At 32.1% G+C, this 71,541-nt stretch overlaps 6 protein-coding genes and 1 pseudogene across 16 annotated transcripts; 4 read left to right on the top strand and 3 right to left on the bottom strand.

Moving 5' to 3' along the window:
• Positions 1–3,326: 3,326 nt before the first annotated feature.
• Positions 3,327–4,562, bottom strand: LOC118027970 (short chain aldehyde dehydrogenase 1). Its single transcript, XM_035031483.2, has 2 exons — positions 4,435–4,562; positions 3,327–4,342 (listed from the first exon to the last, which is right to left on the bottom strand). Exons 1-2 carry the CDS (start codon positions 4,470–4,472, stop codon positions 3,547–3,549), a joined length of 834 nt encoding a protein of 277 aa, XP_034887374.1. The 5' UTR covers positions 4,473–4,562; the 3' UTR covers positions 3,327–3,546.
• A 1,434-nt stretch (positions 4,563–5,996) lies between these two features.
• Positions 5,997–7,221, top strand: LOC118027973 (short chain aldehyde dehydrogenase 1). Its single transcript, XM_035031486.2, has 2 exons — positions 5,997–6,183; positions 6,330–7,221. Exons 1-2 carry the CDS (start codon positions 6,146–6,148, stop codon positions 7,129–7,131), a joined length of 840 nt encoding a protein of 279 aa, XP_034887377.1. The 5' UTR covers positions 5,997–6,145; the 3' UTR covers positions 7,132–7,221.
• A 587-nt stretch (positions 7,222–7,808) lies between these two features.
• Positions 7,809–16,939, bottom strand: LOC118027971 (uncharacterized). 3 transcript variants are annotated; one of them, XM_035031485.2, is made up of 9 exons: positions 16,774–16,939; positions 16,588–16,690; positions 16,355–16,459; positions 16,154–16,239; positions 15,708–15,949; positions 14,831–15,020; positions 13,465–13,648; positions 9,863–10,173; positions 7,809–8,563 (listed from the first exon to the last, which is right to left on the bottom strand). In XM_035031485.2, exons 1-8 carry the CDS (start codon positions 16,824–16,826, stop codon positions 9,868–9,870), a joined length of 1,269 nt encoding a protein of 422 aa, XP_034887376.1. In that variant the 5' UTR covers positions 16,827–16,939; the 3' UTR covers positions 7,809–8,563; positions 9,863–9,867. The 3 variants fall into 3 exon arrangements, with proteins under 3 accessions (XP_034887376.1, XP_034887375.1, XP_073266139.1); XM_035031484.2 differs by having other exon boundaries at positions 7,809–8,560; XM_073410038.1 differs by lacking the exon at positions 16,355–16,459 and having other exon boundaries at positions 7,809–8,560.
• Positions 16,940–18,076: 1,137 nt separating this feature from the next.
• On the top strand, positions 18,077–21,438 carry LOC118027974 (uncharacterized). Of its 2 annotated transcripts, none has more exons than XM_035031487.2 (3): positions 18,077–18,236; positions 18,325–18,501; positions 21,041–21,438. In XM_035031487.2, exons 2-3 carry the CDS (start codon positions 18,334–18,336, stop codon positions 21,206–21,208), a joined length of 336 nt encoding a protein of 111 aa, XP_034887378.1. In that variant the 5' UTR covers positions 18,077–18,236; positions 18,325–18,333; the 3' UTR covers positions 21,209–21,438. The 2 variants fall into 2 exon arrangements, with proteins under 2 accessions (XP_034887378.1, XP_034887379.1); XM_035031488.2 differs by having other exon boundaries at positions 18,079–18,236; positions 18,328–18,501.
• A 13,417-nt stretch (positions 21,439–34,855) lies between these two features.
• LOC118027975 (uncharacterized) lies at positions 34,856–44,830 on the bottom strand. Of its 7 annotated transcripts, XR_004683928.2 has the most exons (5): positions 44,642–44,830; positions 41,613–43,805; positions 38,693–38,950; positions 37,989–38,082; positions 34,856–37,429 (listed from the first exon to the last, which is right to left on the bottom strand). XR_004683928.2 is itself a non-coding variant. In XM_035031490.2 (2 exons), exon 2 carries the CDS (start codon positions 43,803–43,805, stop codon positions 41,724–41,726), a length of 2,082 nt encoding a protein of 693 aa, XP_034887381.1. In that variant the 5' UTR covers positions 44,642–44,830; the 3' UTR covers positions 41,483–41,723. The 7 variants fall into 7 exon arrangements, 1 of the variants encoding a protein (XP_034887381.1); XR_004683924.2 differs by having other exon boundaries at positions 37,989–38,950; XR_004683929.2 differs by lacking the exon at positions 38,693–38,950.
• Positions 44,831–54,081: 9,251 nt separating this feature from the next.
• On the top strand, positions 54,082–57,656 carry LOC118027929 (ubiquitin-conjugating enzyme E2 variant 1D). 2 transcript variants are annotated; one of them, XM_035031429.2, is made up of 4 exons: positions 54,082–54,319; positions 55,732–55,871; positions 56,638–56,763; positions 57,273–57,656. In XM_035031429.2, exons 1-4 carry the CDS (start codon positions 54,286–54,288, stop codon positions 57,411–57,413), a joined length of 441 nt encoding a protein of 146 aa, XP_034887320.1. In that variant the 5' UTR covers positions 54,082–54,285; the 3' UTR covers positions 57,414–57,656. The 2 variants fall into 2 exon arrangements, with proteins under 2 accessions (XP_034887320.1, XP_034887319.1); XM_035031428.2 differs by having other exon boundaries at positions 54,249–54,384.
• Positions 57,657–59,821: 2,165 nt separating this feature from the next.
• Positions 59,822–62,610, top strand: LOC118027960 (probable CCR4-associated factor 1 homolog 11; annotated as a pseudogene).
• Positions 62,611–71,541: the final 8,931 nt, after the last annotated feature.

Below are 71,541 nucleotides of genomic sequence, written 5' to 3'. Positions count from 1 at the left end.
ATTTTTTGGCATTTTGATGCGGTATATATAGTTTGTTTGTGTGTTTACTTGTTTTATAGATTTTTTTCCCATAAAAGTTTGTTGTATGATTTGTACATGTTAAGGTTTATTTAATATTTTAAAAAATTGTGTTTATTTTTCATTTAATGAGACTGAATTTGATTTTATAACTTAGGTATTTTATAATAAATATTTTTCTAACAAAATCAGTGTTTAAATACCGACGGAGTATTCCATAAGTATTATGTAAAATTCTGGTTATGTGACTCAAATCACGAGTTTTTCAAGTTGACCCGAGTTTACCCAGTCTTTTTTTTGTTTTTTAAATAAAAAAAATTTTATTTCATCCTTCAACATTGAGTTGGTTGGGATTGAGTTTTGTAATTATTTTTTATTTGACTTCTGTAAGATAATACTAGTCTCATAACCTAGGTTGCGGGTTCAAAAGGTTCTCTCGAGTTGACTTGGATTTGTTTTTTAAGCCTTTTTTAAATTAATTTGTTTTTCAATTTCATCTTTTAACATTGGATAGATTTGAAATTGGGGTTTATTAGTTTTTTTAATTATCTTTATATGAGGTTATCACGTTCATAACTCGGGTTCTGGATTTGGTATGTTAATCTGGGTCATATCGAGTCTTTTTTTTTTCTTAAAAGAGATTTTTTTTAGATGGTGATGTGGGACAATAAATAAAAGAAGTTTGGTGTCCTCAACAGATGGTTGGTAATTGAACTTTATAATTTATTTCAATTTATTTTCTATGTGATTAACATGTATTGATGATCCGTAGTGCGAGTTTAGAAGGTTTGTCACAGTTGCCTCGGGCTAATTTTTCTTTCCCTTTTTCAGAAATCCAACTTTTTATTTTTTTTATTTTCATCCTTCAGTATTGGGTTGATTAGGAATAAAGCTTCATAATTCCTTTCGATTGGATTTTTAGAGGGTTATCCTGTTCTTATGAACCGTGTCACGGGTTCGATCAATTTACCCGGGATAACTCAAGTCACTTTCTTCATTTTTTTTTTAGATTGATTTTTTTTCAACCCCATCCTCTAATATTGATTTGTTTGGGAATTTATTCATATTATTTTAAAAAAAAAAATTCATGGGGTACTTATCGTGGTCTATTAACTCATGTCATAGATTTTGCAAGTAACTAGAGCTTACCCAAGCAAATTCAATCATCATTTTAATATGAAAAAATAAAGGATGTTGCTCATATATTATTATCTCGGTATTTAAAAAGATGCTCTAATATATATCATAATTTGAATTTCATAGTTAAATTCAATATTTGGATGACTCGCTTAAGACCTGTGGGAGATCGAAGCCTACACGTGAATATTTGATAAGTACATATACTTAAATCTGCCAAAGTGAATTTGTTTCAAATCACAGACTTATGAAACCAATTCTTTAATATCCTTTTTGAGATCTCGATTGATCGTTGAGGCCCTCATCAATGACTAACATATATAGAGTCGTCACTTCCCCAAGTATATTGCTTCCTCTGCTACATCTTCCTCCTCAAGGATGACCTCTTTTGATTTTGCTTCTGTAGATACCATTTCTAATGTTGTATTCCTATTGATTCCTTCAAATATTATTTCCTTCATTGATGCCATTTTCTTCACATTTATAAAGGGTCATCTTGGACATATGTAAACTTTAATATAGGCGAAAAGTTTCGTAGTTCTGAAAGAGATTTGTCACTAATGGATTATATATAAAACCTACTAAACTTGTTTATAAACCAGTAAAATAAAGCTAGCTTGAGAAGAGCTATATTCATGAAATCCAATAATATTATATAAAAAGATCATAACTTTAATTTCTATCTCGTTATTGAATTATATTTAATTTCTACTAGAGGATTCTACAATCCTGATTGACTTGGCTAGTTGCACCAACCAAGTTCTACAAGACCTTCAAATTAGATTTCAAAGATATTGTTTGAATTAATTTTGTTATTTTACTTTTTCTTTTTATGGATTTCAATTTAATGGTGAATTTTATATTGTGTTTTCCTTTTTATTTAAGATTTTAATTATCCTACCTTTTAAAGATTGACTTCTATCCTATTTAAAGAGTTTTCAATCTTTTTTATCAGAAATACCTGTTTAAAAATAAACTACGATTTAAAGTTTTTATATGAAAATCTTTTTCAACATTAATTATGTATTTATTTACCTATATTGTCTTCTTGTGTTTTGTCTTTCGTATGCATCACCTTGACACTGCTGACAAAAAAAAAATTGGCACTACACTGGGATTTTTATCAAGACAGAGCAAGTGATGGTTTTCTATTGATATATACAGCCTGTACCGGCTCAGAGTTCCAAGCCTCCACGCGGGAGTGCCCGCTTAATTTGTCGCATAAGGTGGGGAATAATTTTTTCGACATGGTTTTGTGCATTTTGAGCTCTCTCGCTAAAGTGATTACTATCACATGCAATTTGGCTTGACATGGAATTTATTGCACCTCCACGAGTTGGTTACTCAGACATTTGTCTGATATGCCATTTTGTCAAAGTTGCGGGCCTCAATTGTACTTTCCCCTCCTCTGAGCTGGACAATTGGCAGCACCCCTTTATCTTTACATCTCCTCTGGAGAATTTGGATGTTGTTTTAAATTTTAATATCTTTACTTTTGGATATTCTTGGTGCTATGTGATTTTGTTCAATAGATTGATTTTTTTGTGTCGGTCGCTTCGCTACGGTTAGTTTTAGTGAAGATATAAAGTTCTTTTCTGAGTTTTTTTTTTAGAAGAATACGATTTAATGGCGATGTTGACAGTTTGTTTAACGAACATAAAGAAGAGAAATTAAATATTTCTATTAGTGATGAAAATCGTGATTGTGTTTTAGAAACTCCAAACTATTCTAATGATTTCAAAGCTCCTGGAAATGTGCACGCTTGTTTCTCCATGGAGACTAATTTAATCTCAATATTTCCTCGAGTCCATTTTAATTTTCAAGGGACTAGGTGCTTTGTGGCTTCCTTTCTCATAACAAAGAGTCTTCTTGACGTTGGCCCTGGTTATAAATGGAATTTGGATTTGAAATGATAAGATACAATTTCACAAGCTGCTGCAGTACCGGTCATGCTTGAGTGGATACTTTGTATAAATAGCCTCTGAGCTCTCTTTTTTTCTGGCTACCATTAATGCTTGATGACAGCACAGTTACAGTTTGCAGCCCCTTGCCTTGCAAGCTTAGCTTTAGATTCTTATTTCATATTTTCCTTTTGGATGCGCAGCTGATTCATTACTCATTAACGTGATTCATACCAGAAGTATTCATTCAGTTCAGAATCACAGAGAGCCTTCAAAGAAACAACTTGTTGGCCTTTTGTTTCCGACAGGATTAAAGAGATAATACCTCACACCCCAGAAAGCTACGAATTACAACATCTTTGTGGTCTGACTCTCGACCTCTCCTGTAAAGGGAGAGACGTAACCTGGAACAATAATGGTCTACTGGCAGATGTTATTATTCTTATGCAAAATGTAAATTTGGGTTTGGTTTGGATCGTAAATAGCCTAACTAAACCATGTCCTTCAAGTTATCTGCAAGATTTGTATTGGTCGAGCTGATACTCCCATCAACCACAAGGTTCAAACCACTCACATATTTGGAGTCATCGCTCGCCAGGTACAATGCTGCCTCCGCTACATCTTCCTCCTCAAGCATGACCCCCTTTAAGTGTGCTGTTGCAGAAGCTATTTCCAATGCCGGGTTCCTATCAATTCCTCCAAATGCATTCCTCATTAGAGGGGTGGGTACGGCGGCCGGAGAAATGCAGTTGACTCTAATCCCAAACTGCCCTAACTCGGAACACAAGCTCTTTGTCAGTCCTACGATGGCGTGCTTCGATGCTGTGTAGGCATGTGGAACATTGCCAACAATTACTGAAACCACACTTGAAGTGTAGATAATGCTGCCTTTCTTCTCGGGAATCATTACTCTTGAAGCATGCTTAGCTCCAAGGAATGCTCCATATACATTTGTATCGAAGACCCTCTTAAAATTATCATAATCAATGGCTGATGCTTGCGGATCCCCTTTTCCAAGAACTCCTGCATTGCTGAAAAATATGTCAAGCTTCCCGTACTTTGAAACAGCTGTGTTGACTGCCTTTTCAACATCAGATTCTCTTGTAACGTCGCAATGGACATAGGAAAGGGATTCATTGGAGCCAATTTCTTCACATACAGAATGGCCAAGGTCATCTTGGATGTCTGCAACTACAACCTTGGCGCCATGACGAACAAATAGCCGAGTACTAGATTCACCAATCCCACTAGCTCCGCCTGTAATCAGGGCTACCTTTCCTTCTAACCTGCATGCAATCAAAGGAGTTGTTGATATTGTTTTCCATCACGTCCGTTGCACGGTAACTACAATATGGCTTTATTGGAGAGTCGTTCTTACCTCTTGGAAACAGGAGCAAGCAAGGATAAGCCTTTCATCCTTCACCTCTGGTACGTGCACAAAAAGGAAAAAAGCTTGCACTATTTTATATTGAAGTCATGCAGCTGGTCTTGGCAAAGCTTTAAACCTGGTCCACAACTTTTTGTGGATCAAGGTGGGTGGTGTTTTATCAGCCTGGTTTTAGGGATCTCCAGCTCAAATGGGATCATTATATTATACTAAACACTGAAACTACTAGAGTTTGCTACAGGTACTTCACTATTTCCAGTGCTCTTCATCTTTTCGTTTCTTTTTTTAATTTTCAAACTTTTTTTTATTGCAATCAATCCTTCTATAACCTAATTTGATAGAATTATGCTTGAAATTATAGGGAAAAAATTTATATTAAAATATATTGGACTTAAATGTAAATTATATATACTATATGCTAAAAGAACTTGGGTTTTCCCCCATGTGCTTCATTGTTCAAGGTGCTTCACTGTTCATACGAACAGTGAAGCATTTTTTTTTTTTTTACTTTTTTAATTAAATTTAAATTTTTTATAATCTAATTTGATATAACTAGGTTTAAAATTATTGGGAAAATATCAAATTAAAAAATACTGGACTTAAATATAAAACATGAAGAAAAATATCCTTGACAATTTTTTTTTATCCAAAAGTTCACTTTGTTCATTTTTCACTCCCTTACATTGAAACGGGAGAGAAAATCATCTGAAAATATATAAAAAATCATAAGTTAGGTTACTTTTGAGCTTTATTCAACGATGAATGTCACTACCAAAAATATTAGGAAAAAGCAATGGAATTGATGACAAAAAATATTCTGTTGTTCTTTTTGTTAAAACTGTGATGAGAATTTTTAACTTTCACAAAAATGGTGTGAAGCTTCTAGGATTAATATTATTATTTTTTGTTTGATTTTTTGACAAATTGGTGTGACACTACTTTTAAATTATTTTTAATAGGTTTTATGTTTGATAAACATAATAGATGATTTATTTTTTTAAAAGGTTTCATGCCTTTCAACAAACCTAATAAGTGATTCAAAACTCACCTCTCTTGTTGTCAATCTAGTAGGAACAATCAACTTTGAATTTAATAAATTTTTTAATATTTGCAGAGCTCTTAAATAGAACACAATTAATCCTAAAATTCAGCTTGCTATGTGGGTATGTTTTTTTTTGTTTGATTTTTTGACAAATTGGTGTGATGCTACTTTTGAATTATTTTAAAATGTAAAAAGAAATGTGAAGGTAGCATTGTTCCTAACAATGCAACCTTGATGGATTATTTTTTAAAATTTTTAAGGTTGCCCTATTATGAAAAATGTCAACTAAAAAAATTATACAAGTTGTGTTATTTAAAATAGCACAAAAAAAAAAATTAGATCGCACTTTTAAGAACAATAAAATCATAAATCTATGCTATCTTTCTAAATATTTTTTGGGTTATACTATGTTTTTTTTTATTAGGATAGTGCTATTAGGATAGGCATAAATTCCAAATCTCTTTATCAGTCCTACTTGTAATGAAAAGGAAAAGGCATAAATTCCAAATTCCAAATTCCAACTCTCTGTTGTCTCCAGCCCTTGGTATACAACTTTGTGTCGTAATGGGTTCAAAGCATTTCCTCTGGTTTTGACAGGACAAGGTTGCTTTCTCTTCCACAACAAAGATTCCCCTGAGTTCTCGTCCAGTTTGGGGAAAGATGAGTTCCATTACTTCAGCGACTCCAATCACCAAGAGGTAACTGACTCCTTACACTTCATGTCCATTAATTTTTTATGTTCAAGTAGTCTCACTTCTCTGATCATAATCATAGAAAGAAAATATACCTGGCTGTTTCACATTACAAATCGATTTTCTAAAACAAGGAGCATGATCAATTGCAGGCTTGAAGGCAAGGTGGCATTGATAACAGGTGGTGCAAGTGGCATAGGAGCTTGCACGGCAAGACTTTTTGTCCAACATGGAGCTAAGGTCCTCATTGCTGACATCCAAGATGATCTTGGGCACTCCTTCTGCCAAGAATTTGGGCCCCAAGAAACCATCTCTTTTGTCCATTGCAATGTAACCTGTGACTCTGATGTTCAAAACGCAGTGGATACAGCTGTTTCCAAGTATGGAAAGCTCGACATCATGTTCAACAATGCTGGAATTCCAGGTGACAGAAAATCAGGTATTCTAACATGCGATAACGAAAACTTTAAGAGGGTCCTTGATGTCAATGTCTATGGTGGATTCTTGGGTGCCAAACACGCTGCCAGGGTGATGATCCCAGCAAAGAAAGGGTGTATCCTCTTCACTTCAAGTGTGGCTTCAGTATTGTATGGTGAATTGGCACATGCATACACCGCGTCTAAGAATGCTATTATAGGCTTGGCCAAGAACTTGAGTGTGGAGTTGGGGCAATATGGGATCAGAGTAAATAGCATTTCACCCTATGCAGTTGCAACGCCTTTGCTTACTGATAGTTTGAGTATGACAAAGGAGGCTGCTGAGGAATTGGTCGCGTCAGCAGCAACCTTAAAAGATGTGGTATTGGAACCAGAAGATGTTTCACAGGCAGCCTTATATCTAGCTAGTGAAGAGTCCAAGTATGTTAGTGGGGTTAACTTGGTCATTGACGGAGGTTATAACCTTACCAACCCCTCATTTTCAATGGCATTGAAAGCCTACTTTTCTAAATTTTAATAGGCGAGGTTCTTAATGTCGACAACCTTAACATTGCTATGACTGCTTTTGATATTACTGCCAGTGAATTGAATATTATGTTATGGTTTAGATGTGGTTCCAATCGGTATCCTTAAAAAAAAACGCGTCATACAAACGATTATGTGCAAGCTAACATGGCTGACTACATCAGTTGAAAACAGTACTGTGATTGTCTGGTTTCCAATGGAGAATAGTGTGTCGCCGCTGGTTCAAGTGAATGATAATGCTCAAAAGAAATTACAATTCGCTGGTTTGCTAACAGATTATGAAGCAAATTTCTTAACTACCTTGATCGGTTTAATATTAGTTTTATGCTCCTCGTCAACCCTAAACCCAACATTCGCAGCACCGGAAGGAAATATTTAACTGAATCTAAGAGTCATCTATGATTTATTGATTTGATAATGGCTTATGCAATAATGAGGTGTTGAGCATTCTGGGATCAACATGTGCTTTCTCTAGCCCAATTGAAACTTGTTCACAGCAGGCAATTGACTCCAATTCTCTCTCTCTGGTTGCTTCGAGTCATTCACTTTATTTATTTATTTTGCAAATATTTGTGTTTTGATACCCAAAATGGGGGGATGGAATATGCGGATAGATGGATAAGTGAAGCATAGATTATGTTGATCACCATTCTAAGAAGAACGAGCAAGGATTTAAACTCAGAAAATATAGACACACGTAAATTACCACCTTGGAAATTAGAGTTTTAGATAGCGAGCTACTCAATGGAATCCACCAAAAAGATGCATAACTAAAAATAAGCTAACAAGCTTAACTTATTTTTGATCAATTCAACCAATCTCTCTGTTATGGGACATGTTTTTCTTGCTTATGAGACCTTTGAATTCTTAACCATCCAGTAGCAATTTAACAAGCAGATTGCACTTGGATCTTTGGAATTATCGGGGCAGCCCCTGAGTCAGTTGTGGCAAAGGTTGAAATAATTTTTTTTTTTTTCCGGTTTCATTTCAGTAGAGTTCTGCATAATTCTCGATGCAGGGGCTGTCCTGATGATCCCAAAGATACAAATTCAATTTGCTTGGAAAATGCTAAAAGATGGGTTAAGGGATCAAAGGGTTCTTAAACAACAGAAACATGTCCCAAAACAGAGGAGTATCCTAACAAACCACTAACAAGTCTATATATCAATTGAAAGATAAATGTATCTAGTTTCTAACGCTTCAAACGGTGCATGAATAGGAGTTTCCTTGAGGGAGTTGTGACAATAGTACTCCCTACTGTGCAGCTGTCAGGAATCCGAAATCCCTCCATAGCATTAATTTTAATTGCATCATTCTTCCTCCTTTGCCAACAAGCCTCACATCAAGCTTTTGACATTGTCATTTGCGGTCACTTGCATGTGAAAGGGCCTCCATTGACAATGAAATAGCAGAGATTTCGCCTGCTACAATATCCACAACTTAGACTTGATAAAAAGGTGCAGATGGAGAAAGATTTTATATTGAAAAATCTGCCACCTTAAAGATTTTATCACCTACTAGAAGCTAGCTAGTTTGAATTTCATGTTTAGACATAGAAGAGTAGGGTTTTTTTCCTAGCCTGGAGGAATTGTTCCAAGTATAGTTAAGAGCGTTTCATCATTGTAGTGAGAATAGAGAATTTGTTGAATGGATCAAAGTGAGCTTGTTAAAGTTTGTTTCTAGTTTCTGTATCACTATGATGGATTTCGTTAAGTGGTGAGCTATCCTAAACTCTAATTTCTAAGGTAGTGATTTATCTGTATCCTTAGATTTTTTATTTATTCCTTGTTCTTCCTCTCTAGAACAGTGATTTTCTGTATCTCTAAAGGGTTGAATATCATTTATCCTTCGTATATCCATCCTACACGCTTCTATCCCCATCATCTATCATATCCATAATTTACATTGATATTCCAACGCCCAATCATCCCCTCTCATTTTCTTGTATCAATTCTTAGTCATTAACAATATATTTGGAATCCTCTTAATTGAATCATTAACAGTATATTTGGAATCCTCTTAATTGAATTCAATCCATAAGTTTTAATGAAATCTTATGTTTGGAACCATTTCGAATGTCAAAAATTGAATTCCAAATAAAATTCAATCTCTAAAAATGACACAAGTAAATCAGAGGTCAATCATTTATTTACTACACTAAAGAGGATAAATAAATGTTAAAACTACCTTCTCCAAAATATCAATCCACTCATCTCTTTTTTTTAGAAACTTTCGAAGAGAAGATGATGAGGGTAATACAAGAAACAAAATGAATTGAATTATATATCTTCTCAACTTGTGAATTCAACTTATTTATTAATTAAATTCAAATTGAACACTATAATTAAAATCAATTATAGTAAAAAATTGGTTCCAAATCAGTCCTAATAATATTGTCATTGTTTTCTACCATAACAAAATAATGTAGGACAACACATCTTTAAATCACAAGTTCTCAGCATTTCATCTCATTGAAAAAAATTGAGTTTTATTTATCCAATCTGATGTGATCCACCAAGTTGGCAAGCCATATCAGTTTGTGGCACAAAATAGCATATAAATCTACCATGTTATATGTTGCACAAAATAACCAAGTAAAACTCACATTGAAATGTACAGTATACGTTAAATTAGAATCCATGTTTGGGCATTTGAGTCCAGGATGAGTTATTTGATCATAGATGACTGATATGCAATGCATACCACGATGGGAGAAATCTCACCAGATTTACTCGCTTGAATTTGCAAGCCCCACCATGTTGAGCATGTGTCGGTCCTCCTTAAATCTCTCTAAAACTGTACCTTTGGCGGCATCAAGTTTTTCTTGTTGTGCTTCATTTTGAACAATTCCCCAGCATTCTATCACTTCTGGGAATATGCGATTGGTCTTGGAGAGGCAAGGACTACCAAAAGTGGTGCAAGTGAAGGTCTGGCCCACATCAAAGCTTGCTGAGAGGAACAAGCCAAAGTGATTAACACGTCCTCCAAAACCAATGCCATTTGGGATGGACTCTGAGCTAAAATTCGCAGCACACTGTCAATCCATAGGTACAAGCAATGTCATTTTTTATATATATACAATTTTTATCCAAAGTGGCAAACATAAAGGTAATGGTAACAAAAAAATAAGTAATTTTTGAAGAAGAGATCAATGAATGCCAAAATAAGCTAACATGAGAATCCTCACATCTCACAGCTACAAATTACTTTGACTCCAGTCTGAAGGCCATAACTTCCAACTTCTGTAATGATCAAGTTAAGAGTCTAAACATGTAAGTTGATGATGCAGGAAAGCTTTGAAGGCTGTTCTAGATATAACTTTGGAGGCTGTTTAGGGCTGTATTAAAGTGGATTTCTGCTGGGAATTGTACAAACTTTTAGAGTCACACTAAAAGGGTTTCTAGGATTCACTCCTAGAGGATAGAAAAACCTAAGTGTAACACCCAAGGGAGATTGAGACATACAATCATAAAGACTACTTGCTTATTTATAGATTTCTAGTTGTCAAAATCCAAGGACTTAGATTACTTTATAAGAAATACTGACTCTATCTAGATTACGAAAAAACATAAGAAACTAATTACTCCTTAGAATATAAAACCAAGACTTACACAAATTTCCAGATTTTCCATGAATTGCAGAAATACCCTTGTCTTCAAAAAGACAAAAGTTTTGCTTTCTTTGTTGTCCACATCATTCTCCCCTAGATGGAAAAAACTTGACTTTGAGTTTACATAAATCGTTATCAAAGCTCAAAGAGCCTTAGTGGTTATTTTGTTTTGTTGTAATATGCTACAAAACAACTATGGCTGGAAAAGAGCTCAATAATCCTTGGTAGTTATTTTGATTTGTTGTGTGCTGCAAAATCATCATAGCTAGAAAAGGTTGCAGAACAAGACGTGCTTGTGTTGGGGGTGAAGAGATTTCTCTAGGGAAAAAGACATCTAGGAATTACTTTGTTGTTTTTGTCTACATTAATTGTTGTCATTAAAAATCCTAGTGGAACCCATGATGGAGCAGCCCACACAAAGATGTTGTATTAGAGATTCATGATGATATAGCTCACACAAAACTATTAGGGATCCACGATGAGGTAACTCATGCACAAACAATTCTTAATGGAAGACAATTCTAACTAAAGACTGGACTCGAGGACGAATTATTTTCAACCCGACGACTGATACGGGTTTTTTTTTAGGAAAATAGATATTTTTCTATTTTTATTTTTCTATTCTTTATTATGATGTTTTTCTAATTTTCTTCCTATTTGAAGGGAATATTTTTCATAGTTTATTTTTTTCTATTCAGTATTATTAGAATTTTATAGTTTTTTTCCATATAAAATATTATAATAGCCTTTTAACAAGTGGAGACATGAATGAATAAAATTAAATATTTTGAGAGTCTCTTTGTACTTATAGTACTTTGGTCTTTAAGGATTTTGACATGTAACAAACCCTTTTATCCCTTGTTCCTATCTGCATCCTGATTTTTATCTACAAAAAGACATAAGTTTTACTTCCTTTGTTGTGCACATCAATTGATGATTTGGTTCTGAAGCATAAAATGAGCAAACATTTACACTTTTGAATTCCAAGAAAATTACCATTAGGATAAAAATAAAGAGAGTTATCAAACCTATCAATTAGAACCTATTGATAGACAAATTTCTATTTTTATCTCTAGCTGAGAAAAATGATTGATTAAGGAATATAGCGCACATAAATGAAGCTTGAACTGTGAAACATCTTTTGGTCACTAAAGATCTTTATAATCCATAAGATTCTAGTTACATTTGTCCCTCTCCTATGGTTCCTAGCTCTCTTTTTTTCCTTAATCTATCTTAGTTGCTTCTTCTTGTGAATCCACATTTGAAACTGCCACTGCCAACTAATTTGGCAATCACATTACACATCAAAACCTCTCCTGCTTTTCTTACACCAAATGTAGTAATGCTGACAAGACATGAAATCAACAGGAATCGGGAAGACTAAGAAGACTTTCTTTCGGATGTCACTTGCTATTGGCTGGGCAAGCTATTACAACTTCAATTGTATTATTTTCTGGCTCAACTATACCGCTTCAATTTCACTTGAATCACATTGAGGTGAAACAACCTAACAGTTGGCAACAGGTATAGACAAATGACAAACCCAAACAGCAAAATCAAGAAACTTGGTCTTTGTTTGCCCAATTTACTTCTCAATTTACTACAGTATAACCACCAGTTTTTGGGGATGTTGATGCACTAAAACTTCTTCAGACCTTTTTGTGGGTAAATGGCCATTTTGCCACTGTACTCTTTTTCTTCTTATGGTTTTTTCCGCTGTATATTTTTTTTTATGGATTCTACCCTTTTAGGTATGCTTCTGTTAAAGAAATGTGCCATCCCGTCCAATTCTATTAGTTCACATGTTATGTGTCAAGTTTTGATTTGCTAAGCCATGATAAATTGACATGTGAAATTTAAAAAAAAAAAAATCAAACCCAAAACCAAAGCCAATTTTTTTACCTCCACTCATGAGAACCCAAATCAAAACAAATCTCTTTCTCCTTGATAAAACACCAAAAGCCAAACTAGAACTAAACCCAGGATCCCCAATGCCAGTCCCAATTGAGCTAGCTACCAGCCAATCACCGCCACTCACAAAACCACAACCATGAATCATAACCATTGTGATGAGAAAGAGGTGTGGAGTACTAGGGACAGGGTTTTCTAATATTGGTACATAGTTAAACAGTTTTTACTTAAACTCTTGGGCTTGTTTGGGAAGTTCTTGATATGGGTCTAAATGTATCAAATAAAAAATAAAAATAAAAAAGAATGTTCTGTTTTTGATAGGGATGGTCTTGTCAGGTGGAGGAGAACTAGTGTTTGAGTTTGGATCTAATTGCAGAGGTGAGATGGTGTTGTTAATAGCAGAGCTTGTGTTGGCCATGTTGGCCCAACCTTGAATTTATTTTCTAGGTTTTGGACCTCTTGATTTTAAACTTTATATTCAAACCTTGCAACTTCTTATTGGATAGAAGGGCACATTCCTTAATGGAATAATAAGTAAAAAACAGAATTCATAAAAACAATTGTACGAAGGCTAAAACCATAAAAAAAACAGGCGTACAATAGCAAAACATGCCATTTACCCAACATTTCAGAAAAGAAAATTGATACTCTTAAGCCTTTGCATCCAACTGCCTTATACCAAAGCAGAATGGAAAACTACTGGCAGAATGGAAACAAATAGGCAACGACCGTGACCCTACATTCTTAAAATGATTATGCACCATTACCATTATTTCACAACAGATAAAATAAATGGAAACATACCCATTGTACATTATTGTTTGCTCCAGTGGGCTTGAAAATTGATGCCTTCGGGTAAAGCTGAAACAGAAATGACTTCAGATCTCCATAGAAATCACCATGCCTCTCCCAAGGTTGAGAAGCATAGCCTCCATATATGTAGCCATCTTTATCCTTAATAATCAATATTGTCGGCCCTTCACCATTTCTGCAGTTCAAGTGAACAATTACCCATTCCACTCCTACTTACAAAATCAGTTCCAGCAACCAAGAAACTGAAATAAAATTAGAGTACCTATCTTTTACACTATTTTGTTTTCCAGTTAAGAAAAAGGGGAATTGAAAAAGGGAAAAAAAAAAAAAGAAAGCTAAACATCAAGAAACGATGGAAACTTAGCAAGACATAAAATATTGTTATCTACTAATGTATGCATCGATCACATTATGCATATCTATTTTGGCACAAATAGCTTCTAGCAATTCTAACTAAAGAAGCCAAACTGATAACAAGAAGATGGCATCTGGTTGGAGCACCCCCTTTCAAGGAAGAAGCGGAATTTAGTTCCTCTGGCTATTGTATGCTGTCTGCCAGCATGAGATAGCTATGCCATTTACAAGTCTTTCACAAACTAAACAAGACTCATTCTCCCTGAGCACATCCAACTGAACCTCGCTGCACACATACTCCATGAGACATTGGAACCTAAGAGATCCTTGCAGAGAGTTCCACAAATTCCATGCTCATAGATCATTATTTAGACTTGTTTATAATAAGAAGTTGACTTCTGAAATTAATAAAAAATTAGGAACAGAAGGTGAACCCATGAGTACTTATAAATCAGAATCGACCCAATTCAGGAGCAAAGAGTAGGTAGAAAATCTCAAACAATTTATCAAAGTAACAATTAGTAGCCTTGTTCCATAAATGTGAGAACACTGAGATCTAAAGTCTTCACATATTTATGTTCTATACCCAATGGATATACATACATTGATGTCACTTCATTAATCCAATCTCCAATATAATATTACCTTCATGATACAAAAGAACCTAATTAACACTATTGATTGTATACACATGTGAGGAGGTTCCCAATTATTCAAGCCCAGGCAAAGAAAAAGTTTAACAAACAGCGTGAACCCATCACTTTTGAGCAGAATACAATTCAAAACAGTTTTGCAAAGGATTATCAAATGTTTACTCCAAGGAGTTTTAATTATAATTAACGAATCTTGAGATAGCCACCTTTAAATCCAACACCAAAACCATTTTTTGAAGCATGAAGAAATTCACAAAAACAGGAACATATTTTGCTCCAAGGAAATTGAATGACCCAAAAATCTGATGATTTACATATCAATTATTATTGAATGAGAGAAAGCTACTCACGAGGTGCTTCCCAAGAACGTATTGAAGCTCATGCCATTAATAGCACTATGGTACAAAAGTTTCCACTCCACCAGCTCATGGTGTGGAAGGGCTCCTCCTATATGCCAAGCATATTCCTCCCTCAATAATATCAAGTCAGGATTGATATTATCCCCGTGCACCAAATGAGGAACTTGAGAACCTAGCCTTCCTACATAGCAACTTCATGATCAAAACTAGAAGAACAATCACACTTTATCTCAGTTCACTAAATTGAATTATGATAGCCAAAAATATTTGATAAGGTCTGACAACTGAATGGTGATGATGAAAGAAAATTACACCAGTCAATAATTGAATTTGAATACCATGAAATTAGAAAAAAAAAATGTTTTGTCTAATTTTACAAATGATACAACTCATCCTTCCAAACAATTCTGTCTAGCATCCAATTTGTGGAAATATATTATTTACACAACTACAACAGAAACAGCCCTTGAAAATTGGAAAATGTGTGTGGTGATTCATGGTGTATTTTTCCTAATCTCAAAAACAAATCTGCATTAAATGGACTGAAATTATCAGTCGGTATTTTCTACTCATGGATCTAAATAAAAAAGAGTGCAGGGACCAAAATGATACACTCTATAAAGGAAATCCACATATCCCAACGGTGAAAGGCCACCATGTTCATGAGCCAATAAAAAAATTGAGTAGCTATACTTCATCCAAGTCATGCTTTTTGGAAAGAAAAAAAAAAAAAAAAAAACAGAAATGTTTAAGACCAGTAACGGGATCAATCTGCTCTCACTCTATTGTTCTTAAGAGAGGAAATTAAAATGTATGAGTATCAAAACTAAAACTATAGGTATTATGTGAATGCAGAAAGATAGAAAACCTGCATTGGGTGGTAATAACAAACTTCCAAGGAACTTCCTGATTGATGGAAGAAGAGCACACCAACTTCTGAAATCCTCAAAAGACATACTTATCTCGGCTGCTCCTTCAACAACCTTCGAAAATTTTGCAGCATTAAGAAATACATTAATAATCTCCCGATGGGAATTCAATCTAGGGTTAGAAGCTTCCAGGGAAAAAATACTCCTCAAAATTGCAGCTAGGACAGATTCAATATCACACCTGAAACAGATTGCTAGTGTTACATACATCAAAAAACAAGAACAGTAAAGGGAGCAATGCTACAAATGACAAAACAAAATCTACGTATCATTTGTATGTATAAAATCATTCTATTGAGAAAAATCAAAGAACACTAAAACCACGCATGCGCACGTACATGCACATTCATACATATAGAACTAGTAAATAGAAAAAAAACGTTACCTCCCCACAACACCATCACCTGTTACATTAAGTAATTGATAAATAAACTCTTCAATATCATCTCTTGTTCCTTTCTCATAAACACTCTGCAATACCAAGAATAAAACTCAAATACAAATAAGCGGCTGCGAGCAAGTCAAAATCACAAAATAACCATAAATATGAATACACAGATTAAGAGTTTCGAACTTTAAGCCTTACTTTAGCAATAACAAGATCGTGGAAGGTGAGTTTGTTATCTTTTCTCTGTTGGGTCACTAAATCAAACAATCTCTCTCCGAGAGAACTCTTTAATCCAAAATAAGCCTAATCCAGTAATTTCTGTCAGCTTCAGTAATTGAAATTAAAACAAAAATAAAAAAACTGTGTTCTAATAAATTGGGAAATAAAACACAAAAGGGAAGAGAAATTTATGAAACAAAAACAAAACTGACCTGAAAAACAGAGAGGGATATATATGCATTGTTGCTCTTCGATTGGGCAGCCAGAGATACAAAGAGTGAATTGAGGTCTTCAAGGTCCTTTTGAGTAAAAGCTCTGTTCGGTTTAGTATTAATCAATCAGAAGAGATACATACACACGTATAATAGAGAGGAGGGGGGATTATTTAAGAGAGAAACCTGGTGGCAGAAGAGAAACGAGGATCAGCAGGAGGTGACTGAGAATTGCCCATTGCTAGCAGCTTTTTCTCCTTGTTTCTGGGAAATTATTTGCAGTTAAACAGGGAGTCCTTTATTATTATCTTTTCTTCTTTCTTTTTGTTGTCTCTGTACTGTGTATTTTGATATTTTCTGTCTGGGTTAGTAATAATTTTAAATAATAAAACATTAAAAATAATTCAAAAAATATTAATTTTAAATAAAATAAAATTCTATTTTTAATAAAATAAAATTTCAAATAGGTTTCACTCTTTGTAATCAAGTTTAAGTTTTTTTAATTTATTTAATTATAAATAATAATAATAAATAATGCTCTAAGAAAAGTATTTATTATTTTAATAATGAATATTTTTTATTTAAAAATATATTAAGATAATATTATTAATTTTTTTAAAATTTATTTTTAATATTTACCATTTAAAACAATATAAAAACACGGTAAAAAAAATAAAGTTTTTGAAAACCGCATTTTCAACGCAGTTACAAACAGAAGTATACGGGGTGAAATTTATAAATATGTAGTGCCCGTTTACTTGCGTGGTTGCTTCTGCGTTTGAAGTAACCACAACAAACAATCCGTTTGGTTAAATTAAAAATATAAAAAATTATTAGTGAGCCCCGTGTAATTTCGTGTTCTGCACGTAAATTTTGAGAAGTAGCTCCTGGCTGCTTCACGAAATTTAATTTACGTGCACAGTGCAATTCACTTGCACTGTTCACGTGACTTTTTTTATTATTATTTTAAGTGTGCTTATTTTTTGTATATATATAATTTTTTTTTAAGTGTGTTTATTTTTTGTATATACATATTTAAAAAAAAAATTAGTTTATAGTGAATTAAATTTACTCATATTGTCATGTAAACAATATTTTTTTTCTCGAAAAACTAGTGTAGAGTGAATTAAATTCACTTGCACTATAATATCAAATCAATTTTATTCCTGATAATATTTTATCTAATTTTATATAAAAGTATTATTTATTTTATGAAATAATAACAATAGTTAAATCCATAACATTTAAATTAAAAACCATCAGTATTAATATATATTTTTAAAATTATTTTATAACCTCAATTTTAAAAGCACTCTTAATCAAATATATTAAACTACTTTTTATTCAACTTTAATTTCAACCACAGTTTTAATTAAACACCTATTTTTTCAAACCAACCTCAACTAAAAGTATTTTTTATAAAACAATTTTTTTTAAATCACAACTATAACAGCTACCACAATACCAAACACACTCGTAAACTACAGAACGGAGAGGCACCTCTAAAAATAAAAAGCCCAAAACAGAGGAGAACTTTCCTAACAGAGGAATCGTTGCCGGCTCTGGTGAAATGACAGCAAAACAGAAACATAATAATCTGACTAAGAAATCCCATTTATGTTTCTCCTTCTCTCACTGAACTTCGATCTGTAAGTTTCATTTCTTTATTTCTGCTCCCTTCATTTGATTAAATAAGAACATTTGTTTAATTAAAAGAGCTGCTTGTGCTTCTTGTAGCAGTAAAGGATGGCAAGACCATGGGTACTGGTGATCTTGCTGTTGTTCGTTGTGCTCACCTCTCAGATAGAGTGGAAACAACAATTTGGTAATGAAATTGAAGCGAGTCCAAACATTTCCCAGAAAGACCACCAACAACAACATAGTTCAAAACTACAAGACGTTGTCAAAGAAAAGGTTTCCTTCTTCTTATAACTACATTCCGTGTTCTTTGTAGTGTTTTATGTGCTAATAGAACCAAAAAAGATTACAAGGGAAAGACTGTTGGTTTTTTTATTAAAAAAAAAAAAAAGTGAGAGTTGAAGATTTTGTTCTATGCATTTATACAATTATTTGATCAAGTGGCTTCTATTAAAGTATGTGAGAGAGCTTCAGTGATTTTTTTTTTTTTTTTTTTTTTGGTGCTGTTGGAAAGTTTGATTTAGTCTTGGAGTTTCAAATTCTTAAGTCGATGAAATACAATAATGTTAACTAATTATACTGAGTGTCTGATATGTTTGGTGATTATCCTTGATGCAGTTTTGGTTATAGAGGAAGTGCTAAGAAAAGAAATGGCGGTTTCTTTCTCTTTTTCTTTTTTCGTTCATTCGCCATGGACGTATTAGAATCAGTGGTGAATCTAGTTCTTTGTTGCAATTTGGTAATCGAAAGAGTGTAAAACATAATCTAGTGCTTTTCTTTTATTTTTTATATGTCACTTCATCTGCAGACAAAGGGTGTAAGCTATTTATGAAAAAGGTTGTTGTTGCCACACCATTGCAAATGTTCCTCCTTCCCTAAGGGTCTGGAGTTTGAGTCATCCCAAAGTCCATAAAATGGCATGTACTTGACACCATATTAGTTAGTTCCCTTAAGTCAATCCTGTTAAGGTTTGGAATAGATGGCCCTGGTTTAGCTGGACTGATAATGGATATCTTAAATGCTCCAACTCATGGGAAAAAAGAGTTGCCCAGTTGCAGATGTATGGCCTGAGATATTGTGGTTAACCTGAAGTGTTCCATGACATGGATTTATTCAACTTTTGATTCACAACATTTTACTTTACAAGTTTGCTCTGTAGATTTAGAAAACATTTCACATTCATTGAGTTATTTTCATCCTTGCTGATGCATCATTGATTCAGTATGCATTTGATTTACTAGATATTCTCCAAAGGAAGGTCTAGCACAAGTGTACTTGATTTGTGTATGCTCCAAATGTTGGATTGCTTGCTAACTCCCATTATGCAATGAATGTTTGCTGTGTTCGCTTTGTCTAAACAGCTTGTCCATCTCTAAAGTATCTCAACCTGAACCTTTTTTTCCTTGTGACTTTTTATTTCTTTTCATTGTTCAGGTTGTATGTTCATTATCTTGTCTGAATAGAGTGTTTTGATTGTTATGATTTTTTATTTATATGTGTAGAAATTATGCTCCACTTGTCAAGATTTTGCTTATTTCAAATCCAGTTTTGTTTTCACCCAATCAGTTGTTGTTGTTGTTTTTATTCTGTTCCTCTACATGACCATATTCCCTTTTCACTAAAAATGATGTTCCTGCTCCAAATCCTCATCCAGAACAAGTACAGTTATCCAAAAAGTTATCCCCCCTCCCTGCCCTTCAGGAAATCTCTCAATTATTCCAATTAAAAAAATTAGTATCTTTGTACTTTGACCAGCACTTTACTGGTCATAGCCTTATTGTCTTTGATGCACTGACCTTGGTGTGCCCTAGGTTGTTGTTATCCAAAATAATCCATTAAATGAAGATCTTTGATTGACTTTTGCCTTGCCCTTTCCAATCTGAAAGCTTAATCAGTGTATTCCTGGCCTTCCTTCATTTATTTTCCAAGCATTTCTTCCTTTAAAACAATTTTTTGTTTTCACACTGGGTTTCCTACATTCTGTATTCTGCGTCGCCAAAAAAGAACCTTCTATTAGTACACTTTGTAATCAAATGGTATTTTCTTCAGCCCCCCTTCCAGGTTGAATTGGTGAGCAGATTGAAGATTTTGGTTGAGATTCGTTTATATGTCCCTTCGTTTGCAGATGAGGGAGGGATTTCATCTTTTAAGTAAAAAGGCATTTAGTTGATACCATATGGGTCAATTCCCCTTAATCAACCTTGTTCAGGTGCAGAAGAGATTTTCATGGGATGATTGGGGACAGTGGATGCTTATCGTGTTAAATGCTTAAAGTCTCAAAAAAAAAATTAATAATAATAATTGCAGTTGCTAATTTACAAATAATATGGTCAGAGACATTAGTGGCCTGTAGCAGTTCTCATTACCAATTCCTAGCTTCAGGCGCACAAAATTTTACATGACAAAGATGTCCTGTAGTCTAGTCAGGAAATGTTCTATATTCTTCGTGGGCTATTTGTTTCCCTTACCATGGCTTGTGAATCATTGATTTAATATGTTTTTTGATTTACGTGATGTTTTGAAATGGAAGTTCTCGCACAAATTTTCTTGTTTTATGTGTACGGTCTATGTATTGAATTGCTGACTAGCACCTTGATCTAAACACTCTTCTATCTCAAAAGGTATCTTAGAATAACATTTTTCCCTTGAATGACACTTGTGTTTCATTGTTGAGGTTCAATTTTTCATGATCTAGCTGATTAGGTTGTTTGAGCTGTTACAAGCTCTCATCATTATGTTAGACATTGTGTTTGGCTAATCAAGATTTTTCAAAATTGCACTACAAGCATTAATCTTATGGCTATCATTGCTGCAGATAATCCTCTCACAAGAGAAGAATATTCAGAAACTTAATGAGCTTGTCCAGAGCCTCCAAGAACAGTTGCAACGGTGTAGGAGTGAAAATTATGTTCTCAACAGCACTGCAACCCCTTTGACTGAACACTTAAATGACCCCAAACAGCAACCAATATTGGAGGACTAGACCCAGACCGCCCATGTTTAACATTGATATGTTTGGTATGTACTTGTAGACAAACCTAGTATTTCTGTCTCGGCAATTTTACTTCCCTAGGAGATGATCCCTGTTATTTTATATGACTCTTATAATACAATCATTATCCACATTTTCAATTGTTAATATTGAATGGATTGCTAAAGCCTGTATCCTATTCATCACCCATTTTGGAGGAATTTGTTATACTCTGCAACTAATCACAATGTATTCTGTATTTGAAATCTTAGTGAGAGAGGTGGGTGGATATTTGCAATGGAGTACAAAGTAAATAATGTTGCTACGTTGTAGCATCATCGCAATTAGGGCTTATTTAAGTTAACCTTAGTGTTTGTCCAGGAACATTGGATGTTAAATTGAAGGACCGTATCTCATCACTCTTGCAACTGTATTTTATTAGATTCTATGCAACTGAAATTAAGATTATAGGTTTCCACTTAAATTAGAGATAATGACGGTTTCCAGAAATATAACGAAACATGCTTCTGAATTTGACTAGAGCTGAAGCTGATGAACTTGTTGTCATCTAGGAGTGTTGTATCATGCATCTCTCTACAACTTCTATTCTATGTGTTGGGCATGAATACTATTTGTCGGGCTTGCATATGCAATTACATATTGTATTCTTGTCCAGTTATTATGCTCCGCAGGATGTTAATTGAGAGGTGGGCGCAAATTTCTGTCAAAAGAGAAAGGTCGAAGGCAGTGTGTTTAATCTTTTGATATTCAAATTTCAAAAACTTCGCTGAACAGGAATGAATATTGGGAAGTGTCTGCTAAATTTAACCTTAGAGAGAAATAAACTTCTGAACCTCTATTCCAATTCTTACATTCAACTTAATGCTATTGATTTATTGTGAGATCCGAAATTCCATACTTTGTTGTCTCCGACCAATCAAGAATTACCATGTCTTTACATGCATCACATCTACTTGCAACTGAAACCTTATTATTGTGCTTATGCATTTAATTTCTATGCTAATCTTGGTACTATTTGTCGAATGCTTTATGGTTATTAGTGAATTCCCATTATTTTATGATTCCTCCGTATCTATATCGCTTGGTATTTCCACTCCCTTCCTTCCCTCATCATGTTTTGTTTGTATTGTTGTATCATGCCTTGTTGGCTGACATTGCTGTTTGGAGTGCTGCTTTTATCTGAGGGAGGCCGATGGTTTGGTCTCTTCGTTTGAGTGACTGCCCTGGTTGTGCTTTATGATTCTACTGTGCAGAATTGAATGAGCCAATTTAATATCACAGCTGATCTTGCCAAGTGGTTTTATCAAATTTCTTGCAAGTTAGTTTACATAATATCCTCCTTGGTGTTGTGTCATAATATCGAAGATATCTAGGTTGTCTGCAAACAGGTTATGATGCAATTCAGACTTTGAACTGCTGTTAAGAGAAGCATATAGTTTAGAATATCTTCTAATTGGTCTCTCCAACATGGCAATTTATTCCTGGTATTGAAAACCGAAGTTTGATTTATGATTTATAACATCTTATTGTAGATGATATCATAATCATTTGTCGAGCATGCTCGAACAAGAGAAGAATATGGACGTTTTTGTTTTAGGGTTCAAAAAGAAAATGTACTTCGGCCCCTAGTTTGACGACCAAAATCTGCTGCCCCTCCATCTTTATCATGAGCAATCTGATTATTAATATTTCCTGTTTCTTTTCATTCTCTTGTACTTGAAGATTTTATTTTGAGAGGAATATTCTCATGGAAAAGGCCAATTCAAGCTCAAAGTTTTTACCAGAAAGGAAAATCTAGAATTGAAAGAAAGACTTCATTGATCTTAAACTCCCCCCCCCTCTGACGGTAGGGTCCTTGCCTTTAAACACGTAGTTGGTAATCAATTAATGAGCCTTCACCAAAATATTCAAGAGGGAAAAATTATATGGATAATTGACTGCTAGGCTGGAGGCCTGCAGCCTTGCCACACCCTCGTCTATAGGGAACAAAGATTATTAGAAATCTCAGGCAATGTTTGGTACTGCATTTATTTGAAACAGTATTTTTTAAAAAATTAAATATTTTTATGTTTTTAAATTGTTTTGATGTGTTGATATCAACAATAATTTTTAAAAAATAAAAAAATATATATTATTTTGATATATTTTAAAATGAAAATCAGGATTTTTTAGTTTATACTTTTGATTAACTAGTTTATTAAATAAAAATAGTCTCAACATGTGCAAGCAGACCAAAAATAAATCCATTATAATTAAATGAAAAAAAATAGGTATGTCCTTAAAAGAACTCATGGCCAAATTTCAATTTATTACTTAAAAAATTAATTATTAATTAAAAGATGTTTGGAAGTGTGATAATAGTTTTTTAAAAAAAAAATTTATTTAAAAATATATTAAAATAATATTTTTTATTTTAAAAAAAAATTTATATCAACACAATAAAATAATTTAAAAACATAAAAAAAATTTAAATAAAAAAAATTTAAATTTTGATCCACCGCCTATTGAGTATACAATAATATCAAACAGGGGCCAAGAAGGGGTTAACACCTAAAACGTACCGAAACATGTACATGTGGGTGGGGTTAAAGAGAGATGATCCAAAGGTTAATGGACAAACACGTGGAAGAATCTCAACTCACATGATGCTGGATCCAGGCCATATGTCAAATCGTGGCATAAATATTTTGTGTTTTTTTGACCGCCTATTTCTTTTTATATTTTTAAAATATTTTTAAAAAATTAAATTTTTTTTATTTTAAATTAATATTTTTATATCATTTTAATATATTAATATCAAATTTTAATTTTTAAAAAATAAAAAAAAAATATTATTTTAATAAATAAAAAATATTTTAAAAGATAATCATAATTATACTTTCAAAAACTCTCTAGCCCGGAAGATTCTCATATAAAAATGCAAGTTGATTTTAAAGATGAGGTTGGCTTGCCCTTAAACACAATCATTTAAACCCTCTGTTTTCCATCTTACAAAATTAAGTACTCCACTGTAAGGAAAACCCCGAATTTATTTTTCTTGTTCTAAGAAAAAATCATTACGCAGTGGATTCTTAAGAATTGAATGTTCTTAATGGCATGTATTTGAAGTTCTTGGTGGAGTTTGGTAGGGTTATGACATGGATCCGTTAATGGCGTTTCAATGCTCTCTCTCTCTCTCTCTCTCTCTCTCTCTCTCTCTCTTCTCTCTCTCTCTATATATATATATATATATATATATATATATATATATATATATATAATCAATCAAAGGACATCGAAGACTTGATTGCTCAGATGATATCTCGCCAGATTTAGAGGCTAATCTGCTGGTAAGTCACTAAATGCTTTGCATGCATTTCAATGAAGGTGGAGGTTGAAAAATTCAATCCACCTTTCATCAATATCCCAAGTTAGTATAAAAGATTTATTTCATTACAACCTTTTGCATATATTTTAATTTTTCCATTCTTTTTCACGTAAATGTGAAGATCCTCCCTTGACCTGACTTCATATCTATTTAATTTTATATGCTCTCTAATATTAAATCTAACTACTTACGGTTTTGATTCCATATTCCTCGTTAGGAAAATTTAATAAATCTAGTGTTTTGCACGGTGCATGGCAATGGAGTACAAAGTAACAGTGTTCTTTGTTGGGTGTTATGGGTGTCGCCTGCTGACTGTGTTAGTCGGATTACGGTGTGTTTTTTCCGACAATATGCAGTGTTTCGTTGTTTGCACTGCTTAATTAGGGCTAGGAGGGTGGCTTTTTGGTCATGCTAATGGTTTTATTGAGAGTTGTATTTTATTAATTTTTCTTGGGACTTTTTTTCTTTTTGTTTCGACCCTCTCTTTGAGTGTGTGTAAATGTGGATTAGACTATTTTTATATTATTAATGAACTTTGATTTATATATATATATATATATATAAAAACCCTTCTAGCGAAAGAAGACTTTTGTTAAACAATTAAAAGAAAGTATACTATATTTGTAAAAACTATTTCGAGTTAGAAATTCACAAGATTGTGGGTTTCACAGCCATTTGTAATGGTTCTCATATGTGGGTGAGCTTATGGTTTCATCGAGAGGGTTTCACAGTCATTTAAAAATTTTAATTGTGTTTGTTTTTTAGATTGCTTTTGAGGTTTTGATTTTAAAAAATAAGTTTAAAAAAAAAATGATTGTGTGTGGTTAATTGGATTTAGATATGTGTTTAGTAAAAATTATGATTGAGGTTTATGTGTAGTAAAAAAAATGTATAAAATATCTAGTTATGGTTACTTTTAAAAGTGTTTTTTACTTGGAAATGTATCAAAATATTTTTTTTAATTTTTAAAATATTATTTTTTATATCAACGTATTAAAATGATATGAAAATACAAAAAAAATTGAATTAAAGAAAAAAATTTCAAATTTTAAAAAAAAATACTTTTGAAACGCTAAAATAAACAGAGTTTTACGAAACTCAATTAAAAAAACATGTAAAAAATACTTTACAAAAATTACATTTCAAACTCAATTTTTTAATAGGTTCTATAATATAAAACACAATTTGGTATATTATAAATACTTAACTGTGTTTTTTACACCACAAACACAAAAGCTACAACTAAAGACAAATGAACCCAATTGTTTATACATGTAATAATTTTTTATCTCCTTTATTTATTTATTTATTCTCATTTTTTACCTCACCCATGATGTTTCCACCTTCCAAGGACTCCTTCCATTGGTGTTCAGGCATATTTATTAGTTTTTTCTCTCCTTTATTTATTTATTTTTTCTTATTTTTTACCTCAATTTAAACCCATGATATTTCCACCTTCCAAGAACTTCCACTAGTGTTCATGTATTTTTAGCTTTTAAAGATGTGATTTGTATCTTCAAATAGTTGTATTTAAAAAAAAAATAGTAGCAAAGATTTTTTTTTAATGTTTTTTTATTGAAAATGTATTAAAATAATATATTTGTTATTTTTAAAATTTATTTTTTTTATATTAGTACATCAAAATGATCTAAAAATAATTATTTTGAAGCAAAATAAAATTTCAAAAAATAACAAAATGATGGTTCAACCATTACACCAAACAACTCCATAAATAGATCTCGAGGGGTGGATGAATGTCTACCTAGCTAGACCTCCGTCCCACAAACATTAACCGTTTTTTAAAATATGTAATTGTTTTAAGAAAATATCAATTAGTTCATTAATTAATGTTGATAGTAGTGTATTGTTAATTAATTGTTTACCTATTAATTAATTTTTCTCTTCTTTTAAACTCGAGTAATGATTAAAAAATTTGGGATGACTAAAATTTGTAAAATTGCCAATGTATGTGGGCCCGGAGGGAGTAAATGTGCATGTTCTATTCTTTTTCTTTCCCGCAGATATCTCGTGTCCTTAGCTGATAGGTTTCTTTTGTTAATATGACTTCGTAGTTCAGAGTCTTCAGACATGGATCCCAGACCACAGCAAAAATCGTTTTTAGAAGCTGAAAAAAAATCCTTCTAAAGCACTTTTCCTTTTCTTCTAAAAGCTATTAAGAGCGGATTAAATTCTTCGCAAAATCAAATAGTTTTAGAAACAGCAAAAATATTACAATTTTAAAAGCAAGAAGTATCATCACTTTTATAGTTTTATAAAAGCAGTTTAGAGTTTACCGGTTTAAAGTAGCATATTAATGTGCTTCTATGTACATTTTCAAGTTATAATACTTCAAGGGAGGTGTCTCACAGTGCGGCAACAACATTCTTTGTTTAAAATTTGATTATTTTTTTTTATGCTTTAATGTTTTTGAATAGTTTTAATATTATGATGATGTTAAAAATAAATTTTTAAAAATAAAAAATATATTGAAGAGAAAAAATTAAACTTTTAAAATGTTTAATTGACTTAATTGAGAATTTAATTGAAGCAAAATTAAGTCTAAAAGTCAATTTGGGCTCAAAATTGAAAGAGTTAATTAATTTTAAGGACTTAATTAAAATTTTAAAGGGATTTTAAGGATTAAATGAAGGACATAATTGAATAAAAATCACATTTGAAAGCCTAATTTGAATCAATTCATAATTATTAAAAGATTAGGGATATAGTTGAAACTTTAAAAAGCTAAATTAATCCAATCAAGAGTTCAAATATATATATAAAAAATTAAAATTTAAAGGCTAATTAAGATTAAAAAAAAAATTAAGACGAATAACCTTTTTTTTCTCCTCATATAAATCGGTTAGATTGGATGAATCCCAAGCAAGGCTGCTTCCCCAAATAAACACTTTTTTTTCCTCGTACCATCAAAGAGTCACTTATTTAGACCATGTTAAAAAAAAAAAAAAAAAAAAATTGAAAGTCAAACACAAAGTGACTACCTTAATTAATCGACTGATTTAATTCTTCCTTTGCGTCTTGTATATGGTACAACTAGAAAATAAAAGAACTAGAACAAATATTCAGCGATAAATAATGCAGAGATCTAGAGAGAGAGAGGGGGGGGGGGGGTTAGGTGGCCTTAAAATACTTCATTGAAAACTCAAATTTCTTACTCTTAAGGGCAGGTTAACGCCTGCATGGCCTTAAAACTGCGTTGGGGTTTTTTTTTTTTTTTTTTTTTGGGGATATATTGCCATTGAATCTTTGGTTATATGTTCAAACTGCACGACTTGTGCCTTAAATGTGGCCTTAATGGGAGGGGGGTTTGAACTAGGCTTGGATGCGGTCATGGTCCATGGACGTCTTTGTTTAATGTAAATTGTTACTCCATTTATGGTACTTGTTAATAAAGAAATAGATGAGAATTTTTTTAATATTTAAGAAGTAATTACTAGGGAAAATCAAAAGCAATAAAAATATCTTAACCTAAATTTAAAAATATTTTAAAATTTTCTCTCTTATTTCTCTCTCTGTATTATATCTATCTTTGATCTTGTTAACAAATTATTAGTAATCGTTCATTGAATACCATAAATTCTCGGTCAACAAAAAGTAAAATGAAGTGCAAAACATCACATGATGAACTATCTCTGATTCTCTAGTTTATACTAGATAGGCATCTTATAAAAATTTTCAATGTAAAAAGAAAATGTTAAGATGATGAAAACATTCTTAAAAAGGTAAAAAAAATTAAAAACTCATGTTATAATTTGAAATCAAATATTGAGAAATGAAATTGAAAACAAAATTCAATTAGGAAAATGATAAAAAAATAAAAATAAAAAAATAAGAACAAAATTTGATATAAAAATTAATTAAAACCAAATGATGAATGATGAAATTTAAGAAAAAAATCAATTAAAAAATATAAAAATAGATTAGATAAAAATTAAAAGAATAAAAACCAAATTAGATACAAAAAATAAATAAATTGACACCTTGATATTTTAGCAAGAAGAAGAGAAAGAAGAGGAAGGAGAAGAAAAAAGTTCATCAAAAACCAACTACTATTTTATTGTGTATAAGCATCACACCACCAAGAAGATCACTTTGAAATGCTTCCAATATCACTACAGAAGGTGGTGTTTGGATGCATGATGACACCTCACACACCACCTAGAGGGCAAAGTCATCACCTACTCACTAAATAAAAAATGCCAACTACTTTTGTTTTTTAAAAAAATTCTTATATTTATTAAAAGAATAAATCACACCTTTAATCAATTTGATAATTACTAAAAAAAAAAAAAAAGGCAAGTTTGAAAATACTAAAAGGCACCTAGACGCTAGTCTAAAAAAATTTGTTTTTTAGAACAATTAAGTCATTACATTGTGCTTTTAAAATGTAAAAAAACCAAAATTTTCCTCATAAATCTCATAATAACTAATGGATGATGCAAAAAAATTATATTACCCTAAAAAAAAAAGTTCATTAATTTTTTGTTCAAATAAAAAATAATAATTATATTGTTGCATTAAATAGTAATATATAACTACATAGACAGTAAATCCTCTATGCCAATTAGTTTTTTGTTTTTAAATTTTAATTTGTAACCTAGGAGTCCTCTGAGGCCAAAGATTAGGGGTGAAACGAAACTTTTCCCTTCCTAACCGTTAACACAACCACTGTATTTAAAAGTAACAAATTATAGTCCTATAGTTGTTTGCATCTACAATTTATTCCGTTTAGCGTTTGTGTTTTATACGGAACAAATTGGCAGATAAAATATCGAAATATTTCTTCAATTTTAGCTTGCTCATTCATTTTTCTTACATGATGAGCCAGCATGCATGTCTTTGCAGCGTGCACGTGCATTTTTTAGAAAATATTTTTAAAAAAATTTAAAATTATTTTAGTATTTTATAATATTTGTTACACTCATGTCAAAAATAATTTTTAATATATTTTAAAATAAAAAAACTGTAAAAAAATCATATTACAAAAAAAAAAAAAAAAAACACTACCGACACATATTAGCCTATGGGAGTATTGCTAGAAATCTATGATGTTGGGACTCGGGAGGGGCAATGTATTTATGAGACCAAGCAGAGGCAGAGCACTCTTTTGCCTTCAGAGAAATCCAAATTATCTGGAATAAAATTTTGGAATAATATATGCCATAGCTCATTATAACAACAGAATATTTAGTAATGTGGTTTGATAAAAATTTTAAAAAAATTATTTAAATTTAATTTTTTTATATTTTTAAATTATTTTAATATTCGAATGTTAAAATAACTTTTTATAATAAAAAATATATTATTTTAATATATTTATAAACAAAATATACTTTAAAAACCAACTGAATCACACTCCAAATAAACTTTCAATCAAGTCGCCAGACACACTTTCAATCAAGTCATTGTCAACTTTGTCAGATAAAAATAAAAAAATACTCACATTGCTTCGAATTACATAACGTAGAGAGGTCAAAATCACCAATTCACCTAAATATTTTCCTTTTCTAGAAATCTATCACCACGAACCCAACTAACAAACAAAGTTAAAGATTAAACAATTACACTTGAGGGTCTAGCTCAATGATCAACTGCAAAGCTTGCTTTGCGATTGTCTCGAGTTCGATCCTCAAGAGTACATGTCTGTCACCCCCGCGGTGTCTTATCTGCCTACTGGGCTTGCAGGATGTTCAGTGGACCCGGAAAATAGTCGTGGTGCGCGTAAGCTGACCCGGACACCCCGGGTTAAAAAAAAAAAAAAAAAAGTTAAAGATTAAACAAGGAAGTGCAAAACGTTGATGTTTGTAGGAACTCACAGGATTGATTGCACGGAAGCACCTAGCTAGAACTCACAGGATTCATCTGAGGCACAAGATCAAGGCTGTTCTGCTTATTAATTTAGGTAGGGATCTGCTGTGTTGGAAAATTGACTTTGTGCCCATCATGCAGTCTACTCCAGCAGCTTCAGGCACGTATATTTAATTTTCATACACTCAAATTAAGACCAATATATATTTGGTTACAAATATTACTTATATTAATTAACCAAGAAATAATACAATAATTTGCTGCTCGCAACCCAGTAAAGACTTGGAAGACTCCTCCAGGCTCAAACGTGCGATTAGTTGGAATAAATTCCCAACTCTGCTGCTGGCCATTGATTAACTGTACATATTTATTTCCAAAGCAATAAAATTTTTGGATTTGAGCGAAGATCTTCCAAAGATCCAAAAAAGTGGGGTCAACTTTTATTAGCTGAGGGCTGATCGTTCGAGCACATTATGATTGCAGTACTACACCCAGTGGATATATCTAGTCCACATATATATATATATATATATATATATATATATATATATATATATAATATATATATATATATATATATATATGTATGTATGGTAGAAACCTCGCCAGCAGATGAAGGGGGGGTAGTTCATATGTATATGCGTGTGTGCATGCAGGCGTATGTAGATAAGAACCTGGAAATTCTGCTCCGGTTGCCAGATTGGGGCATTTGGTGGCAGGAGGAAGCATTGATTCTTAGGAAATTGCTTAATTCTGATCAATCGAAGCATATAAGTGGGAGACCACTGAAACATACCCTTATCTAACTAACGAATTGATTATCGTGTCCCCATTCCAGATTCTTAATTAATAGCAAATTAAAACGCAATTCAATTAGGGTAGATAACCTAATTAATTTAACCAATCGGTTGACTGTTGAATTCAAATTAAGTGACTGTCAATTTCTTTCCACGAGTACTTAATTATTGCCATACCTTCTACTTAAATAATATTCGAGTTAATTTGTATGTATCTTAATTAATCTTATAAATTATAAAGTTAACAGTCATATATATTTTTATTAGCTTTGAGCGAACTCGAACTCATGATTATTAAAGAGCAAATACCTGATCAATTAAATTATTTTTTGTAGATTTTTTGTGTCTACTTTTATAAATACAAACCCTACACAGCTTTCTCACTGATACCGTCACCATGTGCCCATAATTATCACCAAGTGGGAGCAATTTCCCAACTCTTGGCACCATAATATCGAGTTAGAAACTAGCAACGGGGAGATAAGCCATGACACAACCATCCAATATTCCTATCACATCTTACAAAGTCAAATGTAATAAAGAGGAAACGTTTTCTACTTTCGAGTTATTTGGTTAGGTTTTGCAAAGGGCAATCTTGCAAAGGGAATACTAATTTAGCCAGCCTTTTGTATTGGAGCCCAAATTCAGTAATTGCAGCATATATATATATATATAGAGTCTTATATTCTTGTTCCAATGGTAGAAAAGGTTGATATAAATACAAACTTATCCATATTTTCCTTAAAGAATAAGAAAGAATGATGAAGAAGCTCCATGCGCAGTTTGGCCTTTGGTGGCCGCCATTAATTAAAGACCCAACTTAATGCCCATTAACTCGAAGCAGCTTACTATTCATTACATTAGCCATAAGACCAGTTATTTATTAATATTAATTCAAGATTTCCATGCACAGGACCGCTTTGTTAATGGGAATTTGTTTCCCTGGGAAGCTTTTTCTTAGATCCAAGCCACGATCGAACTTATATATTATTTTGTAAAGTTAATTATCAGTCATATAATTAACTTTACACAAAACATAACAAAAAGATAAAAAAATCAAACTATGGTGTGAGAAATGAGATGTCAAAATAAAAAAGTTTATAACATCTTTATGATCTAATAGATTGATTATTCGTTTAATTTGCCACATAAATAAAATAGATTCAAAGATGTAATTTCTACCAAAAATTATCTTGTATAAAAGACAATTCAAGAGCTTTAATTATATCAATCAATTCAGTCTCATTTGAATTCTTAATTCCCATAGAAGCAAAGAAAAAACTCAACACAAGGTCTAATTGATTAAAGGTTTGACATATTCAAATCCTGATAAATATAATTTAATTGATTATGTTTTAGATTTGTTTTTTAGATATCAGTATTAGTTTGAGTCCCATAAATTTCAGGGCTACTAGAAACTTACATAGTCGTTAAATTCAGGACTCGTAGGATTAGTCGAAGTGGTCGCAAGCTGACCCGAACATCCATGTAAATAAATAAAAATTAACATATTTCAAGATAAGTCAAGATAAACCCCTCCAATTAATAAATCTTGCACAAATACACCGGTAATTATGAATTAAGGCTAGCCAGTTGCTTGCTGCCTGCAAATTAAGCAGGATCAAGGCAACCGATCATTTATAATCAAAGACTGCCCACTTTAACAAGTACTATTAATTAAATATTCCAAATCAAGCTGGATCAAGGCAACCGATCATTTATAATCAAAGACTGCCCACTTTGAACAAGTATTATTAATTCAATATTTCAAATCAAGCTGTATCTTCAAATAGTGTTCAACAAAGGTTATAACTCGCAAGCCTCGACTCCTCTCCCCTACGCTTGAGGTAGCTAGACGATGACATTGAGAAATTAGGAAATCGAAGAGGTGAAAACAAAGCTTTAATTTATTCTCTGCTCACAATCACATCTTTTACAAGATTTGTGCTAAATTAAGATGTAAACCCAAAGCCTATTTGTCTTGCTTTCCGAAAATACCAGCTGGTAATACGACCTTGTTTTACAACGTAACGTACAAATACATGTTTTCCTGTATTTTTTATTTTTAAAAAATATATAAATTCATTTAAAATTGTCCGGTTACATATTTATCTTTATGTTTTTATTTTTATTTCTTCAATAAAAAATATTTTTGTATTTATTATCGGCGTCTTTTCTATAGTAATTAATCTGTACCTAACATAAGAAGGTATGTTATCATGATAACTACAGTTAAGTCATAGATATAACGTCAGTAGTGTTTTTAAAAAAAAGCTTCTTTTTTTCAATTATCATTTATCAGCTTTTCAATTTATATAATGCATTTGCAATATATATATATATAAAAGTTTATTTATTGATTTAATTTTATTAATCTGACGGTACCGGAGATACCAGAGGTTAATGAATCTAATATATATCCTCACGGCAAGAGTTGTTGATCTGATTAGTCAAAAGCCCCAAAAGGGCAGTCTATAAATGGAAAGCCCTAAAAGCTGGGTCAACGAGTTTTTGCCACCTGGATTCAAAGATTCGATCCGTCCGTGGAAAATGTACCTCCCCCTATTTGTTTTTTTTATTATTGTTTTTATTATTGCTCCTGTTCTGCCTAACTAGAATTTAAGGCGATGACCTCAAGCTCGCTTTGAGACTATCTTGTACAGTAATATTTTTTTAATTTTTTACAAAAAAAAAAAAAAAAAAACACTTTAGTAGAATCCACCCTGTCGCCACGCTAGTGTTTATCAAAGGAAACGAGTCACATGGAGCTCATAATAATTCTGATTTCAAACCTAAAGCACAACCATATATTATGAAACGTAATGAAATTAAATTACTATATGTCCCTTTCTACCTTCACCAAGGAAGGAAGGGGCGTACCAAGGGATATATAATAATTTACTGTAAGTTTTTTTTAATTCAAAGATTTACATCCAAATTAACGAGTAATTAAGACTGCATTATAATATATTCATAAATGTATTTAATGATGTATGTATGTATGTATGTATCACATGCATGGCAAGAATTGATAATCTTTCTTCCTTGCATGTGATATGATGAATCATTTGGAACTGCATGCCCAGATAAATAAATTAGAAGATCAGTGACGAAACGAAATAGTAGAGATTATTTAAGGGCAATAGAAGAAATACAGTAAACTAGGAGGATGGTTGTGATATTTATCAAGACTTCCAAACAGAAAGCAGGTCACTTATGGATGGAGATGGAGATGGGGAGTGGTGTATTTCTCTGCTTGTCTCTGGGTGCTGCCATTTCTTTTCTTTGCTTTAAATTTATAGTGCACTGTTGGGCATTTAAATATTTTTCCTTTTATTTGGTTGACATTTAATTTCTTGGTGTTTTCTATTAAATTCTTAGGTGGAGAATGGAGATGGCTTTTTCTTGAAAGATTAGCCTTTGGGATCTCCCTGTGGTCTATTTGCTCTCTCTCTCTCTCTCTCTCTCTCTCTCTCTCACACACACGCTTTAAAACACCAACCTCTCCTCCTCTAATTAAAGCAATGAATGAGTGAATGAATGCATGCATGCTTGCTTGCTGCACTTTGTAATTGCTTTATTTACTCTTATTTTTTCCACTTGTGCATACTCCTTGGGATTTTTTCCATTCATTAATACATTTCCTGGCCTCAATTTACACTCTTCTTCTACCAATACTTCAATTCAATTCTCTCTCTCTCTCTCTCTCTCCCCATAATTAAGTTCAAAGTTTTTAAATTAAACCCACCTCTCTCTCCCTTCATCTCCTTATATATAATGGCCTCAGATGTCCAGAACCACCAGCACCGGCCCCGGGTTCTGTTGATGGTGGTAGTCTTGATTCAAGCCTAACCTCTCCTCTCCACGTATTCAATTAGAAGAGCCCTCTGCTCTTCCTGCTCTTCCTCGGGCTGGCAGAAGTTCCTTGACGTTAAGGTAATTTATATAAATATATGCGACTCCTTTGGACAAGCCATGACTTGCCTTTTGCGGTCTTTCTACGAAGGCAGAACTCTTTCTGTTGGGCTCTTACGAAACTCGCGCCTGCTTTTTAATTAATCTCTCTGTTTGTGTTTTGTCTCTGACAGGTGTGATATACTACAGAAGCAACTTATACTCCAAAGATGAGTCGAAGAAATGGTAGCCTCCCCAAGCTTGACCTGAAGCTGAACCTCTCACCACCAAGGGTGAACCCAAGAGTGGAGTCCCCAGGCCGATCGGCAACAGTGTCACCAACATCCCCACCAAGCTCATGTGTGTCGTCAGAGAGGAGCCACGATGACGCTCTTAGATACTCTAGCAGCCCTGAAGCTACATCCATGGTGCTTGTGGGATGCCCGAGGTGCCTCATGTATGTGATGCTCTCTGAAAATGACCCTAAATGCCCCAAATGCAAGAGTTCAGTGCTGCTTGATTTCCTCCATGATAACACCACCACCACCACCACTTTGAAGACAAGGAGGAGCTAGAGTAGTGCTATCAAGCTCCCTTTTTAGCTAATTCTGCTGCTATTAAATTAGGAGTCTTACAGCCCCGCTCTCTCTCTCTCTCTCGTTAATCTTCTTTTTATCTCAGGTAGTGCTACTTCCGCTCCACTTTTTAGCTGCTTGATTGAATGTTACAAGAGCTAAATATGAAGAACAGAAGAAGTGGAGTGCCGGTAGCGCTACTGCCCTTTTTTGTTTCAAACTGTTGTAATCGTAGAGCATAGAATAGGGGCCATATGGGCACAGATTGGTGTCTCTGTTTCTTTCTGGTTTCCCATCTTTGGCAGAAGAGTATAAACTAGTTAACAGCAGCCGCTGCCCAAATCTTGCTTTGAAATTTACTTGGGACCCAAAACAGAGGTAAATCGGTCAAAAGTGCAGATTTTAGTACTTGGAAAGTAGTTTTCAAAGATGACATGGGGTAGGATTCGGGTCCCACGCAGTCATGATTATAAGCCCACGCCATGCCCAAGTGATCCTGTGTTGCAAGGAACTTGGAGCTATTTGGCTCCAAGGAGCCGAGCCATATGCTCAATAGCCCATGTTCACCAAAGGAAGAATGACACGCTGATTGCAAAAGGATAGAGAAACGGAGCAGGTGTCTTGCAAGCGTAAACCGTAATTAGGAAACCTCAAAGAATTCTCCTAAAACTCACAATCCCAAAACACTATATGTTTAAGGCATGCTATTGGGAAGTGACTAATTATCTATGAAATGGTAAATCTTTCTTTCCCCAGTAAAGAACCCTCTAACGGTCTTCTTCCAATATTGCTAGATAGTTGAAATCATCCATGACCAGAGATAGAAGTAAACCCAAGATGCACCTTCACCTAAACATATGCCATCTTAACATAGTAATCAATAATAACATACATCTCTAATGACACAGATTCACATATAATATAACTATCGGCCACACTTAAAAAGCTTGTGTTTAGGGCAAAAAAAAAGAGAGAGAAGAGAAGGATAGCTGGTAAATGAAGTGGGGGATGGGTGGTTCGAGCATTGAAAAAAGGAGGACTATACTAGATTGAAAAACCATTAAAAACACATAAATGCAAGAGTAATTGAGACAGTTGAGAATAATGAAGGGTAATGCGTCAGATGATAAATAAAAATTTAATTCCAGCTCCATCCCTCACTATTTTGCCTCTCTGTTCTTTTTCTTTTTATCTTTGCTTTCCTTTTCCATTACTAACTCTACTCATCACTCACAAAATGCCACCTTTCAAGCGCCATGCTCTCATTTTGGTGAATCCTCCACCTTGTGTCCATGTTCTCCCCTTTTAATTCTCGTCCTTTCCTTCTTTCCACATTATCCTTACTTTACTCAACATGCTCTGTAACCTCTCTCTCTCTCTCTCTCATGTTGTTAGTGTTGAGATTTTACATTAAGAAAACACACGGAATATGCGAAAGACCATAAAAGCCACCTTATCCCATGTTAAATACCCAATATTTAAAAGGTTATAGAAAAAGAAATGGCGAGAGACGTTCAAATCCTCAACTTGTATTATAGTATACCATAAAAGCTTTATTGCGAGGATGAAATAACCTTTAAAAAAACCGGGAAAGAAAAATCAGGGTCAAAGAATTTAGGTCATCCAGACATCAGAATGATGCAAGGAATAGAATAGTCATGTGGTCACGAACACGCAAGAGAGGCCGCGCTCTAAAATGAATGCAAGGGGCCACAAGCACAACAACACGGGGCATGCATAGTTAAGCACCAACCTGCATGGGGTTAATTAAGTGGTTTATTTGGGAGAAGAACAACGAATGACTAATTATGGAAAATAAGTCACTCTCTAACATTAACAAATTTAGAAGCAGTAAATTTCAGACCAAAGCACTCAATTTATAAATATATATTTGTCTCTGTTTTCTCAAAGAAAAATCTAATACAAATCTAGAAAGAAAAGAAATCCATGCCAAATCTAGGGATGACAATCTAAAGTTCAGGATTTATCATTCTAATCACATCACATCCCTATCTGTTGTTTCTGAATTTTCATCCATCCTTGTGAACGAAACCCCACATGCTGGGAACAAGTAATTGCTATTTCTTTCTAGTGTGCTTGACGATTACTGCTTATCATAGCCCGGGAACATTCTGTTTTCTTTTTCACTCAAGGTGGATCAAGATACAAGGATATTAACAATGCGTGACCCACAGGAGGAATCAGTTCATTATGTCCACTAAAAGGAAAATTTCATTTCATGATAGTATAATGCAGAAGGCATTCATGATCAACAGTTCTCTGATAAAGCAGCAGTAAGCAAAAGATCCTACCTCACAGGAGACCATAGCAAATCAAATGCTAAACTAGCCAGCGGATACATGGAATCCTCAAATTATTAGTCAAAATGCGGTGTATTTATAGGACCTGCAGCAATTCAAGATCAACATAAGTTCAGACTGGGAAACAAACCAAAGCTTATAAAAGAAATCACATTTGGATTCACAATAAGCTATCTTTTTTTTTTTTTCCTTCTTTGACAAATAGCCAACCTGCAGCTGAAAAAGAATCTTCCATGTTATCCCTAATTTTGTCAAAGGAGTAAACAAGAAAACAAAATTAAGCATTCAATTGCTCCATAAAAACGTCTGACGAATCTTTTAATCAGCAAAACAAGATACAAATTCAGTGTCTATATTTCAAAGACTTCTATCATAAGGGAGCATCCCCGCTTCACTTCAGTTAAGAAAGCATTAATCTTCACGTGACAGGTGTCAAGATATTGCAAATTACTTTTGACTCCAGAAGCCCAAGCAGCTGTCGAAATTTGGTGCTTGGGTGAAACTGACATGCTTTTATCTATAATGAGTTTGCTTTCGGTTTCAAGTTTTACTTCACCTGCTAAGTCATGGCAAATCTGTGAAATCCCATAGAACATCTGATTTCTAAACTTCATTGCTGAAGAAGCATTTTGCATAGGTAGAAGAGACCAAGAAAAGGAACACTTCAATATTCAAAGGGAAAAGGAAAAATTCACCTTACAAAAACACCAGCTCTAAACCGAGAAGAGCTTTCAATTTTCTAAATGATGGATAATCTGAGCTCAAAAAAACACAGCAACAGAACTGATAATAATTAAAAGTCCACCACTCGGGGTGAAAGGGTGACCATATTTCAAATTGACGTTCACACACAAATACCAGCAGTACTTGAACCAAATGTAAAAGAGATTGCAAGAAGCTGGCACTTTTCTCCAATCCAAGTGTTATGCTGTGACTTTGAGCACGTCTAAAATCTGGTATTCAAGCAGTCAATCAAAACATTCGTTAGCTCAGCATTTACTTCCAATCTCTGCTAAATTATTTCTTTCAAGACTACAAGATTTGAGCAGAATTAAGTGAATCCTATCATCTAATATAATGAAATATCGTATTCTTTGCTCAACGTGAAAACCAAAATCCAAGTTATCCAACTATTCATGCTCACGCTTTTTGCATGCTAATTTTTCAGTCATATTTAGGGGGTGAGGAGAACTGTCAACAATATGATGGGACTCTAATCTCTTGAAGATGAGAGCAAAGATGAGTGCAAACACAAGAATGAGCTTGTAGCCTAACCAAAAGATCTCATGCTACTGGAATCAAGAAGTAAAATCAACACTCAGTGCAAAATCCAAAAACCTAGCAGAAGAGGGAGAACCTTCACCCAGAAACAAACTGATCATACAAGTTATGAGGAAAAGGCAAAACTGAGGGCATCAGAAAAGAATAGCATAGAGAAAGCATCCATGCTGAGGAAATCAGATGACAAGGCTGGTGAGACAAGTCTTTATTTCTCTTTGAACCATATCCACCTGCAACTAAACAAAATCACACTCCATTTTCTCTCATATTTATTGAAAAATTATGGACGACAATGAGCTGCTCCACTAATTATACATTTAATTAGCAAATGTGATTGGTCAAAGGTCCTTCCTAGGAGATGCACTGCATGGAAGTGTTCCTGACACATAGGTTCACACGTATATCCCCGACACATAGGTTCACGCATATATCTCTCCAGGTAGTTTTTCAGATATTTCAAAATCACTTCTTACCACCCCCACTGATCCTAAATTAGCCACCAACACACAAATAATAGTTTTTGAATGCCACACACTGCTTAGCCTCCTATATTTGATGCACCAGCATAAATTCATGCCAAGTACCGTACCATTCGAACAACTGTTTAATATCTAGTCCTCGACTGTCAATAAGGCAGGTGAGGCAAGCAGTGAAGGACCAGTTTATTCAGAAACTTTCACATGTTACAGCCCAAAAATCTTGATTCAGCTCATCAAGGTCCCTGCCCTTGACCCTCATCAAAATGTAGACCAAATCCAACAGACAGACAGACTCAAACCTTTCTTTAATTGAATATTGCAACAAGCATGTAAGATAAGAAGAACTTGTAATGCAACTTCCTCATCCATAATACATCACCAATTTTATCTGCACGTACTGCATGACAAGCTTAAACCAAGCAATCATCAAGACTTCATTTCTACATATTGACTACTCAATTCCACATTCAAAAACAACATTAAAACAAAATAATCGTACAAAAGTACACATGTAATACACAATCACTGGATATGGCTTTTCGTATCTCTTGCATTATGTAAAATGGCATTAACTGGAAGGACAATTGTGATTTTAACAAAGAAACACGTTAAGCTTGAGATAAGCCAATGAACTAGTAACAGGTCCCGTAAAACAATTCCAATATTACTATTGCTACCTCCACCCGCCCGTTCTAGTTTTCATTACAGTTTCAATGAAGTTGCCCCCTGACAGAGGGTCTTCAAAATTAAAAATAATTCATTTCTCAGATGTTCACTCTAAATTTTGTCCCCTTCTTTTTTTATAGATTACGTTTTATATGCAACTAGTAAGCTCAAAGCTAAAAAGGCAAATCTGAAGAAATTTAGCTAAAGGTTGCTCAATTTGAAACCTGTGGACCAAATGATGGGTTATCACAGAATTAAAAATATTTCCAAACCTTCCTGAAAGCATATTTAAATGAAGACATTGAAAACTGATCTTTCACCGATCTTGATCTCCCCTTTTTAGGTAACGTTAGAGTTCAAGAATCTCAAGTCTCAACACCAGTAGCACACACTGAAAGTAAACATCTTGATGGATTGGAGACTGGGTGCATTCCAAATATGGAAAAATCGTCAAATCTCTACCTTCCTTTCTGTAAAGGCAAAGTCTTTGTTCTATAACATCTCAAAAAATAACAGCACAGAATTTTTCCATGCACACTCCATACCTCATCCTAATAAGTACTTGTGAATTTAACAAAGTTGTGATTTTATCATATGTGCAAACTAACCTAAGCTAAACTGCTCTGCAAAAACAAAAGCATGCACTGTCTTGGCACAGACATTTTCAACAACCATTTATCGTAATAGCCATTCCAATTATCTCCATTCATTATTATACAATGCATACCAATGATATACAAGGGGAAATGAACACCATTATAAAACAAAATTTTGACCAAATTAGTAATGGTTTCCTCCCTACGCACAGCAGAGACATCTGAAATAGTTCCTGGATGCCCACACAACCTATTCCATTCAATGTCACATACTGAATCAAGGCTTAAGTTGCTACATCTCTTCAATGAACATTGCATGTCATGAGGGTGTAATCTTTGCAACAACAATGTCACAGCAAAACCTATATTGACATGATCGAATCTCATCTCAGGCTAGAACAAGTCTGAAGAATAAATCCACGAATTTAACATGGACACCAAAAGAAGCTCATTGAACCAGGAAAAAAAAAAACTAAATTAATTTTCATTTCTTAACTACCACAACTCAACATTGCAGCTCAAAGTCAACCTTCAAAATATAATCATATTATAAATGCTGAAAGTTCAATATAATTTTCATTCTGCATATTTACCTGTTCAACTCTTCTGCTCAAAATAAGAGCAGGGCTAGATTCACGATGTGTCCAAAATGCTGAGGTTCTAAGAAGGCAAAAATAAATCCACATTTTGACAAACAAAACCTTTCACAGGTTCTCTTGATGTAATTCTCCCCAACCACTACTGCTTCTAATATATTTGTCAACAATACCAAATTCCCTATTCTGATCAACCCGCCTAGCATAGTTCTCAATGGAGATAAGGCCCTTCTTCAACCTCCTGTAGTAGATGATCTCCCACGGCCACAAGCGAGCAGAACCAAAGTAAGCCTCAGCAGGCAAAGGCTTTTCATTCTCATCTTGACAACCAAGGCCATAGTGCTTCAGAACACTGCTCAACTCCCCTGCAGAAATGCTTGTTGAGTGGAAGGAAGATGAGCTGGCAGGAGCTTCTGGGTCCAATTTCTTCAATGGAACTTGCACATGGTCAGTTTCAAATGTATCATAATTTTGACATTCCATCTCTAACACGGGCTCCAGAGAGAGATTTCCAGCAGCAAGTGTGCCTTCCTCTGACAGTATTTGTGTGCTTGAATTAGGTGCTTTGTGCAATGAATTGGACACCATTAGGCAGTCATCATTATCCTTCTGAAGAGGCTGATATTTTTCCATTTCAGTGTCTGCTTTGGAGGATGACACTGCATTGTCATTCACAGCTACCGTCTTCAATCCATGTTTATCACCCTGCAAGCCAGTTTCACCTTCTACTTGTTGCACTTCTTCAATAAAAACCTCCTTGGATTCAGGTGTTGTAGCATTATCTGATGAGCCTTTCATGATCAGCTGTGCCTTATTTGAAGAGGACGGCAAAGCTTGACCAAGTGACACAGACAAGGATAGGGATGTAGGAGATATTGATCTTGACATGGTTTTAGAACTTTGGGATCTAGAATAGAGTGATGTTGAGCCAGACCTTAAGCTGGAAGATACTGATTTTGATCTAGAGTGTGAGTGAGACCTTTGCAGCTGCTTAAAGGAATGAGATGTAGAATGCAATCTAGATGTGGTGTTGTCAGAATGCAGAAAAGATGAAGTTGATCGTCTTCCTTTCTTTGTGCCGTGTCTTTTTGGAGATTCAATTTCCTTCCTACTTTGTCTTTTCCTTTCATACTCCTTTTTACAGGACCAATCAGTTTCCTTTGATACAGCAGATCTTCCATTCCTTGTCACTTCTTCATGCCTTCCTGAACTAAATGATTGTTTATCATTCTTGAGTCTCCTTCCTGGTATAGCATCTCTACTTGACTGGAGCTTTTCCCATGACCTGGATCCATTTTTTTCTGGATCGCCTTTACCTCTACCACTTCCATGGATGTCATCAGTGTGCCTACTGTCAAACCTAGTGACATTTCTCTGTGAAGCATTTTCCTGGGGACAATTGCGCATTTTGTGACCAGAGCCTCCACATTTGTAGCAAGTTTCCTGGGATTTTACATCACTAAGACGGTTTAAAGTTGCATCGCTGGTGTGATCCCCCCCTGCATTCTCTTGAGAGCTTTGTAGAGCAAGAGTACCGCCAGAATAGGCCTTCTGAAGATTTTCATCATTGTTTCTCCTATCAATACCTTCATAAGGATCATATCTATCAAATTCTATCCCATTTTCAACACCAACTTCATTTGGTGGGTTATGGAATTGCTCACCCCATCTATCATTGTCCACTGGGTCCGGTCCAACCCTACCTCTTTCATCTAGAAAATCTTCTCTATAACCCTGATGTTCTTTGTTGGTGTGGTCTTCAATGTCATCCTGGTGGTTAACTATCTCTTCCCGGTGCATGTCTGCAGAACTAGGTATTCTGCTAGTTGTATCTGCTTGAGTAAAACTCAACCTATAATCTTTCTGATCATTGGAACCCAATTTTCTTTTAACATGATCTCCTCCTCTGTCAGAATTCCCACCATGCTGTGGCTCATAAGATCTAGCAGTCCTTGCAAATCTTTTAAGTGGTCTAGGCTGTTTATTTGACCATGAGAGAGTTAGTGGTTTCCCACAAATGTTCCTCCTATGTAGTGCTCTCAAAGCTTTTTCTGCATTTGGAGGGAATTCATATACCACAAACCCATATCCATCTTTCATTCGTACATTACACCGACCAAACCTTTGGAAGACACGCTCAAGTTCATCTCTACGAATGTGAGACGATAAGTTGCCAATATGCAATGACATCTGCAGCCAAATTTTAAAAACTCAGATAGAAATATACACTTGATTAACTAAAAAACATGCACATGAAGACACAGCATATGCTGAATTCAAAGCCCCCTGCCCCCCAAAAAAATTAAAAACAAGAAAAGCACAAGCAGAAGCTACAAGTTCCTCGAAATAAAGTTATGCCATTTCCTTGTTTCTTAAGCAATGTACTCCTAATTGATGACACATTACCATGATGTATCAGCTCATGTATAGCGTAAGGCAACATCAATAACAGAACTAATGTATCTGCCTTATTAAAAAATAAATAAACTACATTTCTTTACTCAAAAAAACATTCCTTACTATCCTCGAAACAGAATATTATTCCCTATAATAACCCAACTCTCTTTCTATCATTTTAATGAGCTTTATTACAAAACACTCTGTCAAAAAAAAAAAAAAACGGGAATCCTTTTTTTTTTTCCTTTTCAAGTAACTGAAACCCAAGTTTTTAACATTTAACACATAAAAATACACGCTGTCTCCGCACTTCATCTCAACCCTGTCGCAAAAATCTCTTTATATAAAAATTTTGTGTAAACTGTCTTTTAATAGCTCAGAATCGTGTTTTTTTTTTCCTTTAAATTTCCATAAACACGTGAAAATAAAGAGAAATACAACTTTACAAGACTATTTTTTTACAAGCAATAAAACAATCTGAACCATACAAACAGGATATCGAACCATAAAATCTGGAAACAACGAGGAGAAATTAAACAAGCTACGAAGCATTTCATCAAGCGTGTGGTAGGCAAAAAAGAAGATGAAAATAAAACAGGAGAGAGTAAAATAGAGTAAGAAATAAATACCGGTGGAGATTAGAGAAGAAACCAAGGAATTGTTGTTCTTGAATCGTAACTGTTTCGGTCTTTTCTCTCTCGACTCAAGCGTTGTGGATTCGAATTAGATACGCGTACTGGTTTTGGCTTGTGTTGTGTTTAGATTTTTGGTTTTGGCTTCCGCTTTTTTGGTTCTGGAGGCGTGCTGCGTTTTTATTGGCAGGTATAAAAGACCAGTTTGTTACTGGGTTAAAAAGTATTTTTATAATTTTTTTATTTTAATTTTTTTTTATATTATTAAATTATTTTAATATATTAATATTTAAAAAATACTATTTTAATATATTTTTAAATAAGAAACTACTTTAAAATATAATCATAATCACATCAACATTCAGCATGATATTACAAAGCAACCAGTGAGATAGGAATCTTAGTTCCTGAGAAAATGCCGGTGATTAAGTTTCTTATTTTATTTTTTTCCTACAAACTTTAAATTAGTTTGAAAGTTATCACATCTTTGAGTATTTTTTTTATATCAAATTTATCATTTAATTCACGTCAAAAATATTTTTTTCACCATTTTTAAAACTTTCTATAGAAAATTATTTTTTTATATATATAAGAAAAAATGCCATTTTATAAAAAGAAAAATTAACACTTCTCGTTAAGAAATAAACAAAAGTCTTTAATAGAGAGATCAAAATAATTTGATAATAAAACTGATACCAGAAATAGTTTACGTGTGAGCTTAACACTATCCTTAATAATTTGTTGGTATACTTGAGAATTGCCTTTACTTTTCAGTTTTTTTTTTATTATTATTATTATTAATGTGAATATATTTAAATCAGTTTACGTGCATATTAATTTAAAATAAAAAAAAATTAATTTTTTTGAAAAGTGTTTTTCAACAATACTGCTAAACACAAATAAATTTAAAACCTGGTTAATTAAATTATCTCTTTTAAAATTTTATTTTTCAGTTTTACTATTTATTAAATTTACATTTTAGGTTTTGTTTCTCTTCACTGCTTCCTATTAAAATTGGTCAACGTGTTGTTGTTGTATTGCACTTCCATGGTTGTGGTAACAGTTTCATGGCAGTGTTTGACATGCTATCAGAAAATATTTTTGATAAATTTAAAAAAAAAAATTATTTTATTATTATTTTTGTTTTAAATTAATATATTTTTTATATTAGTTTAATGTGCTGGTATCAAAAATAATTTTTAAAAAATAAAAAATTATTATTTTAATATAAAAAATACTTTTAAAAAATAATATTTATTACACTTTCAAACACCCTATATCATGCACCCTCATATCATGTTTTTTTAAGTAGTGTTTGCTTCGAAGAAGATAAGACCAAACAACGGGCAACAAAATTTGTCCCTACCTTCGTTTATTTATAAGGAATAAAATAAACAAAATATAAAAAAAAAATATCTTGAAGGAGACTTTTATGTATAAAAAAATTCACTACATCATATATATTTCAAATCTTTTTTATTTTTCCTAATGATTTTTACTTGTTCTTTTTTTTTCATCAAATTAAATTATCATAAAATACATAAATAAATATTACTTTAGTTTATTAAATAATTCTATTTGATATTTATTTAGTGATATGATAGCACAAATACAAAGTAAAGGTAGCCAAAAGTGTCATGTATAAGCTTTTCAAAAAGTAGCAAAAAGTGTCATTTAGAAGCTTTTTGAAAAAGAAATACAAAAATATAACACTTATTTTATTTTATATATAAGATTAATAGATAATTCAATAGAAACTTTATTTAAACACTTAAAAAATAATAAAGGAAATAGAGGGGGGGGAGTAAAGTTGATGGATTTGTAAAGTTTAGGTCCAATTATTATATTAAAAAAAAAAATAAAGGTGAAAGAGAAGTTACAGTGCCTATGACATGATTTTCTATTCATTGAAATAGTATAATTATGATGTTGTTTTTTAATATAAAAAAATCTTCGAACCACAAATTGAAGGCAAAATTGTTTTTTTATCATTATATAATAATTTGTTTTTTTTTGTAAATTGTATGGAGTTAACATGGTAATTTTATTTTATTTTATATAATAAAATTATTCATTTAATCTTAAAAAAAAATCTAATATCTATTATTCAGAGATATTTTTGTATTTTTAATTTTTTTAGAATAGCATGATTATGTTGATGTCATTAAAGGCAAAACCAACAAAACTCTCACTCAAAGGGGTTTATTGTTATTTTATATTATTTTATTGTAACTTTTTAGGTTGTTCAGGGTATTGTTATAAATTATATTTATTAAATATAATTAAAAAAGCTTGGTGGCGCATGCACAACATGCGCCAGCGTGTGGACAACCCTCGTATTGTTTAGGCAGCGCTTGGGGGGTTGTTCGACCACCAAACACTGTCTTCTAGGGCGGTGTTTAAAAAATCTCGACACCCCAACCAATATAAGGTGGCATGTATTCCAAGATTCACGGCAGCTGGCCCCAGTGACAATTTACTTTTCCTTTTTTTTTTCTTTTTTCCACCTAGATTTTCACACCAAAAAAAGAGAGTAAAAAACAACTCTTTAATTTGTTGATTCTTTAGATTTGATCACTTTTCTTTTTTATTGTGGTTTATTTTTTATCTTGAATAATTTAAAGAATTTGGCCCCCATTTCTGTATTACTATTTTTTTGTTTGGAGTCGTTTTTTCAATTGATTTTGTTTTGCGATTTCACCATTCTTCACTTTTTTTCTATCAAGTTTAATCCATGTTCTTTTGATAGTCAATTTTTTATCCCTAACAAGTTTTTATTTTAAATCATAAATGATTTTATTTTATGATTTCACTCTCCTTTGATTTTTTTTTCCCTATCAAATGTAATTCCAGTTTATTTTACTTAGACAAGTTTTTTAAATTAAATATTTTTAAATTGGCTCTTAATAAACTTCTAATTGTACCTGAATCCATGGTTTTACGGTTTATGAGTATTTAGAATTTTACCAGGTTTGGAATATTTGTTTGGGTTTACTTGGATTTTACAAATGGTTTTCAATTTCAACCCCTATAATTTTTTTATCTTTAAAATTTAGTCCCTTTTTTTAATTTTTATTTATTTTATTTGGCATCATTTTTTTATTTTTTTTAAATGCATCATCCTTAGGTTTTTTCTATCAAATTTTATGCTTATTCTTTTTACAGCTTTTGTAAGTTTTTTTTTACAAATTTCTTTATCAATATCATTCATTGAAATTAAATTAGTTAAGAATTGAACTTCTTAATTGAATTCAGGTCAAAGAATTCACGAGTTGCAGCTTTTAAAGATCAGACCATGTTTAAGAGGTTTGTTGAGTTGGCTTTCTTTTTTTTTTTTTTCCTTTTTCTATGTGTTTCTTATATTTGTTATTCTCTTCTTTTTTTTGTTATTTTTGTGTTTTGATTCTTTGGGGTTAGTCCTCAACAATTTCTTTTTATCCCCCTCTTGCTATTTTTTAGTCTTTTGAATTTGATTCTCATTTTTTTAATTGCAATTTACTTTGTTGTGATCATTTGTATTATTTTCTTTCAAACTTCATCATCCTTGGGTTTTTTTTCTGTCAAATTTTATCCTTATTTTTTTTGTTGTTATTTTTTTTCTTTTACATGTTTTTTAAATGTTTTTCCATCATTTCATCTTTCAAAATTAAATTTGTTAAGAGATAAGTTTGTTGATTGAACCCATGTCTAAGATTTCACAAGTTGCAGGTTTTAGACATGAGACTAGGTTTAGAAGGTTTGTCCAGGTTTGTTTGATTGTTTTCTCTTTTTATTATTTTTAATCTATTTCTTGTTTTGTTTTCTTATATTTTGGGTTTCATTCTATTAGGTTAGCCATTAATTTTATTTTTTTAATTTCACCCCTTATTATTTTTTAATCTATCAAGTCTAGAACTCATTCTTTTAATTGTTATTTATTTTGTTTGAAATTTACTTTTTAAATTTCATCCTCATTCTTTTTGTTGCATTTACAAGATTTTTTATTAATATTTTTTCAATTATTTCATCTTTCAAGATTAAATTGATTGACAATTAAGCTTTTTGATTGAACTCGGGTTCAAGATTTAACAAATTACAAGTATTTAAGATTAGACCAAGTTTTGGAGGTTCACTTGAATTTTCTTGGTTTTTCCCCCTTTTATTAAGCTGATATTTTCTTTTTCTTCTTTTGAAGTTATAATTTTTAATTTTTTGTGATTTTCTTTGTATTAAGTTAGCATTGGGTTGTTTGATTATCCTTATAGGCTCAAGTATGATTCTTTTTATCTTTTTTTATTGTTTTTTCCATATTATTTATTATTGTTGTTTTTTTATCATATTATTTAAACTATTATTGGAACCAATGACTGCTACTCTCTTTTTTTATAATTAATCCAATTTTCTTTATTTGCATATACTAAATATGTTGTTGGGAATCCAAATCTAGAAACAAATAAAATTCCACAAGTAGGATGCAAGATCCCTTATAAAAGCCTAAAAATATCATTGGGAATTAATTAAAGACTAATCAAAAGATAGAGGAGGGAGAGAATGACCTAATGTATTTATAGCCTACACGATACAATATTTAGAGCAAGCAAAAACTTAAAATCAAAATTTAGGGTTCTTGATGGATTAATCAAATAGTTATTGCAACTAAGTCATTAGTGGTTTACAAGCTTTGGTGGATTCACGGGTGGCTCATGACACCCATGGCATTATTATAAAGGCAATGCTAAAATATCAATTAATTTCGAAGGTAGGAAGGTCCAAGAGGATCGACCTCACATACTCTTTTAGCATATAGTTTGCGATCGAGAGCATATCTTTCTATTGTGGGATCTTAGGTTAAAAAAATATAACAAAAGAATTTTTTGAATATAATTAGCCCTCAACAGCAAAAGCATTCACACGTGATGAATGGAAATGGCGTTTCACCAAATAAGATGCTTCAAGCATCTCCAATTGGGCAACTCAAAGAATAGGCAAAATGAAAAGGTTGTACTTTTAGCTTTTATGTTTGCTTTTAAGCATTCCAACCGCTCAGCTAAATGGATAGCTAAAATAGTTGTTCAAGATAAAAAGTGTCATTTCTATATGTCTCTATAGCAAAAGGCAAAAATAAATGAAAGTACTGGCCAATGTTTTTTTCATTTGGTTTATATTTGTTGGCCAGCATCTTATTTTGTATCTATTGGCCAATTTTTTTTCTCTTTTAAAAGAATAAACAAAAGGAAGAAAACTTACTTTCATAATTCAAAATCTTACATTGTGCCTCGCCCTTCTCTTTAATTTAGAAAAACAAGAATCAATTATCCTTTGGTTAATTAATAACATTGATTGTGTTAATTAGCTTAAATCAAAAGATATGCTTGCTTAAAGACTTTTTCTATTTTTTTCTTTTGCATCTCCTAATTCTTAAGACCTTTTGTTGTTAATTTTCTATTTGTAATGATTTTTATTTCTTTGTTATTTTATGTTTTTGATATGGGTTAAAGAAGACAATCTTTGACAAAATTGAAAGGAAGTAATAATGGTAGCTAATATTGATAAAAACATGGAGTGACATATCTTAAATTTATTTTTATTGCCTATTTTAATTTGAGTTCAATTATATTTTGTCTTGTTGAAAATGTAACTAAACCAATATATCAATTCTCTTTTAGTTCTAAAAAATAATCAAATTGTAATGGTTGTATGATTAGATTAATGTTCGAATAAGTAGAAGGCAATTATTATTATTAATTCACATGTATAGAAATTACAAAATTGCTAGACATTGAATGTGAGCTTCCTTTACACCCTCTTATAAGGTTTTAACTTGAGTTTTTTATTTTATTTTAATGTAGATGGATTCAAATTTTCCAAGTTTTTTTACTAACTTTCTTGTGAGTGAGTCAGAAGATATTCTCTCTTATCCAAGTGATTCTAATCAATTAATTGATGACTTAACAAACTCAAATTAAATGTCCATGCAATAAAAAAATCATAAAGAAGTAAAAACTTCTCACCAAATAAAGATTGTTTACTTGTCTTTGCATGGTTAAATAAAAGCAAGGATCTCATTACAGGAGTTGAACAACAAACAAAACAATTCTAGGCTCAAGTACATGCTTACTTTGTAGAAAATAGAGGAAACTTGAATAATCGTTCCCAAATAAGCATCTTAGGTAGATGGCAAGAAATAAATAGAGAAGTCGGTAAATTTGTTGGATTTGTTACTCAAATTGAAAATCGTCAGCAAAGTGGAATGACCGAAGAATCAAGTGTAATTTTAATATTCATTTCCATGTTAAATTATTTAACACATATTTTAACATTATTGAATTTCTTTAAATTTTTACCAGATTAATGATGCTCGGCAAATGTATGCTTCTTGCGTTGGCAAACAATTTCAACTAGAATATTGTTGGGCTATCTTAGGAAAAGAACCCAAATGACAATTTGAGTGTGCAAGTCAACACAAGAAACAAAAAAGTCATGTCAATGCAAGTCCATTTTTATAAACTCCTTCTACCCTTGATTATGTTAGTTTAGGAGAAGATAGTGAACCATTGATTTATCAAGATAGACTAATCGGTCAAAAGGCTGCAAAGAAATGACTTAAACGTAAACAAAGAAAAGATAAAGTTACGAAGGTAACTGTAACAAAACTCTTACAACAATTCAGAGATACTCTAGTTGAAATTGAGGATTAGAAGAAACAAGACCGGAAAATTATGTTAGAGCAATAAGTCATGATGATTCAACAAACTTAAGAGAAACAAGAATTGGACAGGATTGAGAAAGAAGAACAAACTATAAAAATGGATATTTCTAATTTGGATCCAATTTTTGCAGCGTATTTTCAAAATAGAAAGTTAGAAATTATGCAAAACATGGGTTTTAATTTTTAATTAACTTGATTGATTTATTGTTTAATGCAATGTATTTTAAATAAATATGTAGAAAATTCTTGGTTATTTTAAATATATTGTTATAAAATTGATATCAATTCATTATACTTTTTTGAAGTTTCTCTAACATTTAACAACAATAAGTAGGATTAATTAACTTAAAAGATAACAACCATAATGAAAAAAAAGAGAGTAAAAAACCTGAAAATTATGATAACATAAGAAGTTCAAATCTAATGATTCTACTCATTGCCATATTGTTCCAAAAAATGTTCAATCAAATATTCTTGTAGTTGAGAGCTAGTTGCTCTATCTCTGATTCGATTGTGAGTTTGAAGAAAATCATATAGTTCTGATATTTCACCATGTGACATTGATGTAAAGGAATTGACTTTACGTTTATGGTTAAATCCAAGGTTCATTGTTAAATCCAAGGTTCATTGCTCCTTCATCCTCAATAATCATATTATGCAAGTTTTCATAATATTTACAAGCGTTTCTTCATCTTAGTATCGAACAGGTCCACGTACAATTGTAAAATAAGATAAGAGCACCCCAAATGCCCATTCCATATCCTTTCTTGCAGACTCTTGCTTGCAAAATATTTTCTCTTTGCCCCTAATGGTCTTGGGATTATCTTAACAAAGTTTGACCAATTAGGATAAATCCTATATGCTAAATAGTATCCCATTGTGTATTCATTCCTATTAATTATATAATTAATAAGAGTAGTACGATCTTTAGCAAGTGCAATGAAGATAGGTGACCGATCAAGAACATTAATATCATTTAGTGATCCAGGCATTCTAAAAAAAACATGCCATATCTAAAGATCTTGTGAAGCCACCACCTCTAAAATTATAGTTGGTTCACGACAATGACCACTAATATACATCTCATGCCATGCAATTGGACATTTCTCTCATTTTCAATGCATACAATCAATGCTCCCTAATATCCATGGAAATCCACGTTGCTCTCCAATTGATTATAATCGACAAATATCGGCCTCGTTTGGTGCCCTTAGATACCAATCACCAAAAACTTTTACGATTACTTTGACAAAAGCTCTAAGACTTTCTATTGCAGTGGTTTCTCTAATTTAAAGATATTCATCAGTAAAATTTGTAAGAATACCATATGTTGTGAGATGCAGTTACCTTTTGAAGGTAAGATAAACCAAGAACACCAAAAACATCTGTCTTTTGTTTGAAATATGGATTATGAGCTTCCACTGCATTTGCGATCCGAAGAAAAAGATAATGACTCATCCTAAATCTTCTTCGAAATTGACTTTAAGTAAATTTAGGATTTTCAGCAAAATAATCATTATATAGCCTTAACTCACCTTCTTTTCAATTACGATTGAAAATATTGTGACTAAGAATAAAGCCACGATACTTTGTTCTCTGCCCTTGATTATTCGATTATTCTTTAGCAACCACTGCGGTAGCAACTTGAAAGCGTGTTATCCTAAAATTTAAAAGAATTTTTATTTAAAATTAATTTTTTTATATTTTTAAATTATTTTAATGTTTTTATATCAAAAATAATTTTTAAAATATAAAATATATTATTTTAATATATTTTTAAATATAAAAACACTTTAAATCATAAACTAACACTTTCTTAATTTATTTTATTAAACGCCATCCACTGCCGCTGATGAAAAAGTGACAAAAAGAAGGTCGCTTTATTAAAAAAAAAAAAAAAAGCACACTCCCAAGTCCCCAAGCCCCGCACCACTACCCTCTTGCCTTTATAGTTTATACTTCTCCGTGATTTTTTTTTTTCTGGGTCACATAAATTTTCTTATAAGAAAGTAGATTATCCCATATCATGCAACGGGAAATAATGTGTTCACTTCTTATTAATTTTTTTTATCTAAAAGATTTTCAACGCCCCTGAATTAGAACCAAAATTTAAATATTTTTCAAAAATAATTAGAATCATGCTCAAGGTTTAAATATGCTATTTTTTGGTTAATATTCATCAATTCTTTTAAAAAATGGGCTTTCATTTTTTTTTTTAGTTTTTGGATTTCTAACTTAAGTGCCTGTTTAATATTATATTGCATAATATTTCTATAAAAATATTTTTTATTTAAAAATAAATTAAAATATTTGTTAATATTTTTAACATTATCATATTAAAATAATTAAAAAAACACTAAAAAACATAAATTTAATGTATTTTAAGAGAATTATACTTTTAAAAAGAACTATAAAATAAAAGCTGATCCAATGAAAAAATAAAATCATAAAATGAAGTTTTTAAACTTTTAAATCTTATTTGATAAGAAAGTATTTTAATTCGATCCACAATTAAATAAACTATTAGTACTCTCGGGTTTAAATCAAATTAAATTTCTCTGAATAATTTTAAAAATGTAATTTCATAATAATTTAGTATATTTAGAGGAATGTAATAAATTTGTCAAAACACTAACCTTAAAATCTTGACAGTTCAAACAGACCAATCACTAAGACCTAGATTTCCTTGAATGAAAAAGCCATGGATAAACTGTTCTGATGGGACCTTTTTAAACCCGAAACAACTAATCCCCTTACCACCCGAACCAAGCCTTGTAAGGGTTATCATTGTTTTTCTTGTAACTTGCTCTCTCTCCACTTTGCCCAAGTCGCCTTCAGTTTTCCAAGATTCTCGTTTCCATTTCTGACTCCTCGCCCTCTCCTATTTTCTCCCTTTTGCTTCAACCAGATCCCATCAACACCGACAGACAGAAACCTCAATAGTGAACCATCCATGACGCTTGGCTCAGGAGGATCCAGTGTCGTGGGTTAGCCCTTGATCGATTATTTTTACAACCCACCCCTATGATTTATGCTTTTTTGTTGATATCTTGTAAATTCTGTTCTCGATCTATCTTGATGTGTCTTTTTGTAGGGTTATGTTTACTTCTTTGATTTGGGATTATGGGTTAGCTGCTAATGATGAAATTTATTTGGGGTTTCAATTGTGTGTTTTTTTTTTTATTTATTAAATCTTCTTCTGGGTTGTTTTTATTTGGCAAATTAATGGGATTTTTTAATTTGGCGATTGCAATTTTATGTGGGTCTCTTCTGCTTGAGTACCTTGTCAAGGGTTTGCTGTTTTATGGAAATTAAAATTTACTGTTCTAATTTGATGAGAATTATTTGAACATATTCACTTCAGCATATGTTTAGGACTTAGTCCATGGTTGTGACTGATTCATTATCGGCAACGAGTTGTTTGTTGTCTGGTTGTGGCAGAAGAAATAGTTAACGATGTTTTAATGGTGTTTTTTTTTTTATAAGGCGCAACAGAAGAATTTGGAGTTTAAGAAAGTGGAAACACTGTAGGTCTTGGTTTGGTGGATACTGAGGTGTAGTTGTGCATGTAGAGGTTTCTGAAAATTTTTAAAATGTTTAGTTGCGGAGTTAAACTGTTAAGTGTTTTTCTTTGACATCACTCTGATGATATTTTAGCTTTTGTTCTCTGATCAAAGAGTCTTAAAATCTGGATGATGTGATGGAACCATTTGCAATGTTTTAAACTTGAGCAGAATGTTCATGTGGTGACTTTGAAAATGTTGTTGGAATTTGAGTTTGCTCAAGCGGGAATGTTTGGATTTACCAAAAAGATTGGGAAGATACTGCTCATCTGATTCTTAAGTCTGCTTTTCAAGATGAATTTTGATTGTTGCTTAGACTAGAGTCTAGAAAATAAAATGGAATATCGACATTTTAGGTTAGATTTTGATAGCGTGTGTTAGAAACAATCAGTGGCAGCTGGTAGCTGTCTATATGGGGAGAGGCGACTGACCTAATAAGTATGTTTACATCATGTAGATAGTCGAAGGGCTTTTTTCCAGAGTTTGCTGGCCTGAACCCATATTTGATCTGATTGTTGCATTACTAACTGGAAGCATCTGGAGCAGTTGATTTATCAAGGATGTTATTGATGGGTTGACATTTGATTCTCAACAGTTTGTTTTATGCCCTTGGCATTTACATGTAAACTAGCAGATGCATTAAACGGGCATGGAATTATTATTGGCTTATGAAAGCCATGGAGTTTGGTAGCGACTTTGTAAAAATCTCTGAATGTTGAACAATTAGTTTGGAGCTTGAACTTGTTTAGCATTTTAATTCTAAGTGTTTTTTGGTTTTCTATCTTATCATTGATGTAGAAGATTGGGTGATATTGAGTGTTTGAGTTTCCGTGCAGTCCCTCGGAACTTCAGATTGCTTGAGGAACTTGAACGTGGAGAAAAAGGTATTGGGGATGGCACAGTAAGCTATGGAATGGATGACGGAGATGACATTTACATGCGCTCTTGGACTGGCACTGTAATCGGTCCTCACAATGTAATTTCTTAATTTTTATACTCGTAATTGTCAAAAAATATCCATAGGATCATGCTTGTGGAATTGCATGTATATGTTGCAGGTTTGACAATAATACTGCTCTAGTATTATTTCAAACACAGAAAAGAAATATAGCATCTGTATGGATGTTGTGTTTGCTGTTGCTAAAGGTCCAAATTTCCCTTGGTTTTAGTAATTTTAAGTATAGGCTCGTAAAAAATTTGTTGGAAACTTAGTTTGCTATTGCAGCTGCTTAAGATTCGATTTTGGGTGTAGTCTAATTAATAGGCTTGCTTTAGACTACACAGTCTTTGTGAGTTGCATCACAACAGGTCATACTTATATTTTCTTTTTATAAACTTCTTTAATACAGATGTTGTCCTTCACTAGTCATGGAAATGAGGTCATTTTGTTCCATTTGTTAGTAATTTTAACACAAATGATGTATCTCTGACCATTGATAAAGGGTGGTGTATTACATGTTTGAGTTGATGCTAGATCAATTTGCTAACTGACTTAAAATTGTTTGATTTAGTTTGCTTGGGGAATCTCTGAAATAAAGGGGAGAACTTCTCAGATTAAATTGTAACATGTTTAGAGGCAAGGATATAAGCTGCTTAATCAAACAATTGAATTGAACAAAAAAATCTTGTTTTGGTTGATACTTACTGCAGAATGAAATCTATTGTGGCATTTGTGTTAGTGTGTCTTGGCTTCTAACCAATCTGGATGCTTTACAATTTCAATGGCTTCTTTTTTATGTCAGACTGTACATGAAGGTCGAATTTATCAGTTAAAGCTCTTCTGTGATAAAGATTACCCGGAGAAGCCACCAAGTGTTCGCTTTCATTCTCGGATCAATATGACTTGTGTTAACCATGAAACTGGAGTGGTATAGTTGCACACTACTTGCATATTTATCTTTTTCCATTTTGTAGTGATTACTTCAGTTTGTTTCATGCTGTAGAGCTGCCTTGGTATCTTGTGTACTCCTTCCATCCAAAATGTTAGTCCATCACCAAAAGCAGTAAAAAATTTAGTTTACCTTCCAAGTTTGAAAAAATTAGTATTTTCTAATCATTTTGTAGGAACTGAAACGATATACAAGTACAAAGTAAAACAAAATATTTGTCTAATTTAATAAATTAATTAGTAATTTTTCTTTTTCTTTCTGCTTACTGGACGAATAATGGGACCAAAGGAGTGATTTTTTCCATCAGATATCTGTATGCTTGTTTTTTTTAGTTGCACAGATTGGGGCAGGTTCATCCATCACTGCTGATTTTTATATCAGCATTAGTCTATATGCTATAATCATGGGCATTGAACCCAATTTTATTGTTTTATGGATGGTCTGGTTGAATTGGATGATTAGAAGTTGATAACATGCTATTTCTGCAGGTGGAACCAAAAAAGTTTGGACTTCTCTCAAATTGGCAGCGAGATTACACTATGGAGGACATACTGACACAGCTGAAGAAGGAGATGACAGCACCACACAACCGGAAGCTGGTCCAGCCTCCTGAGGGTACCTACTTCTAGCTTCCAAGGTCATATAGATAATGGAGCATGTTGCTTTTGCAATATTACATATATAGTTTGTAATCCGGTGTTGGTCTCTGGGGAATGCCCTAAAAAAGCTTCCCCGGTTACCTCCCCATGGCTTCATTGACTTGTTGTCTGTCTTCTTTCTTGAAACTGTGTTGAAGGGATGCTGTTTGATTAATGGGATTTATCTGCATGTCAAATATTTATAAACACCCACCAAGCAGTAATTTAGTTTTAGCTTTATGAGCATATAATTGCCTCTATGGTCGCCTTTGGGTGTTCGCAATGTGCCTCAAGTGAATGAAAGGATGCTGTAGAATGGCTAGTTTTTACCTGTGCTGCTGTGCAGCTACTGATGAACTTGCATAATGTTAAATTAAAAATCTATAACTGAGTATCCCATCCTTCATGCAGAAGCAATGCATCCTGATAGTTCTCCAGGTGGAATTTTTGTTTTATATGAAAATGCAACCAAAGCCCTAAGAGGACTAAAGCATTGATGTTAGGGAAAATAGTTTTCAATCCTAGAATACATAAGATGGCAGGGTAAGCGCGTGATGAACGGTCATTTGTTATATATATATATATATATATATATATGTATTGCATGCTCAAAATGTCAGATTAAGACCGGAACTAGAATCCGATCTAGTTAAACTTAAGGTTTTAGATCAACATGATCGGTCATTTGGGTTGAATTAGGTTTTATAACTATGTAAAAAGCATGTATCCACATTATGAAACTTGAGAATTTTGATGGCTGGAATTGTGCTCAAGGCGAGGGGTCGTGAATACAAAAGAGGAGGCAAGTGGAAACCGGATATTTCTCAGCTTCAACTTATTTTTCACATTTGATCCGTTGCTTGCTTTGGATCACTACTTCACCATACCTTGCATGTTTGATATTGGAAAAGTAGGAAATACAGAGTAGAAACAGTTCACTCAAGTAAAGAATAGTTCAATACAAGTTATAAAATCAAAGAGATCACTTATAAAATTAAAGAGATATATGGATGTAAATAACTTAACTTTCTAAAGATATAAATTTGCCCACTACTTTCGAGTTACAGAGATGAGGGAAGGAGATGCATAACTCAATGTGGTGTTTAAAAGCCAAGTTAAAGATTTTTTTTTAATTCAAATCTTAACCAAAGATGCTTGTTGCATGGTTTGAATGATCATTTTACACTTGAAACAACCTCTCTTCAAAATTTTAGACTAGCCTTTTCAATTTTTTTTCTTCACATTTGTTACATGTCATTTTGATTATTATTTTTTTAATTTTTAATAATCTATAAAATTAGATTCTTTTTTTAATTTTACCTCTTTATAATTCTTAATCTTTTATATTTGGTTCTTAATCTTTTGATTGTTATTTGTTTTGTTTGGGGGTCATTTTTTAAGGTTTTTTTGTACAATTTCATTCTCGGATTTTTTTTAAATTAAATTTGACACCTATTCTTTTTATTGCAATCTTTTTTGCTTTGGAAAGTTTTTTAAATTAATATAGTTTTTATGATTTCATCATATTCAAAAGTTGGGAATTAAACTTTTGAATTGAACCTAGGTTCAAGATTTTACGAGTTGCAAGTTTTTAAATTAGACTAGATTTAGAAAGTTCATCTACTTTGGCTTTTTTTGTTTTTTTTTTTAAAACTGATTAATTTTTTTATAGAGTTTTACTTTGTTATTTTTTATAATTTTTCTTCTATGAGATTAGTTTAAATTCCTGATTAGAGACATGGATTTTACATCAATTTTTTTAATTTTTTTTAATTATTTTTTTCTTAATTTTCATTCTTCAATATTATATGTCTTGAAATTGAGCTTTAATTTTTAATTTTTAATTTTTATTTTACTTGAATTGATTTTTAGATTTTTTACTGCTTTTCTTTTATAAAATTATTTTATTCTTATATTTATGGTTGTGGAATTTGTGGTTAACCTGATTTAATGAGAATTTGTTTTATTTTTCTTTGTTATTTCTTTAAATTATTTTTAATTTAATTTTGCTTATAAACAAGTTGTTTAATAATTTGAAAGGGATTAGATTGGTTCTTTTTAATTTTTTATGTCATTTTTTATTAATTTATTTATTATCACTGTGGTTTTTTATTCATTTTATTTAAATTATCAATTGAAAATAATTTTTTTTTCCAAGCAACATTCTTTTACATCAAAAAAAAACTCCAACCCCGCGGCGGAGTGATATCTACAAATCTTACCCACTGTATTTTTCTATTTTCTGCTTTTCCCATGTGCCCATAGGAGCTTAACAAACACGTCACCAACATTATCCAATCCATCTGGCATTTACGTCATTTCAACCCAAACAGAAAACATGGGCTCCACTCCGCATTCATGACTCACCTCCTCCTTTTTTTATATATATATATATAATAATTATATACACAAATTATTAAACAAAAAACAAAAATAGACGCTATGCTTAAATTGCTTGCACCTTCCACTATTACAACTTGTACTCTCGATTCTTTTTTTCCTAATTAAAAAACCTAGCTAATTAAATCGCCTCCCTCTGTTACGATCCCACGTCTCCTTTATATAAAAGCACGACGGAAAAAATTTCAAATAAAAATAAAATCAATTAACATCAACAATAATTAAAAAGAACAAGAACGAAACCCTAACGATCTTGATCCGGACTTTTAATCTTCGAATGCCTGATTTTATAAACGAATCCAAATCATGTCAAACTCTGATGAACCGCCGCCGCCGCAGCCGCAGCCTCCACCACCACGACCGCAACGTGCAAGGACTGTCTTGATCCGGTCGGTCTGGGCAGACAATTTAGAAGAAGAATTCAAATTTATCCGATCCGAAATCGACAGGTACCCGTTAATCTCAATGGACACAGTTTCCAGGTATCGTTGTCCGTCCTGTTGCCGGAGATCCGTACAACCGCCATCGTGACCCGACCGCTCACTACTTGAGCCTTAAAGCCAACGTTGATCTCTTAAATCTGATCCAAATAGGACTCACGATCGCTGACGAGGATGGGAATTTACCCGATCTAGGTTTTAAAGATCTCTGCTTCATTTGGGAATTCAATTTTAGGGATTTTGACGTGGCGCATGATGCACATGCGCATGGCTCGGTGGAGTTGTTGAGGCGGCAGGGAATCGATTTCGAGGAGAATCGGGAGCTCGGGATTGACTCGGTGAAATTCGCTGAGTTGATGATGTCGAGTGGACTCGTGCTGAATCAGTCGGTGAGTTGGGTAACGTTTCACTGTGCTTATGATTTTGGTTACTTAGTGAAATGTTTGACTCATAAAGTGTTGCCAGAGGGGTTAAATGAGCTATTGGAATTAGTGAGGGTGTTTTTTTGGAGATAGGGTTTATGATATAAAGCATATAATAAGGTTTTGTGCGGGTTTATATGGTGGATTGGACCGGGTATGTAAGGAACTGGGCGTGGATCGGGTTATAGGGAAGAGTCATCAAGCCGGGTCAGATAGTTTGTTGACATTGCATGCTTATTTGAAGATAAAAGATAAGTATTTTTTCAAGGATAAAGATAATGATCGAGGACTAGAGAAGTACGCTAATGTTTTGCATGGATTAGAATTGTTTGATTGAATTGTAGATTGATCCGTCCTTTTTCATCCTTAGAAAGTTGGTTTATCACTTTTTGAACACATTTTTCACTTTGATCAAGTTTTAATAGTAGCTCTCAAGTTTAAATCTTTTGGTTAATCTATATATGTTTTTCTGCGTTGAACTTTATTTGTTTGAATTTAATTTAATAATGTACGTGCTTGCTTACCTTGATAAAAACAGTGTGGCAATGTTCAGAGCTAACATTGGGGCTATAATTCTGGGAATTAATGGACTTGGAAACTCAAAGAATCCAATTTAGTGTACTGAAAGTGTATCTTTCAGAGATTTTTAGAGCAGGATAGAAGACAATACTGTTTCCAAGAACAATACCAAAATTTTCCTACTTGAAAAGGTGAACACCCGTTCTTGGGTCTTCTTCTCTGCTCAGCTTATTGTCTTGCTCCTTACACTGAGGATTGACTAGCTATATTGTATCGGTGTGTTACAAACTTATTGAAACATCAAATTATTTATTTTTATCACAATGGAAGAAGCAATGGATTTGTATACTTCATACACAACCACCACAAACCACTGTAAATTGTGTGATGATAAGTTGAGAACTCCCCCCCTTTGTATTGTTGGCTCACCATGTGATTACTAGAGTAATTGATTGCGATTAACTATTATAGCTCGTGTGAATTATTAATTCTGAAGTTGAGAGTTTGTATGCATGTATTATTACATCATATTACAGAAAGGGACTACCACATGCATGCACTGTGCGAGTGTGACATCTTAGTATTGTGTTGGTTCTCCCTAGTTTAAATCCGTTAAAGGTGCGTGCAGTTGGTGAAGAAAAGTCCATGTAATTAGCTGCCCAGTAAATTTGCAGTGAATTCTCATTTCAATGGTTAGTTTGTTGGTGTTAGAAAGGAGGGAAAGCTGGGCTTAATACCTGCCTCGGTAGAGGATTGATCTTGCTACCACATCAAAGATGAGGAGCTAACTTTGGCTGCCTTTTGTAAATAAGTTGAATTCCTTGCTCCTGTTAAAAACTGAACCCATATCCTCTTAATAGATACCAAGAGACCACTTCCAAAGAGCTGAAGGACCACTGGTATTAAATCTTGCTAGTTGATAAGCTTGTTATTCTGAGCTGGACTTTCTGAAAGCTACAGACTTGAACGAACAGCTTTATTTGTGGTTCATATATATTTGATTTCTGACGTGCATGTGTTTTCTAATCTGCATCCTGCTCGTGATGTCGATTTGTCTAGGACCAATGCAAGAAATCATGATGACTTGAAAGCTGTTGGCTGGTGACTTTTATCTAAAGGTCTGGCTTACCTGCTTCGGAAATTCGTTGGTATGAGGTAAATTATACTACATTTGCTACATAACTTCGAAGTCTGGAGAACAAAAAACATCAAACCTTTGAAGTGGAGAAGGGCGTCCGACCCCCTTTGACTGCTTAGTTTCTTTCAACTGCATAATTGTCCCCCAGAGAAACAGGTCCCGTCAATGTAATATTATTGTCCACATACAAAGGCACATGCTCACGAATTAGTTATGTGTATGGCCCCATCATTCAATCAAAAAGTTTACAGATAGACCTGACACATGAAGTTCATGAGCCAAGCTTTGATGCTATTTCAGAAAATATATATATATATATATACACAGCTTGAAAACAAGATTGATGTAAAGACTCATATGCTATATAAATTGTATTTAGTGCCATCTAAAATTGTTTCAATAGATTTGCAATGGAATTTTATCAAACACAAGAAGAGCATATTAAAGAGCTTGAACTTTTTCAGATCTTGCCATCCACATCCACACGGTACATAAGTGAAGCAATTTTCTTCGTGGCATTTCTTTGTATACCAACTGCCAGGTGTATTTCTCGTGCAGTGCAATTATGGAGAATTGAGATTTCTATAGTTAGGATTATGGAGAATTGATTAATTACTTGTCATAAGCGAAGCCAATATTTTTTTTTTTTTTGGGGGTGGGGGGGTGGGCTCATTCATGGTGGGTCAATCACGCGATACCGGACCCCAGGGTCCGGCAAACATATGGCCGTTTTATGGAAATTCAGGTTGGAGGCAGGCCTTCATCTAGCTAGGAATCAAATTTACCACCACCTTGTGATCCTGAGTCATAATTTTGGCTAGACGTGCAGGTTAGACAAGAGCTGAGAAGAGAGGAGTCAGAACTGCGTTAGAGAAACGATGCCTGGGACCTATATTATGAGCCATAACCCTCCAACAAAGATGGCAAGCTATGTGAACTTGATGTGGACAACAAAGAAAATTTGTATAAGTATGACGATGATAAGGATAATAATGGTGATAGTGAAAGACAAAACTATATGGCTAAGAATATGCTGCTAACATCAAAGGTTATTGATGATTCATAACGAAATAGGTTATTTTGTACATGTTGCACCATTATAAAAACCTTTTAACTTATTTATCAATAGTTGGAGCTGTGAAAATATTATAGATAAACATACTGTTAATAAATTGAAATTACAACTAGAACCTTATCCTAAACCTTACCTGATTGGGTGGGTAAAGTTAGGAGGAGAGATAAGGGTAAACCAATGCTGTAAAATACCATTTACATCAAGAAGTATAGGGATGACGTGTATTGTGATGTGGTATATATGAATGCAAGTAGTTTAATCTTCAATAGGCCTTGTCAATATGATGTGAATGCTAAACATTTGGGTAGAGATAATTTGTACAAGATTTTGCTTTGAGTTTGTTTTTGGTGTTATTGGATGCTAAGAAGATATGCTTTTGATTTTTTTTTTTTTTTTTTATGAAATGAAATGGTTTTGAAATCTACCAACTATGACAATAGTTTTTATTTTTTTTTAGGGCTTGATAATGCATGTTATTGACTTCTGGGTCTTGGTTGATTCTTGTGTAGTGTTAATTTTAAATATGCTTTTTATTTAGCTTTGATAGTTTTGAAATTTAAAGCCTCATGCGTGTTTTCTATAATTTGTTATTTTTTGTTGTTTGTTTTGATTTAAATGTTTATAACTATGACTATGTGGTTTGTGTAAACTAAAAAAGCTTGGTTTTGGGCCTTGAAATGTAATTTTTTGGGTTGCATAGTAGCTGGTGCATTTATAGGCAAATTTGGGTTTTGGTTCTTCGTGTTCTTGGGAAAAAACATTGCCCTTGGATCATGATTTCGACTAGTTTTGGTCTATTTCTTTGTTCTAGCCACTCCATGAGACTTGATTAATCAATAATCTAGAGTTAGTTCGCATCAATAATTGTTTTTTTAGTTTTAATCATGGGGTTTTGTTTTTACATCGAAACCTATTTTGGTCAAATTATGATTATTGGTTGATAATCATTGATGTTTGATACTTGATTATTGTTCCTTTGATGATTTACAACATGCATATGCCTTTGATTTCGTTGTATCTGGTCGGATTTGAGATTCATGTGACTGGGTTTTTGCATTTGATCCATTTTTATAAAAAAAAAATGTTGGGTTTTATGGTTTTTGCAAGTTTAATTTGTTTTAAGTTTTGATTGTTGTTTTGGGTTGTTTTTCAAGTCAAACCGATTTTTTTGTTCAGTTTATGGTCGAAAACAAAGATTTTAAGTCAATTTAATTGGATACAATTCGTGTCATTTGGATAAGGTCTTGTTTGGTTTCCAAATTTTTTGATAAATAATTTTTTATCTTAAGGGTGTGTTTGGAAAACATGCTTTTAAGCCTGTTTTGACAATTTTGTTTAAAGAAAAAAAAATGAGTTTTAAAAAATAAAAAAAATATAAAAGGTTTTTTTTTGTTGCATATGGTCAAGAACTCTAAAAATTATTTGAGCATTTTTTTTTTTTCTAAAAATGTAAAATACTTTGACATATTTTAAAAATTATTCTATGGATTTTACAACAAGTTTGTAAAATTTCAAAGGATTTTGGCATATATTTTAAAAAATATTAAGAACTCATTTTTGGCAGGAAAATATATTATTCACTTCTAATATAAGGATAAAAAAATTATAAAAAATGGTCAATATAAAAAATATTATTAGGGATAATAATTTATTATTACTCACTTTAATATAAAAATAAAAAACTTGTACGAAGGGTCAATATCCAAAATATCACTGGAAGTAATACAACTTTCTCGCTTCTAATATAAGGATAAAAGTTGCAATGAATTTTATTTGAAATATTATTTGGAATGACGTAGTAGCAAAAAAATTACAAGTTTATCTCGAAAGAAGTTTCAATGATAATTGAGGACATTTCAACATTTCAGACCAAGTTCATGATCTAGAAAATCAGGGCTTGTTTATCGTAGCAAACCCTCCATAGTAGGATGATAAAATAGAAACACCATCTGCCTATAGGAACCACAAACCAATAAAAACAATATAGCTTACCTTAAGTAAGACATATTAGGAGTGTTTATATCTTTCCTTTACACAACCAAACATTTACCTAAAATCTTTAAAATACTAGTTAGGGGGTTCTTAGTAACTATAATACTAGGTGACGACTCCTTATCCAACCAAAGACCTTCTGAACCTATCCGGGAAGGGTCGCCGTGACATCGCGCTCTCATGAGGGGGTACGACACTTACAACATCCTGAAGAAGATTAGTAAGAATGCTTATGTTATCGATGTACTTGATAACATGAGTATTTTCAAAACTTTTAATGTGTTAGAAATTTATTCTTTCTATGATAATCAACTTTTTTTATCCATATCTTGGAGATGCCTTGAGGTCGAGTCTTTTATAAGTAGAGTGGATTGATATGAAGCCTATTACAATCATATTTATAAACTAGATAAACAAGATCAAGCCTAAAGAGAAGTTCACAAAGAAATCTAGAAGAATCTAATATGAAGCTTGAAGTTGTTATTTTTCATTATTTTTTCAATTAATTTTGGATTTTAATAATTTGTTTTGAATTATTTTTTAGGAATTCTAATGTTAGAAAGATTCTATTAATTAAATAATTTTTTATTAGGATTCTTTTATAAAAAAAATTTAATTTTAATTATTAATTATTTTCCATAAAAAATTCAATAATAATATAAATAAAAATGTCTCATTTATTTTGATAATATTATTAATTAGAATTTTAGCTTTGATCTCGCTGAACTCCGCGCCATTGAGTTAATTTGCTTCAAGAGTTTTAGTGAAAGCTCCAACATTTGACGTTGGAATCACGCTAGCACGCAGGCTAGAAAAGAATTGAAATGTTAACAACACTTTAAACTGACGCATTTTTGTTGATTCTCTCGACATTTTCTTCCTCAAGGAATCAAATTTGTTATGAACTTGAGAGAGAAACGTCGAGCTTCCCATCAAATGTAATTTACTTAGGATATGTTTATTTTTGAAAAGTGGTTTCTGGAAAAATACTTTCTAAATTTTCTAAAAATACTTTCGAAAAGTGTTTTTATTAGAAAAGTTGGTTAACGAAAAACACTTTTCGGTCAACGAAAAACACTTTCTAGTCAAAGAAAAAATTGGCTTAGTTTTTAGAAAAGTGTTTTCCTTTTATTTTGGGCGGAAAACACTTTTCAGAAGTGGTGAAAATTTTAAAAATGTTATATTATTTGTTGATTATATCAAATTTGGTCCTCAAACTTTTGATTGCTATATATATTTTGTTTTGAATATTTGTTTTTCAATTTCATCCCTTAAAATTTAATTTTTATATGAACTTTGATCCTCATTTTTATAATTGCCATTTGATTTTCTCTTTATCATTTTTTAATTAAATTTTTTTATCTATCAAATTTGGTCCTCATTCTTTTGATTGTTACTTATTTTATTTGAAATAATTTATGAAATGTTAATTATTATTATTTTAATTTATTCATCTTTTAATTTTTTTTTATTTTTTAGATTTGATCTCTATTATTTTTTTTATTATTTATTTTATTTGAGATAATTTATAAAATTATATTTTTTTCAATTTTATTCTCATCCAACTTTTTAATTTGTAATATTTGTTCCTCGTTATTTTAATAAATTTGAGAAAAATAAAATATTAATAAGTTATTTTTTCAGCTCATTTTCCATGACATAACCAAACACTGAAAAATGTTTTCCAACTTATTTTTCATTACATTATCAAATATCAGAAAAATACTTTTCAAGAATTTATTTTTTTTAAAATTTATTTTTCTCAGAATTTACTTTAAAAAAAATTATTTTCCAGCAAACAAACAGGGTCTTAATTAAACTGTGGTTAGATCAGGCCCTATGAAATCATGCGTAGGTCATATCCCTCAGCTGTGGAGAATACATTTAATAATCCCAGACAATGCTGCACCTTTAACTAACGACCAAGTGCAGATCTATGTAAATAGGTCAATAATGTTTCTTATGCATGCCGCGACAGAAACAGAGTGTTAGGTTGCTTTAAAATATTAATTATACGAAGGAACCTGTCCTGTTCATTGAACAAGGAATTGTGGATGCAAATTTCGGCATTCTACAGTGAAAAAGAAAACCATGATGATCGGTGATTGGCATGCAATCTTCTTGGCAGTTCAATGTAAGAACGGGACATTGCTTCTTGTTCTGGATAAACTTGCACGCATGTCTATGTCAGTTACCAGACAACCTCGATGGTCGCGGCTGGTTTAAGTTTGCAAGTCTATACGTTACTCGCGCAATTCAGGCCCAGCTCTGTAAGAAAGTATTTCTATATACTAGATTATTGATCAGATCAGCAGTGCTTTAGTTGAATCAATTTTTTTTAATGTAAAAAAATATTTAAATACTATTAATATGTTTTTAATAAAAAAAAAATTTAATTATGAACTTAAAATGTGATGCATGTTAAACAATTTTTTTTAAATATTAATATAGAGACATATTAGATGATATATATATTTTTTAATATTATGACATTGACATATTTGATCGATCCAAGATAACATGTCAAATCTTTGATCCCAATTATAAAGTCATGATAACTTTATAAAAAACAAATCAAAATAAATTATGAAGGTCAATTCTTAACCAACCTAATATTGAATGATGAAATTAAAAAAAAAATGACAAAAAATACTCAAGAAACTGTGATTTTGGTCAATTAAAAAAGGACAAAAAAATGAACCGATTCAACATGGATTAATCTATCAAAACTGCGACTTTAATCATGAGATCGAGATAAACTCATAGAAAGAAAATAAAAAAATTATGAGGCCCGATTAAAAAAATATATTCAATTTTAAAAGGATAAAAAAATTAACACAGTCAACCTGGGTTGTTTTACCAAAACCGCAACCTTAGTCATGAGATTTGAATAATCTCATAGAAAAAAATTTGAAAAAAAAATTATAAAATCTAGTTTCCAACTAATTAATGTTGAATGATGAAATTGAAAAAAAAAAATCAATTATAAAAAAATATCCCAAAAAAATGTCTAGAGTCAACCCGAGTTAACTTATTAAACATGCGAATTAGATCACGAGATTGAGATAAACTCCTAGAGAAAGAAATCGCAAGGAAATATAAAACTGTACTTTCAATAGATCTAACATTGAAGGTCGAAATCAAGAAAAAAAAAAAAAACTAAATCCATGAGATTATTATATAACCCAACAAAATATATATATATATATATATATATATATATATATATATATATATATATATATATTATGAAGCGTAATTCTGAAAACAACATAATATTAAAAAAAAAAAAAACTAAAAAGAAAAAGAAGATTGGGTTGGTAAAGGATAAAATTGAAAAAACATTAAACATAAAAAAAATGATTTGAGTTATGAAACTAGAATAACTTCATAAAATTATTATTATTATTATTATTATTATTATTATTATTATTATTTTATAAATTTCCATTTCCAATAGATTCAATAATGAATATTGAAAAAAAACTAAATCCATAAAAATATGATAACTCAAGAAAATTAAAAAGAAATACGAAACCCAGTTCTTAAACAACCTAATATTGAAGGATAAAATTAAAAGAAAAAAACATTGAGTTGTTGGTGTGAAATTGAAAAAACAAATTCAATTAAAAAAAGATCCAAAAAATAAACCAAGTCAACTTAAGTTAACCTGCGACATGAGTAATGAGATTGGGATAAATCTATAGAAAGAAAATAAAAAAATTATGAAGCCCAATTAAAAAAACATTCAATAAAAAAAGAACAAAAACAAAATAAAACATAATATTAAAAGATAAAAATGAAAAAAAATTAAATCTAATATTGAAAATTAAAAAAAGAAGAAGATTGGATTGGTAAAGAATAAGATTGAAAAAAAAAACACAAAAAAACAAAAACAAAACCTGTAAGAATGACTAGTATTTAATGAGTAAGGTTATATTTATTTAGCCACACCATTTGACATTTTACAAGAGTCGAGGTTAGTGAGTTATGTTATTGTGTATTGTTGTAAATAGTGATTTAATTGATTACATTTACTAATTATAGGCTTGATGTTAATTTGAATAGGTTTGAATGTTTTGTTACGTTATAAAGAATGCTAATTTCTATCTTTATAAAAATGATATTGTGAGGTTGGAAGCTAAAGCTATTTTAAATGATATCAGAAGCTAACTGCACATTCTTTAATTTTTAGTAAATTGCATGAAACATAAACTACTGTGTTGTATCAACATTCCAAACATGTAATCATTTGAAGATGATTTATTATATTATAATCCATTGTATATCGATAAAGTTAAACTTTATTCTAATAATAGCTTTTAGATTCGGCCTGGTTTAAAGTCTAAGTTCTGAGTTTTGACCGGATTATCGAGTCGTTCGGGTTAATTTTTTTTATAAATCAAAACGATGTCGTTTTAATAAAAAAAAAATCAACAGGTTGCAACTAGATTTTTTACTGGATTTTTTTCTTTTCCTGTTTTTTTTTCAAACCGGCCCGTTTCTAGCTCTAAGTCAACCAAGTCTCAGGTCGACCCGTCTGGTCGGGCCAAGTTCTAAAACTATGCTTCTAATTATTCCCCTTCGTGCCAATCTTTCATCTCCACACCAATTTGTATTAGATGCTTAATTCTATAGGTTTTTATTTATAGGTATACATAAATGTTAAATGAGTTTGATATGAAATCACAGCTTTGGTTTTGAATAGTAACGTTAGTGTTTTGTTTGCGTGTGTGTATATTATTTTTATTAAAAACAAACATTAATTTTTTTTTTATATAATTTTTTTTATTTTATGATGTTAGAAAATATGTTAAGAGCTAGGACCACATTCTCATTAACTCGACTCTTGCACCTTGAAAACTTAACTCATAAATAGTTAAATGGTGTCAATCAACGCACTTGAGCTGAGCTTCGTGACAATGAAATCAGTCATATAATTTCGAGAGAAAAAAAATTCCTTATATTCCTGGTGCATATTTACAAATGATTTATCATACAAAAAGTAATTATTAGAAAACAATTAATAGAAAACAAGAATATTCTTCCGCACCCCGCTACTGCAGGTCCGATTATTATTTTTTTTAAAATTTTAAAAATATTAACAGAATGAAGATTGTTTTAGCAGTATCATTAAATTAAATCAAGTTGTTTGATCTTGCCCGGCTCCTTGCTTGGTTTGAGTTTTGAATTAAATTGTGTGAGAGTTGTTTCAAAGTGAATTATTCAATTTAATAGGTACAACAACAATTTGAATAACTGATAAAAATATGACATGGCTTTTAAAAACCTTCAAGACGATATTTTTTTTAATATTGGAACGATATAAGATTAGATCGACCTTGGTCACCTTGCGATTTGGGTCATGAACTTCAATGAGTTTAATAACTTTATTGTTTTTGTAAATCATTTTTATTTAATTTTATGACAAAATTATATGCTTTCAAAATCGAGCACCAACCCTGAAAAAGACTTTTATTTGAGATAGTGATAACCCTATAGAAAATAGAAAAAAAATAAAATAAACCATGATTTTATTTTTCAATCAATCCAATATTGAAGAAGAGTGAAATAAAAAAGAAAAAAAAAAATTAAAGGACAAAAAACTAAAAACAAATATTAGGTTTGATGGGTAAACCCACTAAACCCATGAATTGGGTAACCCGGGTCAACACATCGAACCAGCTAATCAGGTAATGGAATACATTGGGATCATTAACTTTTTTCCCCCCTAAACTATTGTTTATTTAACTATATAATAACAAAAATAGACAATTGAAAAATTGAGCATCAAACTAATACTGAGACTTTTTTTTAGACTATGATAACCTCATAGAAAGCAAAATAAAAACAAATTATGAAATCTCATTCTCAATTAGTCTAATATCGAATGATGAAATATATATATAAAAGAATTTTTTTAAAAAAAAATTTAAATTCGCTATACCTATCAACAAACCCATGAACTTTCTAAAATTTAATAACATGTTTTTTGAAAACTATTTTTTTTTTAACCATATGATAAAAAAAAAAAATAGATGATCACATAATTAAGTTCAATTATAAAAAAAAGTACCTCGTAAAACCCGCAAACCAGGACAACCAAGGTTACTTTGCCAAACTCATAAATCGG

Source organism: Populus alba, chromosome 6, assembly GCF_005239225.2.
Source record: "Populus alba chromosome 6, ASM523922v2, whole genome shotgun sequence".
Classification (NCBI taxonomy): domain Eukaryota; kingdom Viridiplantae; phylum Streptophyta; class Magnoliopsida; order Malpighiales; family Salicaceae; genus Populus; species Populus alba.
This window is presented reverse-complemented; position numbering and strand designations above follow the sequence as displayed.

Coding starts and splice junctions, on each gene's coding strand:
- LOC118027970 (XM_035031483.2), bottom strand. CDS start 4,472: ATGAAAGGCTTATCCTTGCTTGCTCCTGTTTCCAAGAG. Junction 4,343..4,434: donor CTTGCTCCTGTTTCCAAGAG/GTAAGAACGACT, acceptor GATTGCATGCAG/GTTAGAAGGAAAGGTAGCCC.
- LOC118027973 (XM_035031486.2), top strand. CDS start 6,146: ATGAGTTCCATTACTTCAGCGACTCCAATCACCAAGAG. Junction 6,184..6,329: donor GCGACTCCAATCACCAAGAG/GTAACTGACTCC, acceptor GATCAATTGCAG/GCTTGAAGGCAAGGTGGCAT.
- LOC118027971 (XM_035031485.2), bottom strand. CDS start 16,826: ATGGGCAATTCTCAGTCACCTCCTGCTGATCCTCGTTTCTCTTCTGCC. Junction 16,460..16,587: donor TATCCCTCTCTGTTTTTCAG/GTCAGTTTTGTT, acceptor TTACTGGATTAG/GCTTATTTTGGATTAAAGAG. Junction 15,950..16,153: donor GGTGATGGTGTTGTGGGGAG/GTAACGTTTTTT, acceptor AATCTGTTTCAG/GTGTGATATTGAATCTGTCC.
- LOC118027974 (XM_035031487.2), top strand. CDS start 18,334: ATGGCAAGACCATGGGTACTGGTGATCTTGCTGTTGTTCGTTGTGCTC. Junction 18,502..21,040: donor AAGACGTTGTCAAAGAAAAG/GTTTCCTTCTTC, acceptor TCATTGCTGCAG/ATAATCCTCTCACAAGAGAA.
- LOC118027975 (XM_035031490.2), bottom strand. CDS start 43,805: ATGTCATTGCATATTGGCAACTTATCGTCTCACATTCGTAGAGATGAA.
- LOC118027929 (XM_035031429.2), top strand. CDS start 54,286: ATGACGCTTGGCTCAGGAGGATCCAGTGTCGTGG. Junction 54,320..55,731: donor AGGAGGATCCAGTGTCGTGG/GTTAGCCCTTGA, acceptor GTTTCCGTGCAG/TCCCTCGGAACTTCAGATTG. Junction 55,872..56,637: donor CTGTAATCGGTCCTCACAAT/GTAATTTCTTAA, acceptor TTTTTATGTCAG/ACTGTACATGAAGGTCGAAT.